Source organism: Metopolophium dirhodum, chromosome 1, assembly GCF_019925205.1.
Source record: "Metopolophium dirhodum isolate CAU chromosome 1, ASM1992520v1, whole genome shotgun sequence".
NCBI lineage: Eukaryota > Metazoa > Arthropoda > Insecta > Hemiptera > Aphididae > Metopolophium > Metopolophium dirhodum.
In genome coordinates, this window is record NC_083560.1 from 137574288 (window position 1) to 137646376 (window position 72089).

General features: G+C 42.6%; 5 protein-coding genes across 5 annotated transcripts; 2 read left to right on the forward strand and 3 right to left on the reverse strand.

Annotated features, from left to right (window-relative positions):
- Positions 1–5117: 5117 nt before the first annotated feature.
- On the forward strand, positions 5118–5624 carry LOC132932641 (uncharacterized). Its single transcript, XM_060999017.1, has 3 exons — positions 5118–5256; positions 5323–5370; positions 5437–5624. Exons 1-3 carry the CDS (start codon positions 5118–5120, stop codon positions 5622–5624), a joined length of 375 nt encoding a protein of 124 aa, XP_060855000.1.
- Positions 5625–5645: 21 nt separating this feature from the next.
- Positions 5646–29532, forward strand: LOC132932642 (uncharacterized). Its single transcript, XM_060999018.1, has 13 exons — positions 5646–5675; positions 5738–5814; positions 24156–24223; positions 24337–24417; positions 24506–24550; positions 24623–24718; positions 24820–24858; positions 25580–25618; positions 25691–25741; positions 27776–28189; positions 28256–28350; positions 29093–29295; positions 29373–29532. The coding sequence occupies exons 1-13, from the start codon at positions 5646–5648 to the stop codon at positions 29530–29532; spliced, it is 1398 nt and encodes a 465-aa protein (XP_060855001.1).
- A 1960-nt stretch (positions 29533–31492) lies between these two features.
- On the reverse strand, positions 31493–32527 carry LOC132932644 (ATP-dependent DNA helicase PIF1-like). The gene has a single exon (XM_060999019.1). The coding sequence runs from the start codon at positions 32525–32527 to the stop codon at positions 31493–31495; it is 1035 nt and encodes a 344-aa protein (XP_060855002.1).
- A 3155-nt stretch (positions 32528–35682) lies between these two features.
- Positions 35683–36036, reverse strand: LOC132934631 (uncharacterized). The gene has a single exon (XM_061000959.1). It carries the CDS (start codon positions 36034–36036, stop codon positions 35683–35685), a length of 354 nt encoding a protein of 117 aa, XP_060856942.1.
- Positions 36037–36130: 94 nt separating this feature from the next.
- Positions 36131–42658, reverse strand: LOC132932645 (uncharacterized). Its single transcript, XM_060999020.1, has 7 exons — positions 42597–42658; positions 42332–42512; positions 40154–40573; positions 39548–40092; positions 38588–38841; positions 36249–36851; positions 36131–36183 (listed from the first exon to the last, which is right to left on the reverse strand). Exons 1-7 carry the CDS (start codon positions 42656–42658, stop codon positions 36131–36133), a joined length of 2118 nt encoding a protein of 705 aa, XP_060855003.1.
- Positions 42659–72089: the final 29431 nt, after the last annotated feature.

A 72089-nucleotide genomic window follows, 5' to 3' on the forward strand; every position in this document is an offset into this window, starting at 1 on the left:
CCACAGGCAGCGCCCTCGGGTTTCTGTTTTATACTATAAGACTAGCTCTCCGAGCGTCGCTGGGGGAGACCCCCAGACCCCCCGTGGTTGGTGAGGAGTGTTGTCGATGTCGGATGCCGCAGTGGTCTTGTGGTCTGGTCGTCAACCGAAGCCGACGCGGTGTATGGGTGATACAGAGGTCTAGTGATAGGGATCTGTGAAAAAATTAAGTGATAAGGATTTTAGATTTTGATAAGAAAAGTGGATTTATGATAAGGATGGTGGATTAGTGATAAGGATTTTGGATTTCTGATAAGGATTCTGGGTTAATGATAAGAATAGTGGATTGTGAATGGTGGACAATGTGCGACAACTGGGTAACTTCGTCAGGTATGCAATCCGACTGCGTCGAATCGCGGACAGCGTTCATTACTGTCACCGAGAACGGAAAAATTAATTACTTGAAAAAAAATTCAAAACATTTCGGGCTTCTATGCAAATCATATAGCAATCGTCTTTTAAGGGTGTCTAGCAGGTCAGTCACCTCAGTGGTCCGAGTAGGCAATCCGACTTCGTCGGATAGCAGACAATATGCGTCGGCCGGTCGTCAGGTATGCAATCCGACTGCGTCGAATCGCGGACAGCGTTCATTACTGTCGCCGAAAACGCGAAATTAGGTAATAAGTTTCATGAAAAAAATTGTAACATTTCGGGCGTCCATGCAAGTCATATAGCCGTCGTATATTTTTGAGTGTCTAGGTGGTCAGTCACCTCAAATGACGTTCACCGTAATAATAAGGGTAGGGTGTCTAGCAGGTCAGTCACCTCAGTGGTGTGGGTAGGCAATCCGACTTCGTCGGATAGCAGACAATATGCGACGGCCGGGTCACGTCGTCAGGTATGCAATCCGACTGCGTCGAATCGTGGACAGCGTCCATTACTGTCGCCGAAAACGCGAAATTAGGTAATAAGTTTCGTGAAAAAAATTCAAAACATTTCGGGCTTCTATGCAAATCATATAGCAATCGTCTTTTAAGGGTGTCTAGCAGGTCAGTCACCTCAGTGGTGTGGGTAGGCAATGCGACTTCGTCAGACTGCAGACAATATGCGTCGGCCGGGTCACGTCATCAGGTATGCAATCCGACTGCGTCGAATAGCGGACAGCGTTCACAACTGTCGCCAAAAATGCAAAATTAAGTAATAAATTACGTGAAAAAAAATATGCAAAATTCAAAACATTTCGGGCTTCTATGCAAATCATATAGCAATCGTCTTTTAAGGGTGTCTAGCAGGTCAGTCACCTCAGTGGTCCGAGTAGGCAATCGTCGGATACCGGACAATGTGCGACGGCTGGGTAACTTCGTCAGGTATGCAATCCGACTGCGTCGAATCGCGGACAACGTTCATTACTGTCACCGAAAACGGAAAAATTAATTACGTGAAAAAAATTCAAAACATTTCGGGCTTCTATGGAAATCATATAGCAATCGTCTTTTAAGGGTGTCTAGCAGGTCAGTCACCTCAGTGGTCCGAGTAGGCAATCCGACTTCGTCGGATAGCGGACAATGTGCGACGGCTGGGTAACTTCGTCAGGTATGCAATCCGACTGCGTCGAATCGCGGACAACGTTCATAACTGTCACCGAAAACGGAAAAATTAATTACGTGAAAAAAAATTCAAAACATTTCGGGCTTCTATGAAAAACATATAGCAATCGTCTTTTAAGGGTGTCTAGCAGGTCAGTCACCTCGGTGGTCCGAGTAGGCAATCCGACTTCGTCGGATAGCGGACAATGTGCGACGGCTGGGTAACTTCGTCAGGTATGCAATCCGACTGCGTCGAATCGCGGACAACGTTCATTACTGTCACCAAAAACGGAAAAATTAATTACGTGAAAAAAAATTCAAAACATTTCGGGCTTCTATGCAAATTATATAGCAATCGTCTTTTAAGGGTGTCTAGCAGGTCAGTCACCTCAGTGGTCCGAGTAGGCAATCCGACTTCGTCGGATAGCGGACAATGTGCGACGGCTGGGTAACTTCGTCAAGTATGCAATCCGACTGCGTCGAATCGCGGACAACGTTCATAACTGTTCATAACTCCCCGGGTCATCCGCACCGACGCCTTACCTACCTACCTACCTACCGAGTTGAAAACTCGTGTCGAATCTATGACTCTTAAGCGGATAACCTAACCTAACCTAACCTAACCTAACGCAGGCGACGGCGGCACTCCTATCGCACGTCGTCTCGGCCGCGGCGGGACGGGCCGAGACAAAGTACGGCCGCGCGCGGCCTCACAATTTAACGGGGAACGCGAATAAAGTCCGAACGGGGCCGTCCGAGGTGCGCGAAGGCGTTAAAACACTAATTTTGAAGAAATTTTGAAAAAATTCATCAAAAGTGATAAGGCGAAAGTGATGGCGAAAGGAAAATGACGAAAAAAAAAACGCGAAAAAAAAAAATTCCGAAATATCACGGCCGCCGCAAATTAACGAAATTCCCGGCGGCCGGCATCGAAACCACGACCCCCGGGTCAACCGCACCGACGCCTTACCTACCTACCTACCTACCGAGTTGAAAACTCGTGTCGAATCTATGACTCTTAAGCGGTTTCGCCGTCCCGGCGAATCGCGAACGCGGTCCCGGCGTCCGCGGAGGGCTTTTGAGCCGGCGATCCCACCGCTTCGGGCGGCGGACGACAGGCTCCGCCACCCCCGGACGTCGAAAACGCGATATTCGCGAAAAAAAATCGGACCCTCCGACGCACGTATTTATGCCCGTATATAGTAATACCTACTCGACGGCGGCGATATCGGCGCTCCGCTCTCGGCGTCGTCCCGCGGCCCCGGGACTCGTCTCGGACGAAGTACGGCCGCGCGCGGCCTATAAATTTAGCTGGGAACGTGAATATCGCGTCGACGGGGAGGTGAGACTTTCGAGAGAGCGGCGAGACGCGACTTTAGTCGAAAAAGTCGGAAAAATCGGTAAGAAGGCGACGACGCCGCGCTTTCCGCTATCGTTTTCTGCGCCGCGGCGCTCTAAAATATTCGAGTACGGCCGCGCGCGACCTATAAACGTAACGGGGAACGCGAATAAGGGGCAAACGGGGAGGGCGGACGCCTCGAAGAGGGCTAAAACTCGAATTCTCGAAAAAAAAGGCGAAAAACGCGCGCGACGGCGGCGCTCGGTCTGCACGTGATCGCCACCGCGGCGGGCCCGCCGGGAAAAGAGTGCGGCCGCGCGCGGTACGTAAATTTAGCGGGGAACGCGAATAAGGTCCGAGCGGGGCCGCCCGGGGACCCCCGGGGGGGTAAAACTCGAAAACGTGAAGAAATTTTGAAAATCTGGAAAAAAATCGCGAAAAGTGATAAGGCGGAAGTGATAGCGCGGCGACGGCTCCGCCGCCGCGTCCCGACCGTCCCATTGGCGGGTTCTCTGTTTTCCCTCCATTATCCTCTATGCTGGTACGGGAAAACGCCATAGGGGGCGCCACACGGGTCTTCGTTTTATACTATAAGACTAGCTCTCCGAGCGTCGCTGGGGGAGACCCCCAGACCCCCCGTGGTTGGTGAGGAGTGTTGTCGATGTCGGATGCCGCAGTGGTCTTGTGGTCTGGTCGTCAACCGATGTCGGTTATGAGTGTTATGATAAGAACGGTGGATATTGATAAGAAAAGTGGATAAGTGATAAGGATTTTGGATTGCTGATAAGGATGTTGGATTAATGAAAAGAATGGTGGATTTGTGAGAAGGATAGTGGATTAGTTAACCGGAGAGCTGTAAGTTTTTTACTGCCTTCAAAAACGCAAAATCAAGTAATAGAATTCAAATATTTCGGATAATCATATAGCCACCTCGATTTATTTGGGGTTTGGCGGGTCAGTCACCTACCTCGACGTTAGACTTATATGTCTCGGCAACAGGTATGCAACGTTCAAAACGTGAAACGTGAAAAAAATTGTAAGACATTTCGGGGGTCCATGAAAATCATATAGCCGCCGTCTTTTTATGGGTGTCTAGCAGGTCAGTCACCTCGAATGACGTTCGCCGTAGTAATAAGGGTAGCCAATCCGACTGCGTCGAATCGCGGACAACGTTCATTACTGTCACCGAAAACGGAAAATTAAGTAATAAAATTCAAAACATTTCGGGCTTCTATGCAAATCATATAGCCACCGTCTTTTAAGGGTGTCTAGGAGGTCAGTCACCTTAGTGGTCCGAGTAGCAGACAATATGCGACGGCCGGGTCACGTCGTCAGGTATGCAATCTGACTGCGTCGGATATCGGACAGCTTTCTTTACTGTGAAAAAAAAAAGTAAAACATTTCGGGCTTTTATGCAAATCATATAGACACCGTCTTTTTAGGGTGTCTAGCAGGTCAGTCACCTCAGTGGTGCAGGTAGGCAATCCGACTTCGTCGGATAGCGGACAATGTGCAACGGCCGGGTCACGTTGTCAGGTATGCAATCCGACTGCGTCGAATCGCGGACAGCGTTCATAACTGTCACCGAAAACGCAAAATTAAGTAATAATTTACATGAAAAAAATTCAAAATATTTCGGGCGTCCGTGCAAATCATTTAGTCGCCGTATTTTTTTGGGTGTCTAGCAGGTCAGTCACTTCTAATGACGTTCGCCGTAGTAATAAGTAATTGTTGTCGTTATAAGTAATAGTCGGTATTTTGTCGAAGGCGGGAATTTTTGAAAATCATGTTTGCGTGTGTATCAATCAATGTCGATATAATGTCAATTAATCAATTTGTTACCTGCATGGGTTACCTGCGTTGACAATTAACTGCGCCGACGTCCCACAAACCGTTCTTAAACATCCGACTGCCGTCCGACGGACAACACGTGAGTATATTTTGTATTATTAATTTAATTTTTTTTTTTAAAACGTTCACCGCAGATCGCAGGTATTTATCAATCAGTATAATGTAACAAATGCTTTCCGTCAGAAAATTAAAATATTTAATGTTTAAACTTAGATTTTTTGTAAGCACCTGTCCACGCTTTCCGGCAAAGTTGTTAAATATCTATACTGTGTCTACGTTGCACAGGTCGGGGAGACCAATATAGAAAAAACAAATATATTGCGCTGACATACTGTAAATGTTGCATCTTTTTTCTTTTTAGAATGAATTATATAAAGATCAACTTCAATGCGGCGGTGCAAACACTAAACATGAGCACCGCCGCCCCTGCACCGCCGGCCGAGACCGCCGTCGCCGCACGCCATCGCCATCAACCGCCGCGAAAGGCACCCCCCAAACGCCGTAAGTACATAGGTGATAGGAAAATTTAAAAGTTTACTATTAATTAACGCCTACATCGTGTTTCAGGATGTTATAGATGCAATAAAATGGGGCACACTGTCCGGCAATGCCTCGGTGAGTGTATATCGCATTTTCATAATAAAATTAAAATTAAATTAATAACGTTTGTTATATTTATAGCCCCACAAACACCTAGGAGAGCACCAGCCACACAACGTGGAGGGTTGAGTTCCGTTAGGGTAAGGCCGCCGCGGAGTCTGAGTGCAAGGTCGACACGCACTCAGACTCCCGGTCCCCAACCTATCGGAATATCAACCCCGATGGCATCAACCGTAAGTAATATTTTTAATCCTAATAGTGCTAAATAAATACAAAATTGTAAGATATGAATGCACACATGTGGTATTGGAGAGACCACAGTTAGTTGTGAATTTGAGAATACCTTTTAATGCCATGTTTAATTTGTTTATATAAATTGTAGACGTTGTATGAATCGATGGCTGGTGGCTCGTGTGATTCGGCGTTGCGGCAGCTGGAGGCGCTAATAATTTCAACACCGTAAGTAGTCAATTGGATAATTTTTTTGTAATGCCATTATCCTAACAATATTTTTTCCTCTAATATTTTTCAGATCTCATGAATAAAAACTTTTTTTTTCACATGTCTTGTTTTTATTTCTTACCTTAATATAATAATCATGGTTAACACATTAGTTAATAGTAGTAATATTAGAGTATAATAATATGAGTAGCCTATGTGTTAGATGTACAATTTCTAGGGGTCTGATGTGATATGTTCACTTGTGTAATTATGTATTTGAATAGTTTGTGCCATTGGTAGATGTGTATCACAAAAATAGGTAGTGTAATACAAAGAACACCAACCAATACTGATGTGTCATTATAATACGGTGACGATACAAATAAAACTTTAGGCTATTAAATATAAGTCATGATTCGCCTTGCAATATTATTTTTATTCTTACATAGACGTTACAAATTATTTACAAATTACCAGTAATTCTAAGTGATGAGAGGTAAAATAGCTTAGAGTGTAATAGGTAGGTAATAATAATAATAAGGTAGCTAGTAAAATATTGATGATACAATTAAAACGTTACCTATCACAGTAAAAATAATACAAACATAACAATACAGTCTACTTGAAACTAACTGATATTTGGACTATTATTTAAAATAATTCATACTGATATAAATCACAAAGTTCTTGACATAGGCGTTTAAATGTATTATAATATACAAACATTGTAATGACAATTGGTGGTCAAACACCAATAAAATATTGAATATAATTAACTATACATTACAAAGTAATGTATATTAACTGTGTAAGAAAACTTTCCAAATGCCTATAATAATATAATAACTAACTGTAACCGTAGAACTTGTATAATACTACTAAATGCCATTGAAGGTGTGTAAAACATCAATACAACAATATAGATAGTATAAGATAAATGTTGTTAAGAGATTTTCAAGAGAAAAAGGTCTACCTAAATAACATCAGTACAATGCTCTAGGTTAAGATATCTGTTGTATTTACAAGTACCAATCATAGAACAAAGAAATCCACAGAAGAATATTTAAGTTGTTTCACACATACTAATAATCTTTCTAACAACAATAACTTTGAAACGTTGTAAAACTGTATTGCACTGTATAAAAGTATAAAAGTATACATGTTGTAGTCCAGATCATTTTTCAAAGAGTTGTACAAAATAATGTGTGTGACTACGCCTAAATCTAAGCTCTGTCCATCCTAACATCAGTACAATGTTGTATTAAGTATTAAAATAAAATACTAATAAAATACTTATCTAGTACACAACTTACAAATGGCCTAGTTCAGTAGTAAGTAGTAGTAGTAGTAGTAGTAGTAGTAGTAGTAGTAGTAGTAGTAGTAGTAATAGTAGAAAAAAAAATGTGTTATTTAATACAGAACTTTAACTTACAACAATAAAAAGAAAACATTTTAATGATTGTGTGTTCAATCTTGTGTTGGTTAGGTATTACTGTAACAACAACAATAACGACTTACATTTAAAAAATGTATTGCACTCTATAACAGTAAGTGTAGGTACTCGTATGCAATAAGTGCATTTATATGAAATCATTATATGATAAGTTGAATGTAAGGTTGAATATGAAATCATATATGTGGTGTTATTTTTTAAAGAGTCTTCAATGTGATAAAATCAAGCACACCTATATTTATCACCACTAAGTATTGATATAACACACATCAGTAGTAAATATGTTACACCGTAGTACAAACAAAGTTAGTTGTATAAATAAAGGAGAGAAAGTATTAAAATAATCTTAACATTGCTAACAGTACGGCAATATGTGAAATTATAAAACACTTATCCAGTACACAGTTCACAAAAAAAGGAGAGGTTAGTTAGGAGTCTCTAGTAATACCTACTTTGTGTAGTAGTAACATTAAGAAAATGTAAATTTATGTGAGAAAACCTTAAGTGTTCTATAGTAAAAGTTGATATATTAGTATAGTTATGAGTTAATCTAGGTAAAATAAGCTTTACCCAGTGTTTGATAAGCAAAGTGTTTGAAATCTGAAACAGCAGTAACACAATTGAATGTCGTTCAAGTTATTCTACAATTTAATCATAATATAATAAGTTGAATGAAAGTTTTATGATAAAATAGACATTTAGTTTTCAAGAATGTTGTACCGAGCCAGTATAGTATGGTAGTATAGTAGAGTACAGAAACAATGATATGCATCTAAGAGCACAGTGAATAATTAAGCATGTAAGGAATTTTAACCGCAGGTTGGGTACTACTCATTGTCATTGGCTTAACTTTAAAAATTACATACTATGGAATAAACGTAAACAAATGAAATGAAATTAGCACTGCAGAAATTGTAAATGTTGTGAAAATTGATCAAACTTGAAATAATGAAGATATGTGATCCAAATGAGTGTAATATCATGAATTTTGTTATAATATGTCATTCACTTGATATTGTGTATTAAACCGTATTTATAAGGTCTAGAAGTATACTTTTGTGAGGTCATGTGTATTATGTTACAACAAAAAGCTTGAATGCCATTGAGTTAAGTTATGAAATTAAGTTAGGTTTGAAATACACAGTAGGTACATCAAACTCACGAGAGTATACAACAGTATTAGAAGTCCAGTCAGACGGGCATACCGTCATGGTGTACTGCAATGAAATGATATTTATTGAACACACTCACCAAAGAAGGCACTGCCATGGGCCACAGACGGCGGCGCCGCGCGTTTCCCACAGCGTAGTCGACACCGGGGACGAAATGCCTCGAACACAGCTGAGATGTTTGGTTCACGGGAAAACCATGGTCCACCACAAATGCCACCCACTCAATACGACGATGTACGGCAGTTGGAAATCTAAGAGGCGACACATTATTTATTATAATATATATATCGATATGTATCAACGTGTTGTGTGAAATACCTGTGTACGGAAACGTCATCGATGTTGTCCACAACTCCGCATAAAGCACAGCGTTTGACCATTTTGAATAGCCTAAAAACATCATCACGAACGAACATATTATAATAATAGGAATAATAATAAGTGAAAAGTAAATACTGAATATTATGAAAACCTCGTGGTAAAAAAAAAACGACTGATACAGTTTGTTATCAGCGGTGATGTATGAGTATCGTGTGTTATTTTTAGAATTAATAGGTACACACCGGCTTACATGATGTACATAAAAAATAGAAAAATACGAAAAATTACATACCCAGCTCGCAGTAGCACAATATTATGAATTAACCGTAAAACACGTGTCCGCAATGGCAACGCGCCGAAACGGCCAACGGACTTACACGTCTAATACGTATTCAGCTAATACGAATGCGGTTTAATTAACGTTGTAGGTATTCAAAGTGTACGAAAAAAACTCGAAATGCGCCGTGAGCAGCGGAGAACGATGTCTGTAGGCGGTGAAAATATGTTCGTTGGCGATACGCGCCGCCGCCACGAATACACCTGTAGTTTATCTATCTAAATAGTATAATATAGTAGTAGTAGATATAAAAGTTTACTCACCGGTTTGTGAAAAGCGCCCAATGCAGAACAACAAAACTCAAAGAAAAGCACTGAATATTAAATAATACAACGTATTAGGCTTTTCGGTGAGATTTGATGTACGTTGCAAGAGCGCCGGTCACGAGATGAGGCAGGTTGACACGGGCGCGTTTCGCGTCGCCAAAGTTGTCCCCCCACGGCTCCACTCCACCCCACGCAAAGCGTATAATGTTGCGTATAATAACGGTCGTACTGTATTATCGCGCGTAGTATTGTGCACTGTATAATATTGATGGTCCACTTTTAATATTTCTCACGCATGCATAAACACTTACACCTATTATTGTATTGTGGGTATGTACGCACACAATAATAATAAGAAAAAACAACCACCTAACCTAACGTACTTATATTTACCTACGTCATTAGTGTACAATTGAACGCAAATTGGTATACCTACACTTGAAGTAATAGTTATTATAATAATTATTATGTGTCAAGACATTCGGTACCGACCCAACGAAAACATCGTGACCGTTATGTTTATATATTTATTATGTAGGTACATGATATAATATTATTAAGTTACCATACGATATACGTGTTTAGTATATTGGTGTCTTTTATCAGATACACGTGTAGGATAATAAGAACCTATACGACCTACATAAACATTAAGCATGATATGTATATCTATATACATATATTTGAAAAATCGCGTGAAAAAAATGCTCTTCGTCGCATATATTCAAGCCTAATTCATTTATTTTCATGCGCTCACCGCGACGTCAATCGGTCAAACGGGGAGTCAGAATTATAAAAGGCGAAAAAAGAGGTCCGTTATTACACGAGCGCCACAAATTAACTTCAATCCCGGCGGCCGGCATCGAAACCACGACACCGGGTCATCCGCACTAACGCCTCACCTACCTACCTACATACTGAGTTGGAAACTGGTGCCCCGGGACTCGTACAGGAGAAAGTACGGTGGCGCGCGGCCTAGAAATTTAGCGGGGAACACGAATAAGGGGCAAACGGGGAGGGCAGACCCCTCGAAAAGGGCTAAAACTCGAATATTTGAAAAAAAAGGCAAAAAACGCGCGCAACGGCGGCGGACGTAAAGCGCGTCGTCTCGGCCGCGGAGGGCAAAAAAGTACTCAAAATCTGACGGGGAACGCGAATAAGTCATCAACGGGGAGGTCTGACGTCTTCGATAGGCGTAAAACTCGAATTTTGAAAAAAAAACGTAAAATGTTGGTTAAATACGAATATCACGATAAGGCGGAAGCGATGGCGAAAGTTAAATACCGAAAAAAAAAAACGCGAAAAAAAGAATTCCGAACTAACACGGCCGCCGCAAATTATTTTCAATCCCGGCGTCCGGCATCGAAACCACGACCCCCGGGTCATCCGCACCGACGCCTTACCTGCCTACCTACCTACCGAGTTGAAGACTCGTGTCGAATCTATGACTCTTAAGCCGTTTCGCCGTCCCGGCGAATTACGAACGCGGATTCGACGTCCGCAGAGGGCTATCGAGCCGGCGATCCCGCGGCTTCGGGCAGCGGACGACCGGCTCCGCCACCCTCGGACGTCGAAAACGCGATATTCGCGAAAAATATCGGACCCTCTGACGCACGTATTTATGCCTGTATATAGTAATACCTACTCGACGGCGGCGATATCGGCACTCGACTCTCGGCGCCGTCCCGCGGCCCCGGGAATCGTACCGGTGAAAGTACGGCCGCGCGCGGCCTACAAATTTAGCGGGGAACGCGAATAAGGGGCAAACGGGGAGGGCGGACGCCTCGAAGAGGGCTAAAACTCGAATTCTCGAAAAAAAAAGGCAAAAAACGCGCGCGACGGCAGCGGACGTAAAGCGCGTCTTCTACCGGTGTCGGTAAAGAGTGTTTTCGATGTCGGAAGCCGCAGTGGTCTTGTGGTCTGATCGTCAACCGATGTCGGTTATGAGTGTTATGATAAGAACGGTGGATATTGATAAGAAAAGTGGATAAGTGATAAGGATTTTGGATTGCTGATAAGGATGTTGGATTAATGAAAAGAATGATGGATTAGTGAGAAGGATAGTGGATTAGTTAACCGGAGAGCTGTAAGTTTTTTACTGCCTTCAAAAACGCAAAATCAAATAATAGAAATCAAATATTTCGGATAATCATATAGCCACCTCGATTTATTTGGGGTCTAGCGGGTCAGTCACCTACCTCGACGTTGGACTTATATGTCTCGGCAACAGGTATGCAACGTTCAAAACGTGAAAAAAATTGTACAACATTTCGGGGGTCCATGAAAATCATATAGCCGCCGTCTTTTTATGGGTGTCTAGCAGGTCAGTCACCTCGAATGACGTTCGCCGTAGTAATAAGGGTAGGCAATCCGACTGCGTCGAATCGCGGACAACGTTCATTACTGTCACCGAAAACGGAAAATTAAGTAATAAAATTCAAAACATTTCGGGCTTCTATGCAAATCATATAGCCACCGTCTTTTTAGGGTGTCTAGCGACCTGCTGATTCAACTCGGTGGTCCGAGTAGGCAATCTGACTTCGTCGGAAAGCAGATAATATGCGACTGTCGGGTCACGTCGTCAGGTATGCAATCCGACTGCGTCGGATAGCGGACAGCGTTCTTTACCGTGAAAAAAATTTTAAACCATTTCGGGGGTCCATGAAAATCATATAGTCTCAGTCTTTTTATGGGTGTCTAGCAAGTCAGTCACCTCGAATGACGTTCACTGTAGTAATAAGGCATCCGACAATGTGCGACGGCTGGGTTACGTCGTCAGGTATGCAATCCGACTGCGTCTAATCGCGGACAACGTTCATTACTGCCACCGAAAACGGAAAAAAAAATTCAAAACATTTCGGGATTCTATGCAAATCATATAGCCATCGTCTTTTTAGGGTGTCTAGCAGGTCAGTCACCTTTGTGGTCCGAGTAGGCAATCCGACTTCGTCGGATAGCAGACAATATGCGATGGCCAGGTCACGTCGTCAGGTATGCAATCCGACTGCGTCGGATAGCGGACAGCGTTCTTTACTGTGAATAAAATTTTAAAACATTTCGGGGGTCCATGAAAATCATATAGCCTCCGTCTTTTTATGGGTGTCTAGCAGGTCAAACCTCGAATGACGTTCGCGTAGTAATAAGGGTAGGCAATCCGACTTCGTCAGATAGCGGACAATGTGCGACGGCTGGGTTACGTCGTCAGGTATGCAATCCGACTGCGTCGCATCGCGGACAACTTTCATTACTGCCACCGAAAACGGAAAAAAAAATTCAAAACATTTCGGGATTCTATGCAAATCATATAGCCATCGTCTTTTTAGGGTGTCTAGCAGGTCAGTCACCTCAGTGGTGCGGGTAGGCAATCCGACTTCGTCGGATAGCGGACAATGTGCGACGGCTGCGTAACTTCGTCAGGTATGCAATCCGACTGCGTCGAATCGCGGACAACGTTCATTACTGTCACCGAAAATGGAAAAAATAATTACGTGAAAAAAAATTCAAAACATTTTGGGATTCTATGCAAATCATATAGCCATCGTCTTTTTAGGGTGTCTAGCAGGTCAGTCAACTCAGTGGTCCGAGTAGGCAATCCGACTTCGTCGGATAGCAGACAATATGCGACGGCCGGGTCACGTCGTCAGGTATGCAATCCGACCGTGTCGGATAGCGGACAACGTTCATTACTGTCGCCGAAAACACAAAATTAAGTAATAAATTCAAAACATTTCGGGCGCATATATTCAAGCCTGTATAAGATAGTAATAGCGACACGACGGTGGAGCTCTCCGCGATGTCAATCGGCCCCCGGGACTCGTCGCGAAAGAAGCGCGGCCGCGAGCAGCCTATACATCTAGGAGGGAACGCGAATAAGGTTTCAACGGAACTGTATGGAGTTCGAAAAGGAGGTAAAACTCGAATTTCGAAAAAAATATTGAAATTTTCGTTAATTACGAATAATAGAGGCGGAAGTGATAGCAAAAGTAAATAACGGAAAAAAAAATACGGATTATCACGGCCGCCGCAAAATATCTTCAATCCCGGCTGCCGGCATCGAAACCACGACCCCGGGTCATCCGCACCTACGCCTTACCTACTGAGATGAAAACTGGTGTCGAATCTATGACTCTTAAGCCGTTTCGCCGTCCCGGCGAATTACGAACGTGGTTTCGACGTCCTTCAAAGGGCGCGTAAAGGGGGACGCGATCGCGTCGGGAAGCGGACGACGTGCTCCGCTGTCTTCGGACGTCGAAACGGCGAGATTCGCGAAAAAAATCGAACCTTCTGACGCACGTATTTATGCCTGTATATAGTAATACCCACTCGACGGCGGCGTCCTGCGGCCTGTAAATTTAGCTGGGAACGCGAATATCGCGTCGACGGGGAGGTGAGACGTTTCCAAAACGGTTAAAACTCGACTTTTCGAAAAAATTATCGAAAAACGCGGGCGACGGCGGAACTCCTATCGCACGTCGTCTTGCTCAAAATTTAACGGGGAACGCGAATAAGGTCCGAACGGGGCCGTCCGAGGTGCACGAAGGCGTTAAACCACGAATTTTGAAGACATTTTGAAAAAATTCGTCAAAAGTGATAAGGCGGAAGTGATAGCGAAAGGTAAATAACGAAAAAAAAAACGCGAGAAAAAAATTCCGAATTAACACGGCCGCCGCAAATTATCTTCAATCCCGGCGACCGGCATCGAAACCATGACCCCGGGTCATCCGCACATACGCCTAAACCTACCTACCTACCTATCGAGTTGAAAACTGAAGTCAAATCTATGACTCTTAAACCGTAATGCGCAAAAAAATATATCCCTCCGACGCATATATTAAAGCCTGTATATAGTAATAACGACTTTACGCCGCTAAATTAATTATTGTTGTTAATCAATTACTTATTTAAAAACAATATTTACTAAACGTATCTATACATAAGCAATATCAAACAGTATAGGCATATCATTATACAATTTAACTACCAGATTTTACTGAAATATATGAAAATCTATTTGTTTATTAATATTGTATTATATGGTATCTGCAGCATTATAATTTTTAATTTCCTCAACCAATCAAGTCACCTAAAAACTGTAATGAATTAAGTGGGTACTATATAGTTATATTGTACTATTGTCTATTCAAGTAAAGAACCATATAATGCAGCCCTTGTTAAATAATATAGGGGGGTCACTCAATAAATGTGTAGATAATAAAATAGTATTAATTAAATATTAATTATTAAATAGTTTAATGGTATAGTCATATCATAATACAATTTAACTGCCAGAATTTAATTAAATACATAATATGTTATTTTTTGTCTATTAATATACATAATTTGACTCACCTAAAAACTGAAATATTTTATTATATATTTAATATTTAACCACATAATCGTTTGACATGGGCTCAAAACCTATCCATATAGTATAGTCATATCATAATACATTACTTCAACCAATTAACTCACTTGAACTGTAATATATTGAGCACAACATACTATACGTTAGTTATGTTACTATTGTCTATTCAAGTAATTAATTTATTATGTATTAAATAGTTTTTCATATAATATTCATAATTAAACCTACCTATTTAAGTTGTTTCAAATAGTATATAGTCATATAATCATACAATTTAATTTCCAGACCTTAATTAAATACATACATTTTTACTTCCTATGTTTATTTATATTGTATTATTTAAAATCTGTAGCATCGTTAGTATTTTACACCAAATTTGACTCACCTAAAAACTGTAGTACCCACTACATAGTATATTATATTTTTAATATTTAATATTCGAGCCCATGTCAAACGATATGGGAGTGTTGCTTTATAAACATAGATAATAAAAGCAATAGCTGTGTATATTTGTTTTTTATTAATTTGATTTTATGCTAAAGATTGAACCTATCAAACGATGCTTAATAAATGTAGCTAACAATTTATCAAATAGTTTAATTGATCACTTGCTACTCATAACTAAACCTACCTACATAAGTAATATCGAATAGTATAGCCATATCATTATACAATTTAACTGCCAGAATTTAATTAAATACATGTAGATCTATTAGTTTATAATAATTATTATTGTATTATATAGTATATGCAGCAGCTATGCATCATACATAAAATTTATAATTAGCAAATCATATTACCTCAAAGAATCAACTGCCATAAAAATTTTAATATATTTAGTACTACCTTCATAGTATACATGTAGGTAAATTATATTACTATTGTCTAATTCAAGTATAAAAGAACCGTCCCATATATTCCATAAGTTCTATTTTGTTATTGTATTATTTAGAATCTGTTGCAGTAAATTTATGATTACCAAATTTGACTAACCTAAAAACTGTAATATATTAAGTACCTACTGCATAGTATAGGTATTACATATTTAATATTTAACCACATAATCGAGTCCAATAAATATTGCTCAATAAAGGTAGACAATAAAAGCAATAGCTGTGTATATCAATTTGTTATTTACCTTTAAATTAACTGTTTATTAATTTGATTTTATGCTCTTTACGGGGTAAATAAACTCACTTGAACTGTAATATATTTAGCACAACATAGTATGCATGTACATTAGTTATGTTACTATTGTCTATTCGAGTAATTAATTTATTATGTATTAAATAGTTGATTTCATATAATACTCATAATTAAACCTACCTATATAAGTTGTTTCAAATAGTATATAGTCATATAATCATACAATTTAATTTCCAGACTTTAATTAAATACATACATTTTTATTTTCTTTATTAATATTGTATTATTTAAAATCTGTATCATCTTTGTATGCTACAACAAATTTGACTCACCAAAAATCTGTAATGAATGAAGTGGGTACTACATAGTTAACATTTAGTTTAGTTATTATAAGATAATAAAAGCATTAGCTGTGTATATTTGTTATATTTTATTAATTTGATTTTATGCTAATGATTGAACCTATCAAACAATGCTTAATAAATGTAGCTAATTATTTATCAAATAGTCTAATTGATCACTTAATACTCATAACTAAACCTACCTACATAAGTAATATCAAATAGTATAGCCATATCTTTATACAATTTAACTGCCAGAATTTAATTAAATACATTAAGATCTATAAGTTCATAATAATTATTGTACTATATAGTATCTGCAGCAGCTTTGTATCATACATAAAATTTATAATTAGCAAATTATATTACCTCAAACAATCAACTGCCCTAAAAACTGTAATATATTTAGTACTACCTACATATTATACAATGTAGGTAAATTATATTACTATTGTCTAATTCAAGTATAAAAGAACCGTCCCATATATTCCATAAGTTATATTTTGTTATTGTATTAATATTATTTAGAATCTGTTGCAATTCGTTATTATCAATTTGTTATTTACCTTTAAATTAACTGTTTATTAATTTGATTTTATGCTCTTTACTATGTAGTAGGTACATACTATATTGCAGTTTTTAGGTGAGTCAGAACTGGTAATCATTAATATAAAGTTAAATTGTATAATGAATTGGCTATACTATTTGATATTACTTATGTAGGTAGGTATTGTGTATTTAATCATGAGCATAAAATCAAATTAATAAATAGATAATCAAAAGGTAAATAATAAATTACAGTTTTTAGGTGAGTCAAATTTGGTAAACAAAAATTTAGTGTGGCATACAAAATATACCTACCCGTAGTATAGTCATATCGACCAATCGATCAATAATAATATAAGTATTCGAACGTTTCCGTCACATCCATCGTCGACTCGAGCTAGGATATTATTATATAATTCAACTAACCCAACGACCGTATCAACTCTTAACATTTAGGCGTTTATTTAATTAAGTATACATGTACCTACAGTACCTTCTGTGGCTATATCGTGTATCAAATATATATGTATACCGATATGAGTAGCTCACGGCGTCACCGAGACCGAGTAGGCAAAAGTCTGTAAAATATAAAATCGAACGCTTCGACGCATATATATATAATATATGCCTGTACATAATAATAACGACGCCGTCCGATCTCGCTGTTCGCGAACGAAGTACAGCCACAGGCGGTCAATACATTTAGCGGAGAACGCGATTAAGTCATCAAGGGGGAGGTCCGACGTCTTCGAAAGGGGTAAAACTCGAATTTTGAAAAAAAAGGTAAAATTTTCGTTCAATACGAATATATAATATGATAAGGCGAAAATGATAGCGAAAGGAAAATGACAAAAAAAAAAATGTGGAAAAAAAAATTCCGATTTAACACGGCCGCCGCAAATTGACTCCCGGCGGCCGGCATCGAAACCGCAGTGGTCTTGTGGTCTGGTCGTCAACCGAAGCCGACGCGGTGTATGGGTGATACAGAGGTCTAGTGATAGGGATCTGTGAAAAAATTAAGTGATAAGGATTTTAGATTTTGATAAGAAAAGTGGATTTATGATAAGGATGGTGGATTAGTGATAAGGATTTTGGATTTCTGATAAGGATTCTGGGTTAATGATAAGAATAGTGGATTGTGAATGGTGGACAATGTGCGACAACTGGGTAACTTCGTCAGGTATGCAATCCGACTGCGTCGAATCGCGGACAGCGTTCATTACTGTCACCGAGAACGGAAAAATTAATTACTTGAAAAAAAATTCAAAACATTTCGGGCTTCTATGCAAATCATATAGCAATCGTCTTTTAAGGGTGTCTAGCAGGTCAGTCACCTCAGTGGTCCGAGTAGGCAATCCGACTTCGTCGGATAGCAGACAATATAGGTCGGCCGGTCGTCAGGTATGCAATCCGACTGCGTCGAATCGCGGACAGCGTTCATTACTGTCGCCGAAAACGCGAAATTAGGTAATAAGTTTCATGAAAAAAATTGTAACATTTCGGGCGTCCATGCAAGTCATATAGCCGTCGTATATTTTTGAGTGTCTAGGTGGTCAGTAACCTCAAATGACGTTCACCGTAATAATAAGGGTAGGGTGTCTAGCAGGTCAGTCACCTCAGTGGTCCGAGTAGGCAATCCGAATTCGACGGATAGCAGACAATATGCGACGGCCGGGTCACGTCGTCAGGTATGCAATCCGACTGCGTCGAATCGCGGACAGCGTCCATTACTGTCGCCGAAAACGCGAAATTAGGTAATAAGTTTCGTGAAAAAAATTCAAAACATTTCGGGCTTCTATGCAAATCATATAGCAATCGTCTTTTAAGGGTGTCTAGCAGGTCAGTCACCTCAGTGGTGTGGGTAGGCAATCCGACTTCGTCAGATAGCAGACAATATGCGTCGGCCGGGTCACGTCATCAGGTATGCAATCCGACTGCGTCGAATAGCGGACAGCGTTCACAACTGTCGCCAAAAATGCAAAATTAAGTAATAAATTACGTGAAAAAAAATATGCAAAATTCAAAACATTTCGGGCTTCTATGCAAATCATATAGCAATCGTCTTATAAGGGTGTCTAGCAGGTCAGTCACCTCAGTGGTCCGAGTAGGCAATCCGACTTCGTCGGATAGCGGACAATGTGCGACGGCTGGGTAACTTCGTCAGGTATGCAATCCGACTACGTCGAATCGCGGACAACGTTCATTACTGTCACCGAAAACGGAAAAATTAATTACGTGAAAAAAATTCAAAACATTTCGGGCTTCTATGCAAATCATATAGCAATCGTCTTTTAAGGGTGTCTAGCAGGTCAGTCACCTCAGTGGTCCGAGTAGGCAATCCGACTTCGTCGGATAGCGGACAATGTGCGACGGCTGGGTAACTTCGTCAGGTATGCAATCCGACTGCGTCGAATCGCGGACAACGTTCATAACTGTCACCGAAAACGGAAAAATTAATTACGTGAAAAAAAATTCAAAACATTTCGGGCTTCTATGGAAATCATATAGCAATCGTCTTTTAAGGGTGTCTAGCAGGTCAGTCACCTCGGTGGTCCGAGTAGGCAATCCGACTTCGTCGGATAGCGGACAATGTGCGACGGCTGGGTAACTTCGTCAGGTATGCAATCCGACTGCGTCGAATCGCGGACAACGTTCATAACTGTCACCGAAAACGGAAAAATTAATTACGTGAAAAAAAATTCAAAACATTTCGGGCTTCTATGCAAATCATATAGCAATCGTCTTTTAAGGGTGTCTAGCAGGTCAGTCACCTCGGTGGTCCGAGTAGGCAATCCGACTTCGTCGGATAGCGGACAATGTGCGACGGCTGGGTAACTTCGTCAGGTATGCAATCCGACTGCGTCGAATCGCGGACAACGTTCATAACTGTTCATAACTCCCCGGGTCATCCGCACCGACGCCTTACCTACCTACCTACCTACAGAGTTGGAAACTGGCGTCGAATCTATGACTCTTAAGCCGTTTCGCCGTCCCGGCAAATCGCGAACGCGGTCCCGGCGTCCGTGGAGGGCTTTTGAGCCGGCGATCCCACCGCAACGGGTAGCGGACGACCGGCTCCACCACCCTCGGACGTCGAAAACGCGAAAAAATCGGACCCTCCGACGCACGTATTCATGCCTGTATATAGTAATACCTACTCGACGGCGGCGATATCAGCACTCCACTCTCGGCGTCGTCCCTTTTGAGAGAGCGGCGAGACGCGACTTTAGTCGAAAAACTCGGAAAACTCGGTAAGACGGCGACGACGCCGCGCTTTTCGCTATCGTTCTCTACGCCGCGGCGCTCTAAAATATTCAAGTACGGCCGCGCGCGGCCTATTAATGTAACGGGGAACGCGAATAAGTCGCGAACGGGAGGTGAGACGTTTCCAAAACGGTTAAAACTCGACTATTCGAAAAAAATTATCGAAAAACGCGGGCGACGGCGGCACTCCTATCGCACGTCGTCTCGGCCTCGGCGGGACGGGACGGGACAAAGTACGGCCGCGCGCGGCCTCACAATTTAACGGGGAACGCGAATAAGGTCCGAACGGGGCCGTCCGAGGTGCGCGAAGGCGTTAAAACACGAATTTTGAAGAAATTTTGAAAATTCGTCAAAAGTGATAAGGCGAAAGTGATGGCGAAAGGAAAATGACAAAAAAAAAAACGCGAAAAAAAAAAATTCCGAAATATCACGGCCGCCGCAAATTTACGAAATTCCCGGCGGCCGGCATCGAAACCACGACCCCCGGGTCAACCGCACCGACGCCTTACCTACCTACCTACCTACCGAGTTGAAAAGTTGTGTCGAATCTATGACTCTTAAGCGGTTTCGCCGTCCCGGCGAATCGCGAACGCGGTCCCGGCGTCCGCGGAGGGCTTTTGAGCCGGCGATCCCACCGCTTCGGGCGGCGGACGACAGGCTCCGCCACCCCCGGACGTCGAAAACGCGATATTCGCGAAAAAAAATCGGTCCCTCCGACGCACGTATTTATGCCTGTATATAGTAATACCTACTCGACGGCGGCGATATCGGCGCTCCGCTCTCGGCGTCGTCCCGCGGCCCCGGGACTCGTCTCGGACGAAGTACGGCCGCGCGCGGCCTATAAATTTAGCTGGGAACGCGAATATCGCGTCGACGGGGAGGTGAGACTTTCGAGAGAGCGGCGAGACGCGACTCTAGTCGAAAAAGTCGGAAAAATCGGTAAGACAGCGACGACGCCGCGCTTTCCGCTATCGTTCTCTACGCCGCGGCGCACTAAAATATTCGAGTACGGCCGCGCGCGACCTATAAACGTAACGGGGAACGCGAATGAGTCGCGAACGGGGAGGGCGGACGCCTCGAAGAGGGCTAAAACTCGAATTCTCGAAAAAAAAAGGCAAAAAACGCCCGCGACGGCGGCGCTCGGTTTTCACGTAACGGCCCACGCGGCGGGCCCGCCGGGAAAAAATTACGGCCGCGCGCGGTACGTGAATTTACCGGGGAACGCGAATAAGGTCCGAGCGGGGCCGCCCGGGGACCCCAGGGGGGGGTAAAACTCGAAATGTGAAGAAATTTTGAAAATATCGAAAGAAATCGCGAAAAGTGATAAGAAGGAGTGATAACGCGGCGACGGCTCCGCCGCCGCCGGGAGACCGCCCGTCGAATTTTTTCATTGGTAGTCTCTTACGCTGGTACGGAAAATCGACATAGGAGGCGCCACACGGGTCTTCGTTTTATACTATAAGACTAGCTCTCCGAGCGTCGCTGGGGGAGACCCCCAGACCCCCCGGTGTCGGTTATGAGTGTTGTCGATGTCGGATGCCGCAGTGGTCTTGTGCTCTGGTCGTCAACCGATGTCGGTTATGAGTGTTATGATAAGAACGGTGGATATTGATAAGAAAAGTGGATAAGTGATAAGGATTTTGGATTGCTGATAAGGATGTTGGATTAATGAAAAGAATGATGGATTTGTGAGAAGGATAGTGGATTAGTTAACCGGAGAGCTGTAAGTTTTTTACTGCCTTCAAAAACGCCAAATCAAGTAATAGAATTCAAATATTTCGGATAATCATAGAGCCACCTCGATTTATTTGGGGTCTAGCGGGTCAGTCACCTACCTCGACGTTGAACTTATATGTCTCGGCAACAGGTATGCAACGTTCAAAACGTGAAACGTGAAAAAAATTGTAAAACATTTCGGGGGTCCATGAAAATCATATAGCCGCCGTCTTTTTATGGGTGTCTAGCAGGTCAGTCATCTCGAATGACGTTCGCCGTAGTAATAAGGGTAGGCAATCCGACTTCGTCGGATAGCGGACAATGTGCGACGGCCATGTCACGTCGTCAGGTATGCAATCCGACTGCGTCGGATAGCGGACAGCGTTCTTTACTGTGAAAAAAATTTTAAAACATTTCGGGGGTCTATGAAAATCATATAGCCTCCGTCTTTTTATGGGTGTCTAGCAGATCAGTCACCTCAGTGGTGCGGGTAGGCAATCCGACTTCGTCGGATAGCGGACAATGTGCGACGGCTGGGAAACTTCGTCAGGTATGCAATCCGACTGCGTCGAATCGCGGACAGCGTTCATTACTGTCGCCGAAAACACGAAATTAAGTAATAAATTTCGGGAAAAAAAATTCAAAACATTTCGGGCCTCTATGCAAATCATATAGCCAACATCATTTTTTGAGTGTCTAGGTGGTCAGTCACCTCGAATGACGTTCACCGTAATAATAAGGGTAGGGTGTCTAGCAGGTCAGTCACCTCAGGGGTCCGAGTAGGCAATCCGACTTCGTCGGATAGCAGACAATATGCGACGGCCAGGTCTCCGTAACTGTCTCCGTAACTGTCTCCGAAAACAGAAAATTAAGTAATAATGTACGTGAAAAAAAATTCAAAACATTTCGGGCTTCTATGCAAATCTTATAGTAACCGTCTTTTTAGGGTGTCTAGCAGGTCAGTCACCTCAGTGGTCCGGATAATTATATATATGCAGTATAATGTTATACTATGTATACTATGTATATATGTAAATAAACTTTAGGTATATAATAAGCAAACCCATATAATGTTACAAATTACAATAACCAATACGATCTACAAAAACATTAAACATTTCCATGCGTAATATATATTGGAAATATTATGTGAATTTCCAGCGGCCACGTTAATAATTTCTGTCGTCATAAGCTTAGTAGTAGAGTAGAGCAATATAGAAGCGAAACTCGATCAGCGGATCGGGGTTCTGTTTCCCATACGAACCTCCGAAAAACACGGAAACGTTTCCGCGCACCAACATGATGTTTGACCCAAGGTCTCCCGTATCGTGTAATCGGGGGATACGTAACGCGGGGTCGGCTTGTTAAAAGTCGCGCCTACAACTTACTGTAAGTCATTCGCTGATAGCGAGAGGATCGACGATAAACGGTCGGTGATAAGGCCTACCACTTTGGCGGTATTCTGTCAAAGGCGGGAATGTTTGAAAACCATGTTTGCGTGTGTATTAATGAATTTGAGTGATGATCCTGTGGCATTATTATGACTATATGAAAATTTTTTGCAAAAATGAAAAAAAGAATGATGGTCAAAAGTGTAAGGTGTAATGCTGTGTTCGAATGAATAATATAAAAATATAAAATATCGATATAATATGTCAATTCAATAAATCAGCCGTGCGATATCGTCACCCGCATGGGTTACCTGCCTTGACTCTTGTTATTGTCGCCGCTCTAAGACTGCGCCGACGACCCGACGTCCGACTATAACCGTTATTAAACATCCGACAGCCGTGAATAACAGAAAACACGTGAGTATACAATTTAGTATTAATTTAATTTGTTGCTTTTTAAAACGTTGACCGCAGATCGTAGGTATTAATCAATCAATGTAATGTAACACATGCTTTCCGTTCAACGAATTTAATATTTTATCATACCATCGACTTAATAATACCGACAGATCACTTATTGTTTGTTTTACTATACACTTTCTTTATTGCTTTTTATTTGTCAACTTCAGAATGAGTAACAAAGTCTAAAACATTAACGGCAATTGCCAAGCGTACATCAGGGCCTTGTTTTTTTAACACGTTCAACGCGGATCGTATGTAATAATTTATTAATTTAAATAATAAAATAATAATATAAATTTGCGAAGAAAATCGAGCCTTAGTTTTGTCTGCAACACATGCTTTCTGTGAAACTAAATATTTTTTCTATTTTTTGTTTTTGTTTTTAACACGGTCACCGCCGATCGTATTTATCAATTAATGTATAATGTATATTGTTATACCATATAAATTTTCAAACGCTGGCTTAGTTTTAGTGTGCACCATATGCATTTCGTTAGACGAATTGAATATTTTATAATGCCACAAACATAATAATGCAGACCAATCAATTGTTCTTTTCAACTGTCTTATTAAATTTAGAATGAGCGTCTTCAACATAAGTCGGAGCTGCACAGTGTATGTTAACCACGGGCAAGACCGCGCTCAACGTAAGTATACATTTGTATAAGATCATTGGTTAATATATTATATATTATCTACCCGTTTCAGAATTTTATAACTGTTATGTATATTATGTATATAATTGTAATTTATATTGTAGCCAAGCCCAGAGGTGGCCCGTCGAAAGGGGGCGGTGGTGGTGGTGATGGCGATGGCGGTGGCGGTGGAGGTCGCGACCGAAGTAAGCATACATTTGTATAAGACTATTGGTTAATATATATATATTGTATACAATTAGAAACGATTAAAATTATATCTACCCGTTTCAGAATGCTATAACTGTGGTAAACAGGGACATTTGTCCCGGGATTGCGGTGAGTGTTTACTTTACATATTCCTTAATAACAGTCTTAATATTATGTATATAATTGTAATTTATATTGTAGCCAAGTCCAGAGGTGGTCCGTCCAAAAGGGGCGGTGGCGGTGGCGGTGGCGGTGTCAGGGGTCGTGATGGCGGTAGGCGGAGGGGTGGTGATGGTGGTAGGCGGCGGCCGTCGTCAAGCGTAAGGATATATTAGTATATTTAAAAAGACATTCAAGTTTTCGAAATCAAAAAATCTAATTAAACAAATTATTTTCAGGACGGTCTACTGAAAACGGCCTCGCCGCGGCCGAAGAAGGTAAGGATATATATTTAGTATAATTAAAAAAAGCGTTCAAGTTTTCGAAATTGATAAATCTAATTAAACAAATTTTTCAGGACCGTAGGCAGACGGAAAGTCGGAGGCCGCCGAACGTAATGATATATTAGTATATTTAAAATAATTATCAAGTTTTTGAAATTTATAAATCTAATTAAACAAATTATTTTCAGGAGGCCAGCAGTAGTCGACCAGCAGACGTAAGGATATATTAGTATATTAAAAAAAAGCTATTGAGTTTTTGAAATTTATAAATCTAATTAACAAATTATTTTCAGGAGGCCAGCAGTAGTCGACCAGCAGACGTAAGGATATATTAGTATATTAAAAAAAAGCTATTGAGTTTTTGAAATTTATAAATCTAATTAAACAAATTATTTTCAGGAGGCCAGCAGTAGTCGACCAGCAGACGTAAGGATATATTAGTATATTAAAAAAAAGCTATTGAGTTTTTGAAATTTATAAATCTAATTAAACAAATTATTTTCAGGAGGCCAGCAGTAGTCGACCAGCAGACGTAAGGATATATTAGTATATTAAAAAAAAGCTATTGAGTTTTTGAAATTTATAAATCTAATTAAACAAATTATTTTCAGGAGGCCAGCAGTAGTCGACCAGCAGACGTAAGGATATATTAGTATATTAAAAAAAAGCTATTGAGTTTTTGAAATTTATAAATCTAATTAAACAAATTTTTCAGGACCTCAATCAGACCGCCGAAACTGCGCAGCCGCCAAACGTAAGGATATATTAGTATATAATATATTTAAGAAAAATTCAAGTTTTGTCTAATCAAACACATTATTTTCAGGAGCTCTACGTCACAGCAAGGGAGACGCCACCGAGCCCACCGCCAAACGTCGTAAGGATATAATATAAATACTTTAGTTTTTGAAATTAATAATTCTAATCAAACATATCATTTTCAGGTACCGATAGCAGACACCCAATAAGTGAGTTTTTAACAGGAACATTTTTTCTCAACAAAAATTTTTCTATGTTTATTTGTTATGTTTTTTTCAGATGATCAATAAAACATGACTATATCATTTAAAATTATATTTTATTTTCCTTTTCCTCTCCTACTGGATATTTTTAAATTACTATGTGTGTACTTTGGGTACAGTATGAAGGATTTTTTTAAATTTCTATTAGTTACCAAAAACATAATATAGTTCATACTATTACAACACAATAAATTATGTGTGGTGTGTGGATCAAATAAGAGTTATAAATAGTTATAATGGTTGTCAGGATGTCAGTGAAGTTAATGACATTAGGTAGGTATTGCATGGGATGTCTAAAGATTTGCATGTAACAAAATTAAAGATTTTAGAATCAATATACTACAATGAGTAAAACAAATACAACCTAAATTGTATACATATTTCCATTGTTAAAGTAATTTAATTTCATGTGTAATAATAATATAAAACTAATAAAAACTAATAAAAAAGTAAATAATATAATATGTGTTTCCGTCTCATCCGAGAGTTACTTTTCATAGCAATTGATCCAGTGGCAAAATAAATTATATCAATTCACGGTGACCTAGTATGTAGTAGCACACTACATAATATTAAAGTTTTTAGTGAATAAAATAGTATCATCAATGGTGTTTTATTATGTAAAACAAATTATGTAAAAAATAATCAACAGCAATTTGCAGTGTTGTTGCGTGTACAAAATGTTGCATTATACATTATCTTATATAATAAATTATAAATTAAATATTGTTATTAAGATATCCAATTGTGTGTATAGTATCTATGGTTTTTTAAATTGTTATTTTAGTTATATTAGTTAGGTTAGGTTCTACTCATGTACCAAATAGGACAAAACTGTTGTGCTTATTAATTTACTGTATTTTAAAAAAATTGTTATTGAACAAATGGTGTTTAACACAAAACAAATACTCTTTTACTGAGCAAAACAATTAATACAATGTCAATTATATAAATATTGAAATAATTACATTTATATATAGTAAGTAAATAGTAATAAAATTTAATTATATAGAATCTAATAGTAATGAAATCTCAATCATGAGTAAAACAATTAATAAAAATATGTCAATACGTTAATACAATTAAGTAATGTCTCAACCATTAATACAATATAAATCAATCAAGTAGTTCAGCGAAATACAGTGTACAAAATATTAAAAATATTGTGAGTACAGTGAAATTGACTGATTAATGTCAATAGCATATATATGATTACATAAAAACAAAGGAGAACCATTAAGAGGCCGTCCTGGTAAAAGTGAAAAACATACAACGCTCAAGAGATGGCGTTGTGCGCCGTATCGCCGCCGTCGCGGCAGTCTGTAACCACGCCCATAGTCTACGCGACGCGGTCCGCGCGTAGTGACGCGGGAGTGGTACATTATTATTACACAGACCGTCGTTCAGGTTGTTTGGAGTCGTAGCATAAATTGTCACCCGTGCATTTCTTATATGTATACTGGCGCGTGAAACGTGGCTGCTAAATCACGAGCCGCGCCCTATTTATTAATTTAAGCTCCTGTTTACTTAGAAATTTTAACCAATAAATTAAGCATACAAATTATTATACACCATAACTCGATTTATATTTCTAACCCAATTACTTTTTTAAAATACATGTAAAATATTAATTTGTCATTACGATTAAATAGATTTTTTAGTAAAAGTGTTGCGTATTTTACGTTGTAACTTATAAGTGACATGAAGCAATTTTTGTACGATAATTTAATCTCCTAAATAAATATTAGCATTTAGCAACATTTTAAATAGTTTTGATTAGTAAATATTGATGTTATTTACTTATTTTAATTTTAAACATAATACCTACATAAAATATAAAGTTGATTGTTGCACATAATATTTAGTAAATAAATACCTGTGTAATAAAGGCCCGGATCAACATTATGGTTTAGCTGAACCATTACCGGACGATAATATTTCAAAGGAAGTATTAGAAAAAACAAAAGAAAATTTTATAAATGCATTGAAGTTGGACAGACGTGAACGGTTAGCCATTGAAGAACAAACAAGGGAACAAGCAAACTCTCAAATTTGGCACATTGAACGCAGAAATCGGCTTACGGCGTCAAATTTTGGCTGCGTTTGTAAACTTCGGCCAACTACGTCATGCAAAAATACTGTTTATAGTATAATATATAGAACATTTTCTTCGAAAGCAACAGATTATGGTAAAGCCACCGAACAACAAGCTATCGTCGCTTTGGAAAAAAAATTAAATTGTAAAGTGAATCAATGTGGACTTATTATTGATGAAGATTTTCCTTATTTAGCAGCTTCTCCTGGTAAACTATATTACCTATATCACTAATTCAATAAATATTACTAATTTATTTTTTTATATTTTATAGACGGTCTTGTCAATGATGATTTTATAGTTGAAATTAAATGTCCATTTGGAGTAAAAGACACTAAAACATTTTTAGAAGCTATAGACAGTAAAAAAGTAAGTGTATTATGTGTAGTAAGTGTATTATGTGAACAAAAAATGATTCTCTGATAACATTTAACTTGATATTATACTTAAAAGTTTCAGATTTCCACGTAAATGAATTTAAGAAAACCGTTATTCTCCGTTATAATATATAATTAGTAATTTCGTTTAAAATAATTATTAAAAAAAAATATATATATCTACTGTATGTAATTTTTAAACTTATTTCTTACAGACTAACAATATAAACTAATTATGAGAAACCTTGTTTTAAATTTTCATTTCTTATAGCTAATTGAGTATTTTATAAGTTTAATATAGGAAATTAATTTGTCAAAATTTGAACTCCAGAAACTCATAAAATATTATTAAGAATTTACGCTCAACTTTTTTTTTTAATTACACATCTCCAATAATTTAAAAACAAAATAATACGAATTAAATTTTCTTATACCTATGAGTAGCTTCAAAAGTGTCAAGATAATATGAAAATGTCATAGTGTATAGAAAATGCTAATAGATTAATAAATATACCATGGATTTACCATGGTGTAAAAAGTACAATTTTTATTAAATTTTTTTCTGTTTTTCACGAAACTTTTGAAAACTATCAAGAATTTTCGTATTTGAAAATCAAAGCATTATTACGATTATTTATTATGTGGATAGACACAATAAATTAAAAAAAACACACTTCGTTATAAATCAATACATTTATCGCTCCAAATGTTCTAATTATAATATTTAATTTCAGTTATCATTCTGTCGTCTCAGTGAAAACGGTAAAATGGAATTAAAAGTGGATCATAGTTACTATTATCAAGTTCAGGGACAAATGCGAATTTCAAAACGAAATTTTTGTTATTTCGTCGTTTATTCGGCAAGTTGGATAGAAATACAAATAATTACTTTCGATGATGCTTTCTGGCAAGACAAAATGATTGAAAAGTTAAAAATGTAATTGAACTTTAATTTTTAAATTATAGTAATTTAATTTTATGTAATTATATAATCATATGCAATTATATTTTCAGATTTTATACAGAATGCTTACTTCCAGAAATAGTCAATTCTCAGTACGGAAAGAGGCTGTTGATAGACGACATTTTAGATCCTCAGCATATTTTGGAAAATATAAAAGCAAAACAGCAAAAACAGCATAAGCAAAATTTCATCAATGAAAAAAAAAATTGAAACTTTTTCTAAATGTCGACTACAATAATTAGTATACAATGATATACTATCATACTTTATATAATATGTAATTGTGACAAATTCCGACTATCAAATTATGATAATAGTCTGAAAAACTACTCTAATAACTATAATTATGTGATAATGTAATTTGTTTTATCATATTTTGAATTACGTTCAATCCGTTTATATATTAATTTACTATCAATAAATAAATAAATAAAATATAATCATCTGTTATATTATATGTACTGTTTACTAATTATAAATAATTACAGTATTTGACTGCTTTATAAAAATAATTCATATGATTAGGGTCTAGGGATTAAAATGACGAATTGCTATAATTTATATAAGTTATCGAATTACGTCGTACATTATTAATTACTCTGGTAATTTTATTCAACAGCTTTTTATTTAATTGCATGTATGTAAGGTTTTTTTGTTATACAGATTTAAATTTCATATTTGTTTGGTCAACGTTAAAAAAAATAAGTTTATCTTCAAATTGTCTACAAAATGAAAAAAATAATTATTTAAATCGTAATTTTTTTAAACGATTTATAACAATTTTATGACGAAAGATTTTTAATTAGTGTAAAATACGGTGAGCAGAATACTATTATACGAAATATAAACTTCGATATGGGTATAATGAAAATAATAAAACAACAATTCTGTAATCAACATTATTGTGTTCGAACCGACTATTTATAAACGACGAGTCGGTCGCGATATGAAAACTAGTTGACCTATGGTGCGGTATGGATACAGCCGCTCGGGGGCGGTGGTATGAACACTATTCCTGAACGCTGCCGCTAAAGTCAGCAGAGCGCACCACATGCCGGCCGTAAATTTATAATTTTTCCGCCGAAAACATGCTTTCGTACTTCAAGTTTTTCTCAGCTTTGGGTAGTCGTAGAAACATAATTTTTGCACCAATATAAACGTGAGAAGTTCTTATAGATTTTGTCGTTCCAGATTTTTGATATCTTTTTTTGTGAATTTTAAAAGATTTTTTAAAAATTTAAAAATTTTGTTAAATTTCAAATGCAAATATAATCGGTTTAAATTAAAAATTCGAAAATCTGGAACGACAAAATCTAGAAGAACTTCTCACGTTTATTTTGGTGCAAAAATTATGTTTCTACGACTAATGAGAGCTGAGGAAAACTTGAAGTACGAAAGCATGTTTTTACGGCCGAATTTTGCTACCAGGACGGCCTCTTAATACAATATAAATTAATACTACTTAAGAAAGAAATACAACAATAAAATGGTGTAATAAATATTGGGAACATAGTGAAATTAACTTATTAATGTTATTTATACATCATATAATATAGGTACATTAGAATCTTAATGTGTGAAATAAAATACAACATTTAAATTAAATTGTCTGTACTATCTGTACTATATCATACTATTCAATAGGATGTGGTACAATACAAATAACACAGACATTACATACATTGTTTGACATTAGTTACGAATTCACATTATAGTGAATTCGCATCCAGAGAGAACCACGAGGAGGTTGTCAAACTTTCTCTCCGTTAAGCCCGAAGGCAAGGTCCACGAAGTACCTCCACACAGACCACGTAGAACAGCGGTGTAACGTATTATGTTTGAAAAATATGTCACACATGTTAGGTTTAAAGTCACCTAGACTATCATCATCATCTTTGAACATCGGGCGCATGTAGAACACAGACCACGTAGAACAGCGGTGTAACGTATTATGTTTGAAAAATATGTCACACATGTTAGGTTTAAAGTCACCTAGACTATCATCATCATCTTTGACCATCGGGCGCATGTAGAACACATACCACGTAGAACAGCGGTGTAACGTATTATGTTTGAAAAATATGTTACACGTGTTAGGTTTAAAGTCACCTAGACTATCAGCAGGCGTCACCTAATTATAATATACTTACCATTGTCACCACTCGTTGCATTACAGAACTTCCCTGTACACTATGTTCTTGGTGACGAATCGGCCGCTGTCATCGGCGTACATGCCGACTCTCACGGACTGTGCGTTTCTCACCCTCGAAAACGCTACGTACAGTTGCCCGTGCGTGAACACAGGCGACGTCAGTAACAAACCTACACGGTCGAACGTCTGACCCTGCGACTTGTTGATGGTCATGGCGAACGACAATCTCACCGGGAATTGAAGGCGCCGCAGTAAGATGGGCAGGTCGTCCTCGCCGCTGGACGTGAGCGGTATCTTGGGCACGACGATGTCGTCGTCCTGTGCTTCACCGCCCAAAATCCTAGCCTTGAAATTGTGACGCCGCAGTTCGGTGACCACCAACCTCGTACCGTTGCACAGTCGTCTCCTCGGATCGAGATTTCTGAGCAACATCACGATGCACCCCACCTTCAACGTCAGCCGGTACGGCGGCAGGCCGTCCGGTTCCAAGCTGTTGAGGAACTCCGTGGGAAAATTGGCCACTTCGTCGGGATCGTCCGCCATCATGGTGTCGACGGCGGTGTAGCTCATCTGAGCACCGTCGACGCGCTCCAGCACGTCCCTGTTGACACCTCTACAGTCTTCGTTGGTGGGACACACAACGATTCTCCGAGCGAATTCGTCGACGTTGGCCAACGACATTTGCTGCGGGTACACGAAATCGATCAAATCATCAACGTCGCATACCATTTGCCGCGGGATTTGCACGGTGTTCGGAACGCCGTCGACCGCGGGCAGTCGGCCGTTGCCGAGCTCAAGCAACCAAGTCGCAAAGTCCGCGTCGTGGTCCGCGCGCATGTTCTGGACCAGATTGAAGCGCTCCATGACGCGCCAAAGACCGTTTTCCTTGATCGACGACATGACGATCTCGGCTCTCGTCCCTCTCCGGACCACGGGCAATATCTGCCTGAAGTCGCCGGCGAACAGCATGGTTTTACCGCCGAACGGTAATTCCGATGCCATGACGTCCCTGAGCAGGCGGTCCACCACCGTCAGTTGCAGTCCCGGCGACATTGGGGCTTCGTCCCAGACGATGAGCGCCGCGTTGCGTATCTTTTGCGCTCGCTCGGACTGCATGGTGACGCTGGACGTCGAGTCTTCGGTCAGCGTGCCGAAAGGCAGTCCGAACGTCGAGTGTACGGTCATGCCGCCGTCCATGAGCGACGCGGCGATACCGGTGAACGCCACGCACAACACCTCCCGCTGCGGAGGTCGGTGCCGAAGCGCCCATATCAGGCATCCGTACAGCGTCGTTTTTCCGGTACCCCCGGGTCCGTCGACGAAGAAAGTTTTCGCCACCTCGCGTTGGTCGTCGACGGCCGCCATCACGCGGTCGTACACCGTTCGCTGTTCGGCGTTCAAGGCGACTACTTGTGGGGCCCACCGTGCCGCCGCGTCTATTGCCCGGAACAGCGCGTCGTCCTGCAGCGGTTCCAGTAGACGGGGGTCGGCGAGGGGCAGACCGTAGTCGCCCGGCGATTTCCTGTGTACACGAAGTAGATCCTCGATGGCCGCCAGACACGCGGCCCTCGCGCGGTCGACGTCTTGGAGACGGCGGTTGAAGTCCTCCATCATGTTTGCTTCGTTCGCCTCGTACAACGCCAGCGGGTTTGAGGGCTCGCAGAACACCAGTATAGTGACGAACAGATACCGCAGCTGCCGCGGTGTGTCCAACGTCGCCGATTCCGTCAAGCAATCCCGCCACGCTCGGTCGTCTTCCAATAATCCGAGTGCAACGGCAGCCGCCGTGAATGTTTCGTGAACGACCCCGTCCACCGTCCTTATGTCTTGAAAGGACTTCGGGCCTCTTCGGTTCAGAAGTAGCAATCTCAGGTGGAAACGGTCCCGGTCCAGTGGGTTTACTATGTACATCCGAGCCAACGTAACGTTTGCCATCCGAATCCGCCGCGGCAACCATTGGGTGACATTTCTTACGAGTACGTTTTCTTGATTACGTGGCATCTGCCAGGTGTAATGCGTCGGTATTTCTTGGTACAAGTATTGTCGAGCATTCACGTCTGTTGTGTTGAGCGCGAAGAACTGCGTGAGTTTCGTACTACGCACAGCTTGGTTCTGTAGCCGTTCTTCTGCTTGGCCCGGCGCAAAGTACACGTTCTGACGACCCTTCAGGTGGACAGGAAGTCTGACGACCGTGTGACTTTTGCCGTGCAATTTGTACGAAAACAACCGCCAGATGCCTTCTGGTGGGCTGACATATCTTGAGTTTACGTAACTGAAAATTAATATTGAAAAGATAACTAACAATGGCTCTATAGATGATACCGTCTGGTGTTGTGATTGGTATTATTATTATTATATAATTCAAGTAAATGTAATTAATTTTTTGTTCTGTAGACACATAGCATTGCATTACAATGTGCATATGACGAAGAATCCCTACAACCGTTGAACGGTGTTTAAACGTTTGCCATACAATAAATGTGACTGATATATTATGATGTTTTGATAAATAAATGTCGTGAAATGTCAACTCGAGTAGCTAAATATAATCATAGTGGACGTCTAGTCTAGTGACATAAAAGTTATAGTTATATAAGTATACAATTTAATCTATAATGTACAGAGTTGGTATTAGTATATTAGTAGTATATTAGGTGATCAAGGTGATAACAGTGTACACATAAAATATTCAAAATTTAAATTATTATTATTATTATTATTATTATATTATATTATATTTTAAAATTTGTATCAGGTGGAATACATTATAACTGTATAATATTATTTAAGAATGGCAAAGCTGTAGGAATGTTAATTTATGCCAACGAAAATAACAATCCATAAAAGCGTGTTTCACATTGCCGAGGTGTTGAAGTTTACAATTTGAGACAGTATATTATGTGATCACGGTTAAACTTAGATCAGGTTATAAACCAAAATTTATATCTATTAGGTATGTTAGTTAATTGGTGTACTTAATGTCATTGATGTTCAGTTCTGTATGCAATGTAATGTGTATAAACAACTTGAATGAAAAAGCATAAAATAACAAATTTAATGTAATAATAATAATACCTAAAAAACACACATTAAATGTTAAGTATATAATATAGCTAGTATACAATAGTAAAAAAACTAAAAGTTATCGGTAAACGATTACAACTACCCTAAAAACCTAAAAAATAGTGAGTAAAATAATTCATACACACTGGACACACTGCTAAAAATGACACATGCATAAAATATTGTTATATGCTAATAATGATGGAATGGTAATAATTTTCAATGTAATACCTATAATAAAAATCTATCAATAATAATGTAGACCACCTATAGAACTCTCTGTAGAAGTACATAATATAAGGTACAACCTACATATTAATTAATATATAATATTATAAAAATCTTAAGACACTATTAAATCATTTATTAATTAACTATTTATTTAATTTATGTTTAATACTGTATGCAATAGAATGTTTATTATACACAGCTTGAATGAAGATACATGAAAAAAAGGATTAAATGTAATATAAAATTATAAAATTAATATATAATATTATAAAAATCTTAAGACACTATTAAATCATTTATTAATTAACTATTTATTTAATTTATGTTTAATACTGTATGCAATAGAATGTTTATTATACACAGCTTGAATGAAGACACATGAAAAAAAGGATTAAATGTAATATAAAATTATAAAAATCTTAGACACTATTGATGGGAATTATTAAAAATTAATAAATGATTTATTAGTTAACTATTTATTCAATTGATGTTTATTACTGTATAATAATAATAGTTAATAAATGTAGAAGTTCCTAAAGTTTTGCTCAACTGAATATTCTTATTAAAATTTAGAAATGTTTTCATAAAAAAGTAAAGTTCTTTAATCATTAAAATTTTAGTTTTTAGCCAATGTCAAACCAAAGTAATTTTATTATTTCAAACTAAAACGTGTACATATTTAAAATTAAAAACAAAACAAGAGTAATACAATGGAATAAAAACAAATGTAATTAAGTAACAGAATTTTTAAATTTAAGATTTTTATGTGAATTTTAAAAATTGTCCAATTTAATATTTAAAATTCCTGAACATAAAAAGTAGTAAACACACTAATTAAACATATACAATATACTATTATAATCATTATACCTAAATTTAGAAATATGTAAATTATTATAAAATTAAGTTAAGACTCACTTGGCAATCTCATCCTGGTCCTGAACTTCCAACGTCACACGGTCGTGTCCCTTGTATATATACTTGTAGATATACATGACACTCTTTATGGACGTGCATATCTCGACGTTGATGTGCGCGTCATACTTGGCCAGAAGGTAAGGGTTGTATGGCACTACACACTCGTTACCAACCTCACGACCTCTCACAAGTACCACCCGGCCGTCATCCGGTCGGCGGTACTTTGGATATCCGCCGTCCGCAACGTACACAGTCTCCTCTGCGTACGCTTTCGGGAAATCTTTGGAGCATTTGTTGTCCACCATGCACGGACACTGTGGATTGACTGTTCCACACGGCCCGTGGATCATGTGAGACTTGACGCAGTCGTGTAAGCGCCTGTCGATTGCGGGGTCCGGCAAGAAGGCGCAAACCACGTCGTCCACGTCCTCGGCCGTGCGGAACTTACAGTCCTCTGCCAGGATTATCAGTATATGCGCATGGGGCAGACCACGTTTCTGAAACTCGATAGTGTACACGTAAGCGCCGACATTACCAAACACACGATTCACAGTTATGTCACCTATTAGCTCCTGTAGCTTCCTGTTGAACACTCTGGCCACCAGGTCCGGCCTGTCGCTTGCCGTGCTGTGGGCAGCCAGGTTTTCAGTGATCTCTGGCCACCTGGGATTGCACGTAAACGTTATGAACAGGTCGGGTTTCCCTTTGGTACGCACTATGGTGATGGCGTCTTGATAATTCATCTTGTTGAATCGGTCGCTACCCGTGAACGTCGACGGCAATATGACCCTACGCCCGACCGCCATGGGATCGACGTGGAGCTGTTGGTTCACATGGTCCATGAGCCCTTGATACGCTTCGGCGAGGAGATCCCTCTGGTGCAAACGTATGTAGTTCAGATTGTTCGACTCCATTCGAACATACTGGTCGCACACATACATCTGCAACAAGAACCGACCTTGATGTAATAAACTAAACAGTTCATGCCTTTGGTCGTTATTTCCCTGATATCTAACAGCCAAACGGTAGCACGCAAACTCTCTGATACTGTTGCGATTGCGGACATTGTTTCGTCGGTTGCCCGCTTGCAACATCCCGTTATGCCAACCGGCCTCGCCGTACGGGAAAAACAGCGGATACAACATCGGATCCGAGTGACACGACCCTTGTGAAATGTAACGAATGGTATATATTATTTAAAGTGAATTGCTAAATCAACGATTTGTAGTAGCTGGGGGTTAGAGGATGGAGTTGTGATTGTGTTGTGAGTATAGCAAGTACATAACCGCAAAAGAAAGGCAATGTGTAAAAAAAATATTAACTCTGATCTCTTTGTATTCCAAGGATTTATAGTGTATATTTGTAAGTGATGTCTGTTATGAAGTCCAAACAAATCATGGAATTAAGCACCGAAGTAATGTGACTATATTATGTTTGATTATTGATAAATTATATAGTACACTACATACAAATCATAACACGACTTATTGTCATACTATCACTACAAGATGAACATAATTTATAATGAACATGGTTGTAAAGAATTTAATATTTTTAATTTAACTTTTTCTAATATTTTATGTATACATAGGTCCCCTAGCTCGAATAGCAATACCTGATCTATTATGATTAAATTATATCCTGAATAGAATTCCTGGCCTGTCTATTTAACATTCTAATCACTGATAAATCTTTGAACGACACTTACTATCGGAGATGCGAACAATAATATAATTATCCTTCATAGTCTTTCAAAAAAATAGGAGACCCTGCAGCGTGTATTTGTCAAAATATCAGTAAAGCTTATTAAAATAATTTTACCTCAGAATTTAATAGATTCATTCAGAAACTTAATTTAAAAAAGTAAAAATTAAGTAAAATGTACTATTAATTCTGAAAAAACTGTTTTTGTTGCGTTTTCTATTTATAATTCAACTCAGTTTTCTAAGCACAAACTAATAATATAAAATGATAGTCATAAAACTGACAGTGCATATTATTTTAAAGTTAAGAGATAAAAGTCAGATAATTAGGTTTAATATTAAGACTGCAATTTGAGATGGAACATCCATATACAACATATTAATATGCGCTTACAAACTATTATTACTTGACACTATATCAATCTATTTTACAATATGGGATAACTATATGGGGTGGTACCTCTGAAAACACACTACAACCACCAATATAATTTGATATACATAAATAAACGTGAATCTATAAGATACAACCTAAATATCAATTATTCAAAAAACAGTATTGGTCAGATATTTCTAGACTATTTAGGACCAACTTATTTCAATAATCTAGAAATTAATTTTAAGAGGTATCTAAGGTAACTAATTTGTTATCTCAATTACATAGTTTATAAGTTTCTCATTTTTGTTATAATTGTATCGAGTCTTTTTATAATTATATTATATTATTTTATTATTTTTTTGTTAAAAATTGTTATAATGTTTGATTTAAAACTGTTTGAATAAATAAATAAATAGTAAATTGTATATGCTGTGTAATCTCTCTAGCTAAATAGCTTGTTCAGTATCCTTATATTATTTTATTGATGATACACGTGATAAGTACTATATGTTGATCCCCGCTGTATTTAATGTATAATGATGTAATTTAGTAAAGTATTACTGCACAAGTGAACGGGTTAAGGTCGGTTTTGACCTAACGAATTAGTTATTAAGTAATTATATTTCAAAATAATGTCCAAAATGTAGTGTATACTTAATGTAAATTTAAAATCGCAGTGTCAGCTTTACTGTACAACAAAAACTATGATTCTATTTGATGGTGTTGATATTAATGTGCAATAAATATAGTGAATATAAGTGAACAATTTGAGACAGCTGTGTAAAAAATTGTGTTTTTAGTAAATAATTATTAACTAACCCGCTGGTATGGTTTGCATCCTGTGTTGCGGGTTGATTGGATTCGTATCGTAGATGACCAGATTAATGTCTCTTGGCGGACGACCCCCTTCACCTACGAACACGGCCACAACTTCGTTTGCGGTAGGCAGGTTGTTTCGCCCGTCGTCCCGGGCCGCATCTCGGACAAAATGCATCGTCACTGGCCTAGGTCGCACACCTGCGGGATCGGCATCGGCTAGGTCTCTTTCTGCCAGCCACACCTCACGCATGTTCCTGGAACAAATATAGACATGTATATTTTTATAGTTAGACAGACTCCATGTAGAAATCATAAAAAAATCATTCAGTGCATTTAACTCTATAATTGTATAATTAACATAATACATAATAATAAATATATATATTATAAATGTGTGTGAAGTGTAGTAAGCTTAGGAGACCACATATAACAATAAAACCTATACTTCCTAAACCTATATAAATCCAAGCATTAAATTAGTAATATATTTTGGTATAATTATGATATAATAATAATAATTTTAATAATAAGATAAAATATAAAAACGTCCCAGCCCTAAGTTATATTTAATGTTACCTATATCATTCATAAGCACATATAACTCTGTTGGTAGCAGAGTAAAATTACATATAAAATTTAATATAATTTAAGTAATAAAGGTAAGAAAATTGAATTTTTGAATCAACATTAAGTAATAACTGCAGTATATTGGTAGCTGCGAGTGTCTAATATCAACGTAGTATCTAGTTTGACAGTTGACATAGTTAGTTTATTGGTTACAGTTTTTTTGTTTTTCTGTCTACTTTGAGAAAGGTATCTGTAAAAGAAATGTACTCTAAGGGGCAATTCCTATTCCTAATGTTAATAAATACAATAAATTTATATCTTACTTAAAAGCCATTGCGTACGGATTTACGTCCCGCAGAAAACCGTCCAATAGTCCCCATCACAACTACGGACAGTTCACGCTGATTTCTCTGCAGAGCCATCCCAACGCGGCGGGTGTTGGCCTCTGCGGACTCGAGGAAATACAACTGACAGTAGTTGGCATCTACTCGGTCAACGGCCACGTCATTATTTATCCTCTGATAAGTTTGGCCTTGGATACACATCGTTCGCGGTCCACGCCCTCGCAAACGCCTGTCGTTTGTGCCACAGCTAAACGCAGCGAATGCCAGGGCGTTGTTGTACCGGCGAATGTCGTCTCGGAATCTACGACTATCCTGTGAATCTCCAATCAACAAACTCATTAGTAAAAAAGGGGCGGGCAACAACGCGTGTTGTCCTGCAGCGGTCACTTGACCGTTGTTACAGCAAGTGGAGAAGTGCCTATTGGCATCCCGGCCCACAACCTCGCCTTCGAAGTGGCGGGCGTTACACTGTGTGCAGATTCTGTTTAACGCGCCCGCGTTGTGCCGCTCTGGAAGCGGGTGTGTCACGCCTGCCTGCCTGTCAATTATTTGCGCACGCCCTCGGGGTTGTTCATCCACGGCAAGTGGTCGGAACTGCAATTTAAATGATAAGTTTTATTTATGGTTTTTTTATAAGTAAGACATATTTACTGACCTCTTCGTCGACGTCTGGCTGCAACTCGTCGAGCATGTCCTCAAACTCCAGTTCCGCTTGCACTTCGTCCATCTGCACTTCTACCACTTCCACGTCCTCCCATCCGTCCATCTGGACTTCTACCACTTCCACGTCATCCCCTCCGTCCATCTGGACCTCAACAAATTCCATGTCCTCCACCACTTCCATCTGGACCACCTCGTCCTCTACCACTTCCATCTGGACTACCTCGTCCTCCACTTCCTCCACACCTTCCATCAGGACCTCGACAAATTCAATGTCCTCCACCACCTCTACTCCTTCCACATCATCCCCTACATCCACTGGGACGCCAACGACTTCCACGTACTCCACACCCTCCACTGGGACGCCGACGACCTCCACGTGCTCTCTTTCTTCCATCTCGACGTCCCCAAGCACCTAAAAGTTAGGTTGAGTTTAGAGTAGGTACAATTGTATTGATAATTCTATATAATTATAATAATAACAACAATAATTATTGCTATCTATGACAGTAAGCGTAGGTACCTATAATATGCAATAAGTGAATTTATATGAAATAAGGTTTATGTCACACAAATAAAAGCATACATGTTGTGGTTCAAATTTTTTTTTAAATAGTTACAAAATAATGTTTAGCTGAATGTGTGTTCAATGTGATCAAGTCACACATATATACAAGCCCTGCCTAACCTTAATGCAATCTTTTATGATAACATTGCAGTAGGTATATTGAGATAATAAAAAGATGCACTGAATTTTGTTACAGTGAAATAAATAAATTTTAACTTTAAATTAAAACTTTGGTTGAATGAAGTTTAAAAAGTGAGCTGTATATTGAACGCCATAACTATATCAAATATTGGCAATAAGGTTTGTAGAATGTTTTTGCTGTTGTCATTTTGTACTGGGAGTACAGTGTACCTACACACTTTATTTGAAATAAAATTAGTTATAAAATCATGTGAGAATTATAAACCATCAGCACAGCAAGTAGGCTATTGGATTTGGTTTGCAGTCTAGTAAAGTATCAAACTGTAGCCACTGTGAAATACCGCCCACATGGGTAAATTGAAATAATAAACACATATTAATGCACAAAAGTTGATATAGTAGGTAACATTTAAAATAAAGTGAGATAATTGTAACTTAAACCTAGGTCAGTAGTAAGTAGTGAGTAGTAGTAGTGGTAGTAATATTAAGAACAGTGTGAGGAAACGTTTAAGTATTTTGTTTATTGGTTGTAAACACCCATAATAAAAGTGAAAATACAGTGAGATTTTTTTGAACTGTGTAAGAAAACATTCCAAATGCCTATAATAATATAATAACTAACTGTAACCGTAGAACATGTATAATACTGCCATTGAAGTTGTGTGAGCACTGAAAAAAGTCTACCTAAATAACATAGTACAATGCTATTGGTTAAGATAAATGTTGTATTAAAAATTAACAAGTACCAATCATAGTACAAAGAAATCCACATATTAATAACTTTGAAGCATTGTAAAACTGTATTGCACTGTATAACAGTAAGTGTTATAGTGAAATCATATGATAATAATTTAAGATTTATGATATACCAATAAAAGTATACATGTTATAGTTAATTTTTCAGAGCTGTACAAAATAATGTTTAATTGAATGTGTAAGTAAGCTCTATCTAACAATCTATTGTTTGTATTAAGTATTGAAATAGTATAAACATTTCTAAGAGTACCACATGTGAAATTATAAAATACTTATCTAGTACACAACTTACAAATAAAGAAGAGTAGACCTAGGTCTGTAGTAAGTAGTAGTAGTAATATTAAGAACTGTAAGAAAACGTTTGAGTATTTTGTTTATTGGTTGTAAATACCCATAATAAATGTCACAATAAGCTATGCCCATAAGACAGCAATGTTGTTTGTAATTTTTTAAAGAATAAAAACAATAAAAAAGAGTATAATTTAATACAGAATGTTAACCAACAACAATAACTTAATGCAAGTACCTATAGAATAGTATCAAAATGGGTATATTGAAATAATAAACCCATATGTGATATTTTAATGCACACTGTATTAGTGAGTATAGTAATGTAATGATCAAGCGAGTGAATCTTATACGGTAGGTGCAGCCCGACACTATTTGTTTAATAAAGTGATCAAAGGTTGTATGTTGGTTGTCACTCACTACTGACGGCACTGCTCCAACAGTTAGTCGACGGCGATGTACGGCTCCTCCGTAGTAATCATGACCGGCAACAAAATGCCTTGAACAGAGCTTGGAGTGAGCCAATATCTGTCGAGCATTGACACCATTGTCCTCGGTGAACATCACCCATTGACGCTTCCGATCGACATTTGCTGGAAAACTAATACAATCATCGTATCATGAATAGTTGTGTTATAATATGTCAAAAGTAATCGTAATAAGTACGTATACATTATATAAATACCCATGCACTGAAACGCCATCCACGCCTTCGACGTTGCCACAAATCATACAATGTTTGACCATTGTTATATTTGTCTGAAAAGATATATAATAACATTTTTAAAAGGTAATGGCCAAACATTTAGTATATTTATTATTATTATTATATTATATAATATAATATAAGCAAAACTCCGTGTTCGTATAATGGAATTATCTTATCAGTACCTATGTTATCAGTTAATAATCCGGTGTTGTGTTTATTTTTAGAAATGCAGTAAATATTATTTGTTCACGGTAGGTATAAAATATTATTACGTGTACATAGAGTATTGAGTATGAACTAAACAAAAGTGACATACTGTTGTAGGGTGACGTCCGCACACACAATATGGTCTTGGAAATCGTAACTGCAAAAAGCGTCGTTTAAAGATTTTTGTGCACGTAGGCGTTTAAGTCTATGTCCGGATATGAACACGGAAGTACAAATGTCGTATTAACATTAAATACGAAACACGAAAAGGTGGAAATAGCGTGTATATAGTAATACACAATATCGTGAATACGGAAACGCATCGTACACGAATGAAAGAAGATGAATCCACCTCGCGTACGTACAATGTCATGAATAAACCAGTAGGTAGGTACGCGGGCTATACAAACGTTCTACTATTAATTATTATTATTATGTATTTCAAAATTGTACTCACCGGTTTTGAAAAGCGCCCAACGCAGAACACAATACGCTAATGAAAGCTAAGAAAGCTAAAAGCCTAATATTATAATATTATATTATAAAAAAAAAATATGTTTTTCTGTGCGCTTGGGTTGTGTGTTGCATGGGCGTTCGTCACAAGATGACGTTAGATAACACGGGCGCGTTGCGCGTCGCTAAAGTTGTCCCCCGCACGCCACCACTCCACCGACAAACCCGTATCAATTAATAATGGCCATACTGTAGCATTGCGTGTAACGTTTATTATATTTTATTTATAATTATTATTAACCGTCCGACACGCATTCGATACGTCGTCCCTAGGTGTTATTTGTCCAAAGCCCTAACCTACCTACCTACGAATTGAATTGTAAATGTTGTTCAAATCTATAACACTTAAACTTTATCTACACTGCGACGAAATATCGTTTAATTGGTAAATCGTACGAATCGTGTGTATTCTCACGTATCCGGTGTGTAGGTATTACCGTGTCTCCCGTCAATAATTATATATATATATGAATACTACTGTGGTGATCTGAGCATTAATATTGAATATTATAATTAATAAAGTGTATCACAGACATGCCAATATCATACTAAATAACAACAAATTGGAATTTGTATATAGGTATATGTTAATATGTATAATAGCTTCTTAATAAATATTAGATAATAAAATCCAGTATTAAACATTATGCGTTTAGTATCATCGCAACAACAAAATTAGTTGTGTACATATATTATCAATTAATTTTTGTTAATTATCATTTATGCTTTGGGCAGCGAACGACCGGCTCCGTCACCCTCGGACGTCGAAACGGCGATATTCGCGAAAAAAATCGAACCCTCCGACGCACGTATTTATGCCTGTATATAGTAATACCCACATGACGGCGGCGCTCTCCGTAATCGGCTCTCGGCGTCGTCCCGCGGCCTCGGGACTCGTCCCGGAGGAAGTACGGCCGCAGGCGGCTTAGAAATTTAACAAGGAACGCGAATAAGTCTTCGACGGGGAGGGCAGACGTGTCGAAAAGGGCTAAATTTCGAATTTTTGAAAAAAAACGGCAAAAAAACGCGCGCGACGGCAGCGGACGTAAAGCACGTGGTCTCGGCCACGGAGGGCCCGCCGGGGAAAAAAGTACAGCCACGCGCGGCCTCAAAATCTGACGGGGAACGCGAATAAGTCATCAACGGGGAGGTCCGACGTCTTCAATAGGGGTAAAACTCAAAAAAAAACGTCAAATTTTCGTCAAATCCGTATATCACGATAAGGCGAAAGTGATGGCGAAAGGAAAATGACAAAAAAAAAAAAACGCGAAAAAAAAAATTCCGAAATATCACGGCCGCCGCAAATTAACGAAATTCCCGGCGGCCGGCATCGAAACCACGACCCCCGGGTCAACCGCACCGACGCCTTACCTACCTACCTACCTACCGAGTTGAAAACTTGTGTCGAATCTATGACTCTTAAGCGGTTTCGCCGTCCCGGCGAATCGCGAACGCGGTCCCGGCGTCCGCGGAGGGCTTTTGAGCCGGCGATCCCACCGCTTCGGGCGGCGGACGACAGGCTCCGCCTCCCCCGGACGTCGAAAACGCGATATTCGCGAAAAAAAAATCGGACCCTCCGACGCACGTATTTATGCCTGTATATAGTAATACCCACTCGACGGCGGCGATATCGGCGCTCCGCTCTCGGCGTCGTCCCGCGGCCCCCGGGACTCGTCTCGGACGAAGTACGGCCGCGCGCGGCCTATAAATTTAGCTGGGAACGCGAATATCGCGTCGACGGGGAGGTGAGACTTTCGAGAGAGCGGCGAGACGCGACTTTAGTCGAAAAAATCGGTAAGACGGCGACGACGCCGCGCTTTCCGCTATCGTTCTCTACGCCGCGGCGCTCTAAAATATTCGAGTACGGCCGCGCGCGACCTATAAACGTAACGGGGAACGCGAATAAGTGGCAAACGGGAAAGGCGGACGCCTCGAAGAGGGCTAAAACTCGAATTCTTGAAAACAAAGGCGAAAAACGCGCGCGACGGCGGCGGACGGTTTGCACGTAATCGCCACCGCGGCGGGCCCGCCGGGAAAAAAGTACGGCCGCGCGCGGTACGTAAATTTAGCGGGGAACGCGAATAAGGTCCGAGCGGGGCCGCTCGGGGAACCCCGGCGGGGTAAAACTCGAAATGTGAAGAAATTTTGAAAATATCGAAAGAAATCGCGAAAAGTGATAAGAAGGAGTGATAACGCGGCGACGGCTCCGCCGCCGACGGGAGACCGCCCGTCGAATTTTTTCATTGGTAGTCTCTTACGCTGGTACGGAAAATCGACATAGGAGGCGCCACACGGGTCTTCGTTTTATACTATAAGACTAGCTCTCCGAGCGTCGCTGGGGGAGACCCCCAGACCCCCCGTGGTTGGTGAGGAGTGTTGTCGATGTCGGATGCCGCAGTGGTCTTGTGGTCTGGTCGTCAACCGAAGCCGACGCGGTGTATGGGTGATACAGAGGTCTAGTGATAGGGATCTGTGAAAAAATTAAGTGATAAGGATTTTAGATTTTGATAAGAAAAGTGGATTTATGATAAGGATGGTGGATTAGTGATAAGGATTTTGGATTTCTGATAAGGATTCTGGGTTAATGATAAGAATAGTGGATTGTGAATGGTGGACAATGTGCGACAACTGGGTAACTTCGTCAGGTATGCAATCCGACTGCGTCGAATCGCGGACAGCGTTCATTACTGTCACCGAGAACGGAAAAATTAATTACTTGAAAAAAAATTCAAAACATTTCGGGCTTCTATGCAAATCATATAGCAATCGTCTTTTAAGGGTGTCTAGCAGGTCAGTCACCTCAGTGGTCCGAGTAGGCAATCCGACTTCGTCGGATAGCAGACAATATGCGTCGGCCGGTCGTCAGGTATGCAATCCGACTGCGTCGAATCGCGGACAGCGTTCATTACTGTCGCCGAAAACGCGAAATTAGGTAATAAGTTTCATGAAAAAAATTATAACATTTCGGGCGTCCATGCAAGTCATATAGCCGTCGTATATTTTTGAGTGTCTAGGTGGTCAGTCACCTCAAATGACGTTCACCGTAATAATAAGGGTAGGGTGTCTAGCAGGTCAGTCACCTCAGTGGTGTGGGTAGGCAATCCGACTTCGTCGGATAGCAGACAATATGCGACGGCCGGGTCACGTCGTCAGGTATGCAATCCGACTGCGTCGAATCGCGGACAGCGTCCATTACTGTCGCCGAAAACGCGAAATTAGGTAATAAGTTTCGTGAAAAAAATTCAAAACATTTCGGGCTTCTATGCAAATCATATAGCAATCGTCTTTTAAGGGTGTCTAGCAGGTCAGTCACCTCAGTGGTGTGGGTAGGCAATCCGACTTCGTCAGATTGCAGACAATATGCGTCGGCCGGGTCACGTCATCAGGTATGCAATCCGACTGCGTCGAATAGCGGACAGCGTTCATAACTGTCGCCAAAAATGCAAAATTAAGTAATAAATTACGTGAAAAAAAATTATGCAAAATTCAAAACATTTCGGGCTTCTATGGAAATCATATAGCAATCGTCTTTTAAGGGTGTCTAGCAGGTCAGTCACCTCAGTGGTCCGAGTAGGCAATCCGACTTCGTCGGATAGCGGACAATGTGCGACGGCTGGGTAACTTCGTCAGGTATGCAATCCGACTGCGTCGAATCGCGGACAGCGTTCATTACTGTCGCCGAAAACGCGAAATTAGGTAATAAGTTTCATGAAAAAAATTATAACATTTCGGGCGTCCATGCAAGTCATATAGCCGTCGTATATTTTTGAGTGTCTAGGTGGTCAGTCACCTCAAATGACGTTCACCGTAATAATAAGGGTAGGGTGTCTAGCAGGTCAGTCACCTCAGTGGTGTGGGTAGGCAATCCGACTTCGTCAGATTGCAGACAATATGCGTCGGCCGGGTCACGTCATCAGGTATGCAATCCGACTGCGTCGAATAGCGGACAGCGTTCATAACTGTCGCAAAAAAATGCAAAATTAAGTAATAAATTACGTGAAAAAAAAATTATGCAAAATTCAAAACATTTCGGGCTTCTATGGAAATCATATAGCAATCGTCTTTTAAGGGTGTCTAGCAGGTCAGTCACCTCAGTGGTCCGAGTAGGCAATCCGACTTCGTCGGATAGCGGACAATGTGCGACGGCTGGGTAACTTCGTCAGGTATGCAATCCGACTGCGTCGAATCGCGGACAGCGTTCATTACTGTCGCCGAAAACGCGAAATTAGGTAATAAGTTTCATGAAAAAAATTATAACATTTCGGGCGTCCATGCAAGTCATATAGCCGTCGTATATTTTTGAGTGTCTAGGTGGTCAGTCACCTCAAATGACGTTCACCGTAATAATAAGGGTAGGGTGTCTAGCAGGTCAGTCACCTCAGTGGTGTGGGTAGGCAATCCGACTTCGTCGGATAGCAGACAATATGCGACGGCCGGGTCACGTCGTCAGGTATGCAATCCGACTGCGTCGAATCGCGGACAGCGTCCATTACTGTCGCCGAAAACGCGAAATTAGGTAATAAGTTTCGTGAAAAAAATTCAAAACATTTCGGGCTTCTATGCAAATCATATAGCAATCGTCTTTTAAGGGTGTCTAGCAGGTCAGTCACCTCAGTGGTGTGGGTAGGCAATCCGACTTCGTCAGATTGCAGACAATATGCGTCAGCCGGGTCACGTCATCAGGTATGCAATCCGACTGCGTCGAATAGCGGACAGCGTTCATAACTGTCGCCAAAAATGCAAAATTAAGTAATAAATTACGTGAAAAAAAATTATGCAAAATTCAAATCATATAGCAATCGTCTTTTAAGGGTGTCTAGCAGGTCAGTCACCTCAGTGGTCCGAGTAGGCAATCGTCGGATAGCGGACAATGTGCGACGGCTGGGTAACTTCGTCAGGTATGCAATCCGACTGCGTCGAATCGCGGACAACGTTCATTACTGTCACCGAAAACGGAAAAATTAATTACGTGAAAAAAATTCAAAACATTTCGGGCTTCTATGGAAATCATATAGCAATCGTCTTTTAAGGGTGTCTAGCAGGTCAGTCACCTCAGTGGTCCGAGTAGGCAATCGTCGGATAGCGGACAATGTGCGACGGCTGGGTAACTTCGTCAGGTATGCAATCCGACTGCGTCGAATCGCGGACAACGTTCATTACTGTCACCGAAAACGGAAAAATTAATTACGTGAAAAAAATTCAAAACATTTCGGGCTTCTATGGAAATCATATAGCAATCGTCTTTTAAGGGTGTCTAGCAGGTCAGTCACCTCAGTGGTCCGAGTAGGCAATCCGACTTCGTCGGATAGCGGACAATGTGCGACAGCTGGGTAACTTCGTCAGGTATGCAATCCGACTGCGTCGAATCGCGGACAACGTTCATAACTGTCACCGAAAACGGAAAAATTAATTACGTGAAAAAAAATTCAAAACATTTCGGGCTTCTATGGAAATCATATAGCAATCGTCTTTTAAGGGTGTCTAGCAGGTCAGTCACCTCGGTGGTCCGAGTAGGCAATCCGACTTCGTCGGATAGCGGACAATGTGCGACGGCTGGGTAACTTCGTCAGGTATGCAATCCGACTGCGTCGAATCGCGGACAACGTTCATTACTGTCACCAAAAACGGAAAAATTAATTACGTGAAAAAAAATTCAAAACATTTCGGGCTTCTATGCAAATTATATAGCAATCGTCTTTTAAGGGTGTCTAGCAGGTCAGTCACCTCAGTGGTCCGAGTAGGCAATCCGACTTCGTCGGATAGCGGACAATGTGCGACGGCTGGGTAACTTCGTCAGGTATGCAATCCGACTGCGTCGAATCGCGGACAACGTTCATAACTGTTCATAACTCCCCGGGTCATCCGCACCGACGCCTTACCTACCTACCTACCTACAGAGTTGAAAACTGGCGTCGAATCTATGACTCTTAAGCCGTTTCGCCGTCCCGGCGAATCGCGAACGCGGTCCCGGCGTCCGCGGAGGGCTTTTGAGCCGGCGATCCCACCGCATCAGGCAGCGGACGACCGGCTCCGCCACCCTCGGACGTAATCGGACCCTCCGACGCACGTATTTATGCCTTTATATAGTAATACCTACTCGACGGCGGCGATATCGGCACTCCACTCTCGGCGTCGTCCCCGCGGCCCCGGGACTCGTCCCGGACGAAGTCCGGCCGCCCGCGGCCTAGAAATTCAGCGGGGAACGCGAATATCACGTCGGCGGGGAGGTGAGACTTTCGAGAGAGCGGTGAGACGCGACTTTAGTCGAAAAACTCGGAAAACTCTGTAAGACGGCGACGACGCCGCGCTTTTCGCTATCGTTCTCTACGCCGCGGCGCTCTAAGATATTCAAGTACGGCCGCGCGCGGCCTATAAATGTAACGGGGAACGCGAATAAGTCGCGAACGGGAAGTGAGACGTTTCCAAAACAGTTAAAACTCGACTTTTCGAAAAAATTATCGAAAAACGCAGGCGACGGCGGCACTCCTATCGCACGTCGTCTCGGCCGCGGCGGGACGGCCCGAGACAAAGTACGGCCGCGCGCGGCCTCACAATTTAACGGGGAACGCGAATAAAGTCCGAACGGGGTTGTCCGAGGTGCGCGAAGGCGTTAAAAACACTAATTTTGAAGAAATTTTGAAAAAATTCATCAAAAGTGATAAGGCGGAAGTGATAGCGAAAGGAAAATAACGAAAAAAAAAAACGTGAAAAAAAAATTCCGGATTAACACGGCCGCCGCAAATTATCTCCAATCCCGGCGGCCGGCATCGAAACCACGACCCCCGGATCATCCGCACATACGCCTAAACCTACCTACCTACCTACTGAGTTGAAAACTGGTGTCGAATCTATGACTCTTAAGCCGTTTCGCCGTCCCGGCGAATCGCGAACGCGGTCCCGGCGTCCGCGGAGGGCTTTTGAGCCGGCGATCCCACGGCTTCGGGCAGCGGACGACCGGCTCCGCTACCCCCGGACGTAAAAAACGCGATATTCGCGAAAAAAATCAAACCTTCCGACGCACGTATTTATGCCTGTATATAGTAATACCCACTCGACGGCGCCGCTCTTCGCATTCGGCTCTCGGCGTCATCCCGCGGCCTCGGGACCCGTCCCGGAGGAAGTACGGCCGCAGGCGGCCTATAAATTTAGCTGGGAACGCGAATATCGCGTCGACGGGAAGGTGAGACTTTTGAGAGAGCGGCGAGACGCGACTTTAGTCGAAAAAGTCGGAAAAATCGGTAAGACGCCGCGGCGCTCTAAAATATTTAAGTACGGCCGCGCGCGGCCTATAAATGTAACGGGGAACGCGAATAAGTCGCGAACGGGAGGTGAGACGTTTCCAAAACCGTTAAAACTCGACTATTCGAAAAAATTATCGAAAAACGCGGGCGACGGCGGCACTCCTATCGCACGTCGTCTCGGCCTCGGCGGGACGGGACGGGACAAAGTACGGCCGCGCGCGGCCTCACAATTTAACGGGGAACGCGAATAAGGTCCGAACGGGGCCGTCCGAGGTGCGCGAAGGCGTTAAAACACGAATTTTGAAGAAATTTTGAAAATTCGTCAAAAGTGATAAGGCGAAAGTGATGGCGAAAGGAAAATGACAAAAAAAAAAAACGCGAAAAAAAAAATTCCGAAATATTACAGCCGCCGCAAATTAACGACATTCCCGGCGGCCGGCATCGAAACCACGACCCCCGTGTCATCCGCACCGACGCCTTACCTACCTACCTACCTACTGAGTTGAAAACTGGTGTCGAATCTATGACTCTTAAGCGGTTTCGCCGTCCCGGCGAATCACGAACGCTTTCCCGGCGTTTGCAGAGGGCTTTTGAGCCGGCGATCCCACAGCTTCGGGCAGCGGACGACCGGCTCCGCCACTCCCGGACGTCAAAAACGCGATATTCGTGAAAAAAATCGAACCTTCCGACGCACGTATTTATGCCTGTATATAGTAATACCCACTCGACGGCGGCGTTCTCCGCACTCGGCTCTCGGCGTCGTCCCGCGGACCCGGGACTTGTACCGGACGAAGTACGGCCGCGCGCGGCCTATAAATTTAGCGGGGAACGTGAATAAGTCTTCGACGGGGAGGTCCGACGTCTTCAAAAGGGGTGAAACTCGAATTTAAAAAAAAAAACGTCAAATTTTCGTCAAATCCGTATATCACGATAAGGCGAAAGTGATGGCGAAAGGAAAATGACAAAAAAAAAAAAACAGGAAAAAAAAAAACTCCGAAATATCACGGCCGCCGCAAATTAACGAAATTCCCGGCGGCCGGCATCGAAACCACGACCCGGGGTCGTCCGCACCTACGCCTTACCAACCTACCTACCTACTAAGATGATAACTGGAGTCGAATCTATGACTCTTAAGCCGTTTCAACGTCCCGGCGAATTACGAATGCAGTCCCAGCGTCCGCAGAGGGCTTTTGAGCCAGCGATCCCACGGCTTCGGGCAGCGGACGACCGGCTCCGCCACCCTCGGACGTCGAAAACGCGATATTCGCGAAAAAAATATAACCCTCCGACGCATGTATTTATGCCTGTATATAGTAATACCTACTCGACGGCGGCGATATCGGCACTCGACACTCGGCGCCGTACCGCGGCCCCGGGAATCGTACCGGACGAAGTACGGCCGCGTGCAACCTGTAAATTTAACGGGGAACGCGAATATCGCGTCGACGGGGAGGTGATACTTTTGAGAGAGCGGTGAGACGCGACTTTAGTCGAAAAAGTCGGAAAAATCGGTAAGACGGCGACGACGCCGCGCTTTCCGCTATCGTTCTCTACGCCGCGGCGCTCTAAAATATTCAAGTACGGCCGCGTGCGACCTCTAAATGTAACGGGGAACGCGAATAAGGGGCAAACGGGTAAGGCGGACGCCTCGAAAAGGGCTAAAACTCGAATTCTTGAAAACAAAGGCAAAAAACGCGCGCGACGGCGGCGGACGGTTTGCACGTAATCGCCACCGCGGCGGGCCCGCCGAGAAAAAAGTACGGCCGCGCGCGGTACGTAAATTTAGCGGGGAACGCGAATAAGGTCCGAACGGGGCCGCCCGGAGACCCCCGGGGGGTAAATACGAAAATTTGCAAAAATTTTCAAAAAAATCGCGAAAAGTGATAAGAAGGAGTGATAACGCATCGACGGCTCCGCCGCCGCCGGGAGACCCGTTTTCCCTCCATTATCCTCTAAGAGGGTTCGGAAATTCGCCACAGGCCGCGCCCTCGGGTTTCTGTTTTATACTATAAGACTAGCTCACCGAGCGTCGCTGGGGGAGACCCCCAGACCCCCCCTGGTTGGTGAGGAGTGTTGTCGATGTCGGATGCCGCAGTGGTCTTGTGGTCTGGTCGTCAACCGAAGCCGACGGGGTGTATGAGTGAAACAGAGGTCTAGTGATAGGGATCTGTGAAAAAATTAAGTGATAAGGATTTTAGATTTTGATAAGAAAAGTGGATTTATGATAAGGATGGTGGATTAGTGATAAAGATTTTGGATTTCTGATAAGGATTCTGGGTTAATGATAAGAATAGTGGATTGTGAATGGTGGACAATGTGCGACAACTGGGTAACTTCGTCAGGTATGCAATCCGACTGCGTCGAATCGCGGACAGCGTTCATTACTGTCGCCGAAAACGCGAAATTAGGTAATAAGTTTCATGAAAAAAATTGTAACATTTCGGGCGTCCATGCAAGTCATATAGCCGTCGTATATTTTTAAGTGTCTAGGTGGTCAGTAACCTCAAATGACGTTCACCGTAATAATAAGGGTAGGGTGTCTAGCAGGTCAGTCACCTCAGTGGTCCGAGTAGGCAATCCGACTTCGTCGGATAGCAGACAATATACGACGGCCGGGTCACGTCGTCAGGTATGCAATCCGACTGCGTCGAATCGCGGACAGCGTTCATTTCTGTCGCCGAAAACGCGAAATTAGGTAATAAGTTTCGTGAAAAAAATTGTAAAACATTTCAGGCGTCCATGCAAGTCATATAGCCGTCGTATATCTTTGAGTGTCTAGGTGGTCAGTCACCTCAAATGACGTTCACCGTAATAATAAGGGTAGGGTGTCTAGCAGGTCAGTCACCTCAGGGGTCCGAGTAGGCAATCCGAATTCGACGGATAGCAGACAATATGCGACGGCCGGGTCACGTCGTCAGGTATGCAATCCAACTGCGTCGAATCGCGGACAGCGTCCATTACTGTCGCCGAAAACGCGAAATTAGGTAATAAGTTTCGTGAAATAAATTCAAAACATTTCGGGCTTCTATGCAAATCATATAGCAATCGTCTTTTAAGGGTGTCTAGCAGGTCAGTCACCTCAGTGGTGTGGGTAGGCAATCCGACTTCGTCAGATAGCAGACAATATGCGTCGGCCGGGTCACGTCATCAGGTATGCAATCCGACTGCGTCGAATAGCGGACAGCGTTCACAACTGTCGCCAAAAATGCAAAATTAAGTAATAAATTACGTGAAAAAAAATTATGCAAAATTCAAAACATTTCGGGCTTCTATGCAAATCATATAGCAATCGTCTTTTAAGGGTGTCTAGCAGGTCAGTCACCTCAGTGGTCCGAGTAGGCAATCCGACTTCGTCGGATAGCGGACAATGTGCGACGGCTGGGTAACTTCGTCAGGTATGCAATCCGACTACGTCGAATCGCGGACAACGTTCATTACTGTCACCGAAAACGGAAAAATTAATTACGTGAAAAAAATTCAAAACATTTCGGGCTTCTATGCAAATCATATAGCAATCGTCTTTTAAGGGTGTCTAGCAGGTCAGTCACCTCAGTGGTCCGAGTAGGCAATCCGACTACGTCGGATAGCGGACAATGTGCGACGGCTGGGTAACTTCGTCAGGTATGCAATCCGACTGCGTCGAATCGCGGACAACGTTCATAACTGTCACCGAAAACGGAAAAATTAATTACGTGAAAAAAAATTCAAAACATTTCGGGCTTCTATGGAAATCATATAGCAATCGTCTTTTAAGGGTGTCTAGCAGGTCAGTCACCTCGGTGGTCCGAGTAGGCAATCCGACTTCGTCGGATAGCGGACAATGTGCGACGGCTGGGTAACTTCGTCAGGTATGCAATCCGACTGCGTCGAATCGCGGACAACGTTCATAACTGTCACCGAAAACGGAAAAATTAATTACGTGAAAAAAAATTCAAAACATTTCGGGCTTCTATGCAAATCATATAGCAATCGTCTTTTAAGGGTGTCTAACAGGTCAGTCACCTCGGTGGTCCGAGTAGGCAATCCGACTTCGTCGGATAGCGGACAATGTGCGACGGCTGGGTAACTTCGTCAGGTATGCAATCCGACTGCGTCGAATCACGGACAACGTTCATTACTGTCACCAAAAACGGAAAAATTAATTACGTGAAAAAATATTCAAAACATTTCGGGCTTCTATGCAAATTATATAGCAATCGTCTTTTAAGGGTGTCTAGCAGGTCAGTCACCTCGGTGGTCCGAGTAGGCAATCCGACTTCGTCGGATAGCGGACAATGTGCGACGGCTGGGTAACTTCGTCAGGTATGCAATCCGACTGCGTCGAATCGCGGACAACGTTCATAACTGTTCATAACTCCCCGGGTCATCCGCACCGACGCCTTACCTACCTACCTACCTACAGAGTTGGAAACTGGCGTCGAATCTATGACTCTTAAGCCGTTTCGCCGTCCCGGCGAATCGCGAACGCGGTCCCGGCGTCCGTGGAGGGCTTTTGAGCCGGCGATCCCACCGCATCGGGCAGCGGACGACCGGCTCCGCCACCCTCGGACGTCGAAAACGCGAAAAAATCGGACCCTCCGACGCACGTATTCATGCCTGTATATAGTAATACCTACTCGACGGCGGCGATATCAGCACTCCACTCTCGGCGTCGTCCCGCGGCCCCGGGACTCGTCCCGGACGAAGTCCGGCCGCCCGCGGCCTAGAAATTCAGCGGGGAACGCGAATATCACGTCGGCGGGGAGGTGAGACTTTCGAGAGAGCGGCGAGACGCGACTTTAGTCGAAAAACTCGGAAAACTCGGTAAGACGGCGACGACGCCGCGCTTTTCGCTATCGTTCTCTACGCCGCGGCGCTCTAAGATATTCAAGTACGGCCGCGCGCGGCCTATAAATGTAACGGGGAACGCGAATAAGTCGCGAACGGGAGGTGAGACGTTTCCAAAACCGTTAAAACTCGACTATTCGAAAAAATTATCGAAAAACGCGGGCGACGGCGGCACTCCTATCGCACGTCGTCTCGGCCTCGGCGGGACGGGACGGGACAAAGTACGGCCGCGCGCGGCCTCACAATTTAACGGGGAACGCGAATAAGGTCCGAACGGGGCCGTCCGAGGTGCGCGAAGGCGTTAAAACACGAATTTTGAAGAAATTTTGAAAATTCGTCAAAAGTGATAAGGCGAAAGTGATGGCGAAAGGAAAATGACAAAAAAAAAAAACGCGAAAAAAAAAATTCCGAAATATTACAGCCGCCGCAAATTAACGACATTCCCGGCGGCCGGCATCGAAACCACGACCCCCGTGTCATCCGCACCGACGCCTTACCTACCTACCTACCTACTGAGTTGAAAACTGGTGTCGAATCTATGACTCTTAAGCGGTTTCGCCGTCCCGGCGAATCACGAACGCTTTCCCGGCGTTTGCAGAGGGCTTTTGAGCCGGCGATCCCACAGCTTCGGGCAGCGGACGACCGGCTCCGCTACCCCCGGACGTAAAAAACGCGATATTCGTGAAAAAAATCAAACCTTCCGACGCACGTATTTATGCCTGTATATAGTAATACCCACTCGACGGCGCCGCTCTCCGCACTCGGCTCTCGGCGTCATCCCGCGGCCTCGGGACCCGTCCCGGAGGAAGTACGGCCGCAGGCGGCCTATAAATTTAGCTGGGAACGCGAATATCGCGTCGACGGGAAGGTGAGACTTTCGAGAGAGCGGCGAGACGCGACTCTAGTCGAAAAAGTCGGAAAAATCGGTAAGACGGCGACGACACCGCGCTTTCCGCTATCGTTCTCTACGCCGCGGCGCACTAAAATATTCGAGTACGGCCGCGCGCGACCTATAAACGTAACGGGGAACGCAAATGAGTCGCGAACGGGGAGGGCGGACGCCTCAAAGAGGGCTAAAACTCGAATTCTCGAAAAAAAAAGGCAAAAAATGCCCGCGACGGCGGCGCTCGGTTTTCACGTAACGGCCCACGCGGCGGGCCCGCCGGGAAAAAATTACGGCCGCGCGCGGTACGTGAATTTACCGGGGAACGCGAATAAGGTCCGAGCGGGGCCGCCCGGGGACCCCAGGGGGGGGTAAAACTCGAAATGTGAAGAAATTTTGAAAATATCGAAAGAAATCGCGAAAAGTGATAAGAAGGAGTGATAACGCGGCGACGGCTCCGCCGCCGCCGGGAGACCGCCCGTCGAATTCTTTCATTGGTAGTCTCTTACGCTGGTTCGGAAATTCGCCACAGGCCGCGCCCTCGGGTTTCTGTTTTATACTATAAGACTAGCTCTCCGAGCGTCGCTGGGGGAGACCCCCAGACCCCCCGTGGTTGGTGAGGAGTGTTGTCGATGTCGGATGCCGCAGTGGTCTTGTGGTCTGGTCGTCAACCGAAGCCGACGCGGTGTATGGGTGATACAGAGGTCTAGTGATAGGGATCTGTGAAAAAATTAAGTGATAAGGATTTTAGATTTTGATAAGAAAAGTGGATTTATGATAAGGATGGTGGATTAGTGATAAGGATTTTGGATTTCTGATAAGGATTCTGGGTTAATGATAAGAATAGTGGATTGTGAATGGTGGACAATGTGCGACAACTGGGTAACTTCGTCAGGTATGCAATCCGACTGCGTCGAATCGCGGACAGCGTTCATTACTGTCACCGAGAACGGAAAAATTAATTACTTGAAAAAAAATTCAAAACATTTCGGGCTTCTATGCAAATCAGATAGCAATCGTCTTTTAAGGGTGTCTAGCAGGTCAGTCACCTCAGTGGTCCGAGTAGGCAATCAGACTTCGTCGGATAGCAGACAATATAGGTCGGCCGGTCGTCAGTTATGCAATCCGACTGCGTCGAATCGCGGACAGCGTTCATTACTGTCGCCGAAAACGCAAAATTAGGTAATAAGTTTCGTGAAAAAAATTGTAAAACATTTCGGGCGTCCATGCAAGTCATATAGCCGTCGTATATCTTTGAGTGTCTAGGTGGTCAGTCACCTCAAATGACGTTCACCGTAATAATAAGGGTAGGGTGTCTAACAGGTCAGTCACCTCAGGGTTCCGAGTAGGCAATCCGAATTCGTCGGAAAGCAGACAATATGCGACGGCCGGGTCACGTCGTCAGGTATGCAATCCGACTGCGTCCAATTGCGGACAGCGTTCATTACTGTCGCCGAAAACGTGAAATTAGGTAATAAGTTTCGTGAAAAAAATTCAAAACATTTCGGGCTCCTATGCAAATCATATAGCAATCGTCTTTTAAGGGTGTCTAGCAGGTCAGTCACCTCAGTGGTGTGGGTAGGCAATCCGACTTCGTCAGATAGCAGACAATATGCGTCGGCCGGGTAACTTCGTCAGGTATGCAATCCGACTGCGTCGAATCGCGGACAGCGTTCATTACTGTCACCGAGAACGGAAAAATTAATTACTTGAAAAAAAATTCAAAACATTTCGGGCTTCTATGCAAATCATATAGCAATCGTCTTTTAAGGGTGTCTAGCAGGTCAGTCACCTCAGTGGTCCGAGTAGGCAATCCGACTTCGTCGGATAGCAGACAATCTGCGTCGGCCGGTCGTCAGGTATGCAATCCGACTGCGTCGAATAGCGGACAGCGTTCATAACTGTCGCCAAAAATGCAAAATTAAGTAATAAATTACGTGAAAAAAAATTATGCAAAATTCAAAACATTTCGGGCTTCTATGCAAATCATATAGTAACTGTCTTTTTAGGGTGTCTAGCAGGTCAGTCACCTCGGTGGTCCGAGTAGGCAATCCGACTTCGTCGGATAGCGGACAATGTACGACGGCTGAGTAACTTCGTCAGGTATGCAATCCGACTGCGTCGAATCGCGGACAGCGTTCATTACTGTCACCGAGAACAGAAATTAATTACGTGAAAAAAAATTCAAAACATTTCGGGCTTCTATGCAAATCATATAGCAATCGTCTTTTAAGGGTGTCTAGCAGGTCAGTCACCTCAGTGGTCCGAGTAGGCAATCCGACTTCGTCGGATAGCGGACAATGTGCGACGGCTGGGTAACTTCGTCAGGTATGCAATCCGACTGCGTCGAATCGCGGACAGCGTTCATTACTGTCACCGAGAACGGAAAAATTAATTACTTGAAAAAAAATTCAAAACATTTCGGGCTTCTATGCAAATCATATAGCAATCGTCTTTTAAGGGTGTCTAGCAGGTCAGTCACCTCAGTGGTCCGAGTAGGCAATCCGACTTCGTCGGATAGCAGACGATATGCGGCGGCTGGTCGTCAGGTATGCAATCCGACTGCGTCGAATCGCGGACAGCGTTCATTACTGTCGCCAAAAACGTGAAATTAGGTAATAAGTTTCGTGAAAAAAATTCAAAACATTTCGGGCTCCTATGCAAATCATATAGCAATCGTCTTTTAAGGGTGTCTAGCAGGTCAGTCACCTCAGTGGTGTGGGTAGGCAATCCGACTTCGTCAGATAGCAGACAATATGCGTCGGCCGGGTAACTTCGTCAGGTATGCAATCCGACTGCGTCGAATCGCGGACAGCGTTCATTACTGTCACCGAGAACGGAAAAATTAATTACTTGAAAAAAAATTCAAAACATTTCGGGCTTCTATGCAAATCATATAGCAATCGTCTTTTAAGGGTGTCTAGCAGGTCAGTCACCTCAGTGGTCCGAGTAGGCAATCCGACTTCGTCGGATAGCAGACAATATGCGTCGGCCGGTCGTCAGGTATGCAATCCGACTGCGTCGAATCGCGGACAGCGTTCATTACTGTCGCCGAAAACGCGAAATTAGGTAATAAGTTTCGTGAAAAAAATTGTAAAACATTTCGGGCGTCCATGCAAGTCATATAGCCGTCGTATATCTTTGAGGGTCTAGGTGGTCAGTCACCTCAAATGACGTTCACCGTAATAATAAGGGTAGGGTGTCTAACAGGTCAGTCACCTCAGGGGTCCGAGTAGGCAATCCGAATTCGTCGGAAAGCAGACAATATGCGACGGCCGGGTCACGTCGTCAGGTATGCAATCCGACTGCGTCCAATTGCGGACAGCGTTCATTACTGTCGCCGAAAACGTGAAATTAGGTAATAAGTTTCGTGAAAAAAATTCAAAACATTTCGGGCTCCTATGCAAATCATATAGCAATCGTCTTTTAAGGGTGTCTAGCAGGTCAGTCACCTCAGTGGTGTGGGTAGGCAATCCGACTTCGTCAGATAGCAGACAATATGCGTCAGCCGGGTCACGTCATCAGGTATGCAATCCGACTGCGTCGAATAGCGGACAGCGTTCATAACTGTCGCCAAAAATGCAAAATTAAGTAATAAATTACGTGAAAAAAAATTATGCAAAATTCAAAACATTTCGGGCTTCTATGCAAATCATATAGTAACTGTCTTTTTAGGGTGTCTAGCAGGTCAGTCACCTCGGTGGTCCGAGTAGGCAATCCGACTTCGTCGGATAGCGGACAATGTACGACGGCTGAGTAACTTCGTCAGGTATGCTATCCGACTGCGTCGAATCGCGGACAACGTTCATTACTGTCACCGAAAACGGAAAAATTAATTACGTGAAAAAAAATTCAAAACATTTCGGGCTTCTATGCAAATCATATAGCAATCGTCTTTTAAGGGTGTCTAGCAGGTCAGTCACCTCAGTGGTCCGAGTAGGCAATCCGACTTCGTCGGATAAAGGACAATGTGCGACGGCTGGGTAACTTCGTCAGGTATGCAATCCGACTGCGTCGAATCGCGGACAGCGTTCATTACTGTCACCGAGAACGGAAAAATTAATTACTTGAAAAAAAATTCAAAACATTTCGGGCTTCTATGCAAATCATATAGCAATCGTCTTTTAAGGGTGTCTAGCAGGTCAGTCACCTCAGTGGTCCGAGTAGGCAATCCGACTTCGTCGGATAGCAGACGATATGCGTCGGCTGGTCGTCAGGTATGCAATCCGACTGCGTCGAATCGCGGACAGCGTTCATTACTGTCGCCGAAAACGCGAAATTAGGTAATAAGTTTCGTGAAAAAAATTGTAAAACATTTCGGGCGTCCATGCAAGTCATATAGCCGTCGTATATCTTTGAGTGTCTAGGTGGTCAGTCACCTCAAATGACGTTCACCGTAATAATAAGGGTAGGGTGTCTAACAGGTCAGTCACCTCAGGGTTCCGAGTAGGCAATCCGAATTCGTCGGAAAGCAGACAATATGCGACGGCCGGGTCACGTCGTCAGGTATGCAATCCGACTGCGTCCAATTGCGGACAGCGTTCATTACTGTCGCCGAAAACGTGAAATTAGGTAATAAGTTTCGTGAAAAAAATTCAAAACATTTCGGGCTCCTATGCAAATCATATAGCAATCGTCTTTTAAGGGTGTCTAGCAGGTCAGTCACCTCAGTGGTGTGGGTAGGCAATCCGACTTCGTCAGATAGCAGACAATATGCGTCGGCCGGGTAACTTCGTCAGGTATGCAATCCGACTGCGTCGAATCGCGGACAGCGTTCATTACTGTCACCGAGAACGGAAAAATTAATTACTTGAAAAAAAATTCAAAACATTTCGGGCTTCTATGCAAATCATATAGCAATCGTCTTTTAAGGGTGTCTAGCAGGTCAGTCACCTCAGTGGTCCGAGTAGGCAATCCGACTTCGTCGGATAGCAGACAATCTGCGTCGGCCGGTCGTCAGGTATGCAATCCGGCTGCGTCGAATAGCGGACAGCGTTCATAACTGTCGCCAAAAATGCAAAATTAAGTAATAAATTACGTGAAAAAAAATTATGCAAAATTCAAAACATTTCGGGCTTCTATGCAAATCATATAGTAACTGTCTTTTTAGGGTGTCTAGCAGGTCAGTCACCTCGGTGGTCCGAGTAGGCAATCCGACTTCGTCGGATAGCGGACAATGTACGACGGCTGAGTAACTTCGTCAGGTATGCAATCCGACTGCGTCGAATCGCGGACAGCGTTCATTACTGTCACCGAGAACAGAAATTAATTACGTGAAAAAAAATTCAAAACATTTCGGGCTTCTATGCAAATCATATAGCAATCGTCTTTTAAGGGTGTCTAGCAGGTCAGTCACCTCAGTGGTCCGAGTAGGCAATCCGACTTCGTCGGATAGCGGACAATGTGCGACGGCTGGGTAACTTCGTCAGGTATGCAATCCGACTGCGTCGAATCGCGGACAGCGTTCATTACTGTCACCGAGAACGGAAAAATTAATTACTTGAAAAAAAATTCAAAACATTTCGGGCTTCTATGCAAATCATATAGCAATCGTCTTTTAAGGGTGTCTAGCAGGTCAGTCACCTCAGTGGTCCGAGTAGGCAATCCGACTTCGTCGGATAGCAGACGATATGCGGCGGCTGGTCGTCAGGTATGCAATCCGACTGCGTCGAATCGCGGACAGCGTTCATTACTGTCGCCAAAAACGTGAAATTAGGTAATAAGTTTCGTGAAAAAAATTCAAAACATTTCGGGCTCCTATGCAAATCATATAGCAATCGTCTTTTAAGGGTGTCTAGCAGGTCAGTCACCTCAGTGGTGTGGGTAGGCAATCCGACTTCGTCAGATAGCAGACAATATGCGTCGGCCGGGTAACTTCGTCAGGTATGCAATCCGACTGCGTCGAATCGCGGACAGCGTTCATTACTGTCACCGAGAACGGAAAAATTAATTACTTGAAAAAAAATTCAAAACATTTCGGGCTTCTATGCAAATCATATAGCAATCGTCTTTTAAGGGTGTCTAGCAGGTCAGTCACCTCAGTGGTCCGAGTAGGCAATCCGACTTCGTCGGATAGCAGACAATATGCGTCGGCCGGTCGTCAGGTATGCAATCCGACTGCGTCGAATCGCGGACAGCGTTCATTACTGTCGCCGAAAACGCGAAATTAGGTAATAAGTTTCGTGAAAAAAATTGTAAAACATTTCGGGCGTCCATGCAAGTCATATAGCCGTCGTATATCTTTGAGGGTCTAGGTGGTCAGTCACCTCAAATGACGTTCACCGTAATAATAAGGGTAGGGTGTCTAACAGGTCAGTCACCTCAGGGGTCCGAGTAGGCAATCCGAATTCGTCGGAAAGCAGACAATATGCGACGGCCGGGTCACGTCGTCAGGTATGCAATCCGACTGCGTCCAATTGCGGACAGCGTTCATTACTGTCGCCGAAAACGTGAAATTAGGTAATAAGTTTCGTGAAAAAAATTCAAAACATTTCGGGCTCCTATGCAAATCATATAGCAATCGTCTTTTAAGGGTGTCTAGCAGGTCAGTCACCTCAGTGGTGTGGGTAGGCAATCCGACTTCGTCAGATAGCAGACAATATGCGTCAGCCGGGTCACGTCATCAGGTATGCAATCCGACTGCGTCGAATAGCGGACAGCGTTCATAACTGTCGCCAAAAATGCAAAATTAAGTAATAAATTACGTGAAAAAAAATTATGCAAAATTCAAAACATTTCGGGCTTCTATGCAAATCATATAGTAACTGTCTTTTTAGGGTGTCTAGCAGGTCAGTCACCTCGGTGGTCCGAGTAGGCAATCCGACTTCGTCGGATAGCGGACAATGTACGACGGCTGAGTAACTTCGTCAGGTATGCTATCCGACTGCGTCGAATCGCGGACAACGTTCATTACTGTCACCGAAAACGGAAAAATTAATTACGTGAAAAAAAATTCAAAACATTTCGGGCTTCTATGCAAATCATATAGCAATCGTCTTTTAAGGGTGTCTAGCAGGTCAGTCACCTCAGTGGTCCGAGTAGGCAATCCGACTTCGTCGGATAAAGGACAATGTGCGACGGCTGGGTAACTTCGTCAGGTATGCAATCCGACTGCGTCGAATCGCGGACAGCGTTCATTACTGTCACCGAGAACGGAAAAATTAATTACTTGAAAAAAAATTCAAAACATTTCGGGCTTCTATGCAAATCATATAGCAATCGTCTTTTAAGGGTGTCTAGCAGGTCAGTCACCTCAGTGGTCCGAGTAGGCAATCCGACTTCGTCGGATAGCAGACGATATGCGTCGGCTGGTCGTCAGGTATGCAATCCGACTGCGTCGAATCGCGGACAGCGTTCATTACTGTCGCCGAAAACGCGAAATTAGGTAATAAGTTTCGTGAAAAAAATTGTAAAACATTTCGGGCGTCCATGCAAGTCATATAGCCGTCGTATATCTTTGAGTGTCTAGGTGGTCAGTCACCTCAAATGACGTTCACCGTAATAATAAGGGTAGGGTGTCTAGCAGGTCAGTCACCTCAGGGGTCCGAGTAGGCAATCCGAATTCGACGGATAGCAGACAATATGCGACGGCCGGGTCACGTCATCAGGTATGCAATCCGACTGCGTCGAATAGCGGACAGCGTTCATAACTGTCGCCAAAAATGCAAAATTAAGTAATAAATTACGTGAAAAAAAATTATGCAAAATTCAAAACATTTCGGGCTTCTATGCAAATCATATAGCAATCGTCTTTTAAGGGTGTCTAGCAGGTCAGTCACCTCGGTGGTCCGAGTAGGCAATCCGACTGCGTCGAATCGCTGACAACGTTCATAACTGTTCATAACTCCCCGGGTCATCCGCACCGACGCCTTACCTACCTACCTACCTACAGAGTTGGAAACTGGCGTCGAATCTATGACTCTTAAGCCGTTTCGCCGTCCCGGCGAATCGCGAACGCGGTCCCGGCGTCCGTGGAGGGCTTTTGAGCCGGCGATCCCACCGCATCGGGCAGCGGACGACCGGCTCCGCCACCCTCGGACGTCGAAAACGCGAAAAAATCGGACCCTCCGACGCACGTATTCATGCCTGTATATAGTAATACCTACTCGACGGCGGCGATATCAGCACTCCACTCTCGGCGTCGTCCCGCGGCCCCGGGACTCGTCCCGGACGAAGTCCGGCCGCCCGCGGCCTAGAAATTCAGCGGGGAACGCGAATATCACGTCGGCGGGGAGGTGAGACTTTCGAGAGAGCGGTGAGATGCGACTTTAGTCGAAAAACTCGGAAAACTCGGTAAGACGGCGACGACGCCGCGCTTTTCGCTATCGTTCTCTACGCCGCGGCGCTCTAAGATATTCAAGTACGGCCGCGCGCGGCCTATTAATGTAACGGGGAACGCGAATAAGTCGCGAACGGGGGTGAGACGTTTCCAAAACAGTTAAAACTCGACTTTTCGAAAAAATTATCGAAAAACGCAGGCGACGGCGGCACTCCTATCGCACGTCGTCTCGGCCGCGGCGGGACGGGCCGAGACAAAGTATGGCCGCGCGCGGCCTCACAATTTAACGGGGAACGCGAATAAAGTCCGAACGGGGCCGTCCGAGGTGCGCGAAGGCGTTAAAACACTAATTTTGAAGAAATTTTGAAAAAATTCATCAAAAGTGATAAGGCGGAAGTGATAGCGAAAGGAAAATAACGAAAAAAAAAAAACGTGAAAAAAAAATTCCGGATTAACACGGCCGCCGCAAATTATCTCCAATCCCGGCGGCCGGCATCGAAACCACGACCCCCGGATCATCCGCACATACGCCTAAACCTACCTACCTACCTACCGAGTTGAAAACTGGTGTCGAATCTATGCCTCTTAAGCCGTTTCGCCGTCCCGGCGAATCGCGAACGCTTTCCCGGCGTCCGCAGAGGGCTTTTGAGCCAGCGATCCCACGGCTTCGGGCAGCGGACGACCGGCTTTGCTACCCCCGGACGTAAAAAACGCGATATTCGCGAAAAAAATCAAACCTTCCGACGCACGTATTTATGCCTGTATATAGTAATACCCACTCGACGGCGCCGCTCTCCGCACTCGGCTCTCGGCGTCATCCCGCGGCCTCGGGACCCGTCCCGGAGGAAGTACGGCCGCGGGCGGCCTATAAATTTAGCTGGGAACGCGAATATCGCGTCGACGGGAAGGTGAGACTTTTGAGAGAGCGGCGAGACGCGACTTTAGTCGAAAAAGTCGGAAAAATCGGTAAGACGCCGCGGCGCTCTAAAATATTCAAGTACGGCCGCGCGCGGCCTATAAATGTAACGGGGAACGCGAATAAGTCGCGAACGGGAGGTGAGACGTTTCCAAAACAGTTAAAACTCGACTTTTCGAAAAAATTATCGAAAAACGCAGGCGACGGCGGCACTCCTATCGCACGTCGTCTCGGCCGCGGCGGGACGGGCCGAGACAAAGTATGGCCGCGCGCGGCCTCACAATTTAACGGGGAACGCGAATAAAGTCCGAACGGGGCCGTCCGAGGTGCGCGAAGGCGTTAAAACACTAATTTTGAAGAAATTTTGAAAAAATTCATCAAAAGTGATAAGGCGGAAGTGATAGCGAAAGGAAAATAACGAAAAAAAAAAACGTGAAAAAAAAATTCCGGATTAACACGGCCGCCGCAAATTATCTCCAATCCCGGCGGCCGGCATCGAAACCACGACCCCCGGATCATCCGCACATACGCCTAAACCTACCTACCTACCTACCGAGTTGAAAACTGGTGTCGAATCTATGCCTCTTAAGCCGTTTCGCCGTCCCGGCGAATCGCGAACGCTTTCCCGGCGTCCGCAGAGGGCTTTTGAGCCAGCGATCCCACGGCTTCGGGCAGCGGACGACCGGCTTTGCTACCCCCGGACGTAAAAAACGCGATATTCGCGAAAAAAATCAAACCTTCCGACGCACGTATTTATGCCTGTATATAGTAATACCCACTCGACGGCGCCGCTCTCCGCACTCGGCTCTCGGCGTCATCCCGCGGCCTCGGGACCCGTCCCGGAGGAAGTACGGCCGCGGGCGGCCTATAAATTTAGCTGGGAACGCGAATATCGCGTCGACGGGAAGGTGAGACTTTTGAGAGAGCGGCGAGACGCGACTTTAGTCGAAAAAGTCGGAAAAATCGGTAAGACGCCGCGGCGCTCTAAAATATTCAAGTACGGCCGCGCGCGGCCTATTAATGTAACGGGGAACGCGAATAAGTCGCGAACGGGAGGTGAGACGTTTCCAAAACGGTTAAAACTCGACTATTCGAAAAAATTATCGAAAAACGTGGGCGACGGCGGCACTCCTATCGCACGTCGTCTCGGCCGCGGCGGGACGGGCCGAGACAAAGTATGGCCGCGCGCGGCCTCACAATTTAACGGGGAACGCGAATAAAGTCCGAACGGGGCCGTCCGAGGTGCGCGAAGGCATTAAAACACTAATTTTGAAGAAATTTTGAAAAAATTCATCAAAAGTGATAAGGCGGAAGTGATAGCGAAAGGAAAATAACGAAAAAAAAAAACGTGAAAAAAAAATTCCGGATTAACACGGCCGCCGCAAATTATCTCCAATCCCGGCGGCCGGCATCGAAACCACGACCCCCGGATCATCCGCACATACGCCTAAACCTACCTACCTACCTACCGAGTTGAAAACTGGTGTCGAATCTATGCCTCTTAAGCCGTTTCGCCGTCCCGGCGAATCGCGAACGCTTTCCCGGCGTCCGCAGAGGGCTTTTGAGCCAGCGATCCCACGGCTTCGGGCAGCGGACGACCGGCTTTGCTACCCCCGGACGTAAAAAACGCGATATTCGCGAAAAAAATCAAACCTTCCGACGCACGTATTTATGCCTGTATATAGTAATACCCACTCGACGGCGGCGTCCTCCGCACTCGGCTCTCGGCGTCGTCCCGCGGACCCGGGACTTGTACCGGACGAAGTACGGCCGCGCGCGGCCTATAAATTTAGCGGGGAACGCGAATAAGTCTTCGACGGGGAGGTCCGACGTCTTCAAAAGGGGGTGAAACTCGAATTTAAAAAAAAAAACGTCAAATTTTCGTCAAATCCGTATATCACGATAAGGCGAAAGTGATGGCGATAGGAAAATGACAAAAAAAAAAACGCGAAAAAAAAAAATTCCGAAATATCACGGCCGCCGCAAATTAACGAAGGTCCCGGCGGCCGGCATCGAAACCACGACCCCCGGGTCAACCGCACCGACGCCTTACCTACCTACCTACCTACCGAGTTGAAAAGTTGTGTCGAATCTATGACTCTTAAGCGGTTTCGCCGTCCCGGCGAATCGCGAACGCGGTCCCGGCGTCCGCGGAGGGCTTTTGAGCCGGCGATCCCACCGCTTCGGGCGGCGGACGACAGGCTCCGCCACCCCCGGACGTCGAAAACGCGATATTCGCGAAAAAAAATCGGACCCTCCGACGCACGTATTTATGCCTGTATATAGTAATACCCACTCGACGGCGGCGATATCGGCGCTCCGCTCTCGGCGTCGTCCCGCGGCCCCGGGACTCGTCTCGGACGAAGTACGGCCGCGCGCGGCCTATAAATTTAGCTGGGAACGCGAATATCGCGTCGACGGGGAGGTGAGACTTTCGAGAGAGCGGCGAGACGCGACTCTAGTCGAAAAAGTCGGAAAAATCGGTAAGACGGCGACGACGCCGCGCTTTCCGCTATCGTTCTCTACGCCGCGGCGCACTAAAATATTCGAGTACGGCCGCGCGCGACCTATAAACGTAACGGGGAACGCGAATGAGTCGCGAACGGGGAGGGCGGACGCCTCGAAGAGGGCTAAAACTCGAATTCTCGAAAAAAAAAGGCAAAAAACGCCCGCGACGGCGGCGCTCGGTTTTCACGTAACGGCCTACGCGGCGGGCCCGCCGGGAAAAAATTACGGCCGCGCGCGGTACGTAAATTTACCGGGGAACGCGAATAAGGTCCGAGCGGGGCCGCCCGGGGACCCCAGGGGGGGGGGGGGTAAAACTCGAAATGTGAAGAAATTTTGAAAATATCGAAAGAAATCGCGAAAAGTGATAAGAAGGAGTGATAACGCGGCGACGGCTCCGCCGCCGACGGGAGACCGCCCGTCGAATTTTTTCATTGGTAGTCTCTTACGCTGGTACGGAAAATCGACATAGGAGGCGCCACACGGGTCTTCGTTTTATACTATAAGACTAGCTCTCCGAGCGTCGGTGGGGGAGACCCCCAGACCCCCCGCGGTTGGTGAGGAGTGTTGTCGATGTCGGATGCCGCAGTGGTCTTGTGGTCTGGTCGTCAACCGATGTCGGTTATGAGTGTTATGATAAGAACGGTGGAAATTGATAAGAAAAGTGGATAAGTGATAAGGATTTTGGATTGCTGATAAGGATGTTGGATTAATGAAAAGAATGGTGGATTTGTGAGAAGGATAGTGGATTAGTTAACCGGAGAGCTGTAAGTTTTTTACTGCCTTCAAAAACGCCAAATCAAGTAATAGAATTCAAATATTTCGGATAATCATATAGCCACCTCGATTTATTTGGGGTCTAGCGGGTCAGTCACCTACCTCGACGTTGGACTTATATGTCTCGGCAACAGGTATGCAACGTTCAAATCGTGAAACGTGAAACGTGAAAAAAATTGTAAGACATTTCGGGGGTCCATGAAAATCATATAGCCGCCGTCTTTTTATGGGTGTCTAGCAGGTCAGTCACCTCGAATGACGTTCCCCGTAGTAATAAGGGTAGGCAATCCGACTGCGTTGAATCGCGGACAACGTTCATAACTGTCACCGAAAACGGAAAATTAAGTAATAAAATTCAAAACATTTCGGGCTTCTATACAAATCATATAGTAACCGTCTTTTTAGGGTGTCTAGCAGGTCAGTCACCTCAGTGGTGCGGGTAGGCAATCCGACTTCGTCGGATAGCGGACAATGTGCGACGGCCGGGTCACGTCGTCAGGTATGCAATCCGACTGCGTCGAATCGCGGACAACGTTCATTACTGTCACCGAAAACGGAAAATTAAGTAATAAAATTCAAAACATTTCGGGCTTCTATGCAAATCATATAGCCACCGTCTTTTTAGGGTGTCTAGCGACCTGCTGAGTCAACTCGGTGGTCCGAGTAGGCAATCTGACTTCGTCGGAAAGCAGATAATATGCGACGGTCGGGTCACGTCGTCAGGTATGCAATCCGACTGCGTCGGATAGCGGACAGCGTTCTTTACTGTGAAAAAAATTTTAAAACATTTCGGGGGTCCATGAAAATCATATAGCCTCCGTCTTTTTATGGGTGTCTAGCAGGTCAAATCTCGAATGACGTTCGCCGTAGTAATAAGGGTAGGCAATCCGACTTCGTCAGATAGCGGACAATGTGCGACGGCTGGGTTACGTCGTCAGGTATGCAATCCGACTGCGTCGAATCGCGGACAACGTTCATTACTGCCACCGAAAACGGAAAAAAAAATTCAAAACATTTCGGGATTCTATGCAAATCATATAGCCATCGTCTTTTTAGGGTGTCTAGCAGGTCAGTCACCTCAGTGGTCCGAGTAGGCAATCCGACTTCGTCGGATAGCAGACAATATGCGACGGCCGGGTCACGTCGTCAGGTATGCAATCCGACTGTGTCGGATAGCGGACAACGTTCATTACTGTCGCCGAAAACACAAAATTAAGTAATAAATTCAAAACATTTCGGGCGCATATATTCAAGCCTGTATAAGATAGTAATAGCGACACGACGGTGGAGCTCTCTGCGATGTCAATCGGCCCCCGGGACTCGTCGCGAACGAAGCGCGGCCGCGAGCAGCCTATACATCTAGGAGGGAACGCGAATAAGGTTTCAACGGAACTGTATGGAGTTCGAAAAGGAGGTAAAACTTGAATTTCGAAAAAAATATTGAAATTTTCGTTAATTACGAATAATATAGGCGGAAGTGATAGCAAAAGTTAATAACGGAAAAAAAAATACGGATTATCACGGCCGCCGCAAAATATCTTCAATCCCGGCTGCCGGCATCGAAACCACGACCCCGGGTCATCCGCACCTACGCTTTACCTACTGAGATGAAAACTGGTGTCGAATCTATGACTCTTAAGCCGTTTCGCCGTCCCGGCGAATTACGAACGTGGTTTCGACGTCCTTCAAAGGGGGCGTAAAGGGGGACGCGATCGCGTCGGGAAGCGGACGACGTGCTCCGCTGTCTTCGGACGTCGAAACGGCGAGATTCGCGAAAAAAATCGAACCTTCTGACGCACGTATTTATGCCTGTATATAGTAATACCCACTCGACGGCAGCGTCCTGCGGCCTGTAAATTTAGCTGGGAACGCGAATATCGCGTCGACGGGGAGGTGAGACGTTTCCAAAACGGTTAAAACTCGACTTTTCGAAAAAATTATCGAAAAACGCGGGCGACAGCGGAACTCCTATCGCACGTCGTCTTGCTCAAAATTTAACGGGGAACGCGAATAAGGTCCGAACGGGGCCGTCCGAGGTGCACGAAGGCGTTAAACCACGAATTTTGAAGACATTTTGAAAAAATTCGTCAAAAGTGATAAGGCGGAAGTGATAGCGAAAGGTAAATAACGAAAAAAAAAACGCGAGAAAAAAATTCCGAATTAACACGGCCGCCGCAAATTATCTTCAATCCCGGCGACCGGCATCGAAACCACGACCCCGGGTCATCCGCACATACACCTAAACCTACCTACCTACCTATCGAGTTGAAAACTGAAGTCAAATCTATGACTCTTAAACCGTAATGCGCAAAAAAATATATCCCTCCGACGCATATATTAAAGCCTGTATATAGTAATAACGACTTGACGCCGCTAAATTAATTATTGTTGTTAATCAATTACTTATTTAAAAACAATATTTACTAAACGTATCTATACATAAGCAATATCAAACAGTATAGGCATATCATTATACAATTTAACTACCAGATTTTACTGAAATATATGAAAATCTATTTGTTTATTAATTTTGTATTATATGGTATCTGCAGCATTATAATTTTTAATTTCCTCAACCAATCAAGTCACCTAAAAACTGTAATGAATTAAGTGGGTACTATATAGTTATATTGTACTATTGTCTATTCAAGTAAAGAACCATATAATGCAGCCCTTGTTAAATAATATAGGGGGGTCACTCAATAAATGTGTAGATAATAAAATAGTATTAATTAAATATTAATTATTAAATAGTTTAATGGTATAGTCATATCATAATACAATTTAACTGCCAGAATTTAATTAAATACATAATAAGTTATATTTTGTCTATAAATATACATAATTTGACTCACCTAAAAACTGAAATATTTTATTATATATTTAATATTTAACCACATAATCGTTTGACATGGGCTCAAAACCTATCCATATAGTATAGTCATATCATAATACATTACCTCAACCAATTAACTCACTTGAACTGTAATATATTGAGCACAACATACTATACGTTAGTTATGTTACTATTGTCTATTCAAGTAATTTATTTATTATGTATTAAATAGTTTTTCATATAATATTCATAATTAAAACTACCTATTTAAGTTGTTTCAAATAGTATATAGTCATATAATCATACAATTTAATTTCCAGACCTTAATTAAATACATACATTTTTACTTCCTATGTTTATTTATATTGTATTATTTAAAATCTGTAGCATCGTTAGTATTTTACACCAAATTTGACTCACCTAAAAACTGTAGTACCCACTACATAGTATATTATATTTTTAATATTTAATATTCGAGCCCATGTC

Bases quoted from the DNA above. Each gene is read 5' to 3' on its own strand.
- LOC132932641 (XM_060999017.1), top strand. From the start codon at position 5,118: ATGAATTATATAAAGATCAACTTCAATGCGGCGGTGCAAACACTAAAC. The intron at 5,257-5,322 runs GTAAGTACATAG...ATCGTGTTTCAG, and splicing joins AAAGGCACCCCCCAAACGCC to GATGTTATAGATGCAATAAA. The intron at 5,371-5,436 runs GTGAGTGTATAT...TTATATTTATAG, and splicing joins CACTGTCCGGCAATGCCTCG to CCCCACAAACACCTAGGAGA.
- LOC132932642 (XM_060999018.1), top strand. From the start codon at position 5,646: ATGCACACATGTGGTATTGGAGAGACCACA. The intron at 5,676-5,737 runs GTTAGTTGTGAA...TATAAATTGTAG, and splicing joins GTGGTATTGGAGAGACCACA to ACGTTGTATGAATCGATGGC. The intron at 25,619-25,690 runs GTAAGGATATAT...CATTATTTTCAG, and splicing joins AAACTGCGCAGCCGCCAAAC to GAGCTCTACGTCACAGCAAG.
- LOC132932644 (XM_060999019.1), bottom strand. From the start codon at position 32,527: ATGTCGCCGGGACTGCAACTGACGGTGGTGGACCGCCTGCTCAGGGAC.
- LOC132934631 (XM_061000959.1), bottom strand. From the start codon at position 36,036: ATGATCCACGGGCCGTGTGGAACAGTCAATCCACAGTGTCCGTGCATG.
- LOC132932645 (XM_060999020.1), bottom strand. From the start codon at position 42,658: ATGGTCAAACATTGTATGATTTGTGGCAACGTCGAAGGCGTGGATGGC. The intron at 42,513-42,596 runs GTATTTATATAA...TGATTGTATTAG, and splicing joins GATGGCGTTTCAGTGCATGG to TTTTCCAGCAAATGTCGATC. The intron at 38,842-39,547 runs GTCCGTAGTTGT...TATTTGTTCCAG, and splicing joins CAGAGAAATCAGCGTGAACT to GAACATGCGTGAGGTGTGGC.